The sequence below is a fragment of the Dermacentor silvarum genome, chromosome 7, assembly GCF_013339745.2.
Source record: "Dermacentor silvarum isolate Dsil-2018 chromosome 7, BIME_Dsil_1.4, whole genome shotgun sequence".
NCBI classification, from domain to species: Eukaryota; Metazoa; Arthropoda; class Arachnida; order Ixodida; family Ixodidae; genus Dermacentor; species Dermacentor silvarum.
In genome coordinates, this window is record NC_051160.1 from 134,180,948 (window position 1) to 134,253,036 (window position 72,089).

General features: G+C 48.3%; 1 protein-coding gene across 1 annotated transcript; it reads right to left on the minus strand.

The window, feature by feature from the left end:
- Positions 1-676: 676 nt before the first annotated feature.
- LOC125946569 (uncharacterized) lies at positions 677-16,611 on the minus strand. The gene is made up of 5 exons (XM_049670064.1): positions 16,479-16,611; positions 10,548-10,702; positions 6,522-6,586; positions 1,968-2,051; positions 677-883 (listed from the first exon to the last, which is right to left on the minus strand). Exons 1-5 carry the CDS (start codon positions 16,602-16,604, stop codon positions 744-746), a joined length of 570 nt encoding a protein of 189 aa, XP_049526021.1. The 5' UTR covers positions 16,605-16,611; the 3' UTR covers positions 677-743.
- Positions 16,612-72,089: the final 55,478 nt, after the last annotated feature.

Sequence of the window (72,089 nt, forward strand, 5' to 3'; positions counted from 1 at the left end):
AGCATCGAGGCGATGCTTTTGTTCGGAAGGGGGGATATTGCCACCTGTAGGTAGTGGGTCGAGGGAAAGAGTGGGTCGAGCCCAAGAGAAGAAAGAAGACCGCGTGCCCCCTTCTCTGCTCGAGCCAGCCCCGACGGTCGCGTCTTCCGAGAGCCAGCTGCTCTACTGGTTATTAAACCTTCAAGTCTACTTCTAGAGGCTCGTGACAATATCACTGCCAAAAATTACTTTTACTTCGCGTTTAGTGCTATCCGAGGTTCCGAAATGTCATTCTGCAGCATGTCAGAAATATTTATGAGGAACACACGCGTGAAGAGAAAACTGCCGAATGCAGTGAATGTCTGCTTCGTGAGGAGGACCCAGTTTCCTGGACAGTTGTTGGTCAAGCTCACTTCCGCACGATGTAGATTAACAAATGTGTTCGTTGTCGGCTGGTTGTTCCCGCTAATGATTCGATAACATATTGGAGCATGCTATTCTCGCCCTGCATTGAATAGTGGTAAAGCCGCACAGTTTGTCAAAAAAGTATAAAATTAGCCGCGAAGAAAGGGAAACGGAAATTGTATCTGTAAAAGATAAGGTTTTTCGCTCAGATGCTTCAACATGGGTCAAAGAGTGCTCCGCATGTCGACTAATTTTCTGTACAGCTATGCGGTTTGATTTTATTGTTCGCAATGCAGATATTGCTAAGGCATAAACGCAATAAAAAAGGAAGTAGTCGTATTTTTTTCCGATGCTGCGTATTAAGGCTTTGGAGGAATCTGCTTGCACTTCGAGAGGTCACGCAGGAACACTACGTTGCCGCCTGAGTATTCGACAATCTTGTTGAAGCACTTGTGGTATTCGAAGATGTCGGAGTCAGCGCTGTCGAAAAGGTAATAATCTGAAAAAGAAACAAGATTTCCTGAGTACTCACTTTACCACGCTTGAACATATAGCATTGTCGTTGGATGCCACCCGTACACCTCGTCAGACAACATCGCAACTCAAGACGTTTTCGTTTTATTGCGATTAGCAGCCTACTTCAGCCACTTTGTGTCTACCTATCTAACCTCTCTACGCCGCCCTTCGAATAAAACGTATTTTCAGAATTTCATCGCTATGGGCTGAAACGTAGCCGCGTCACACGCGTTCCTGAGGCGTAGCAGCCTGACGCTTTAGCGCTGCGCCACGAATGCCAAATAGGCAGGGAGGGATTATTTCTCATCGTCACTTGCACCGGCGAGCCGTACATCTCGGAGGACCCGTAAAAAAGGGGGGCTTGACGATGACTTCGCGGGTGCGCCTCTGATGGAGAAACGTGTCCAGATCGAAGTGCGCGAGAGGAACCCGGCTACCCTACGTCGCTCATACGCACCAGAGCACCACCGGTGCAACCTAGGTCGCCATGCAAATTGAGTGAACATCGCATGGACTTGGCGCACGCGTCGCTATAGATGTGGCACCGTGCTAAGAGGAAAACGCGAGACGGAATCCCGGCTCATACATAATGCTTTCGAGTTTTGGCAATATGGTTCGTCGCTACATTGCTTGAATGCCAATCGCATTACCGTTGACAGTCAAAGGGACATGGGTTTTGCCAGAATTTTTGCAAAGGTGGCGCTATATATATACTAAATGGATGTCGACATTGAAAATCGACAGAAAACAGTTTCCAAGCTATAAATAATTTATTTAAAGCTGTTGAGCTCCACAGCGGTCGAGAAGTGGCGCTGCGCTCAACTCGGCCGAAGGTTTTCAACTCTAGGATTGTTTAAGAATACGGGATGAGTTTCGTAGCGATGCGTTAGCCATATCCTATTCTTTTTGTCGTTCCTGTACCTATCTTAACCACTTCGCGTCATGTGGACGTTTTATGTGATAATGGGGACGTAGCGGCATCTGATCCAATGACTAACACCAAACAAAAAATGCATTCACCGTAAAAATCTGCAAACAGCAATACAGAAATTAGGCGGGATACCTACGGGTGTCTGTGCAGTTGCAGTGTCCAACGAAGCACTGGTTTCCGTTCACAAAATCAAGATTGAGTTGGTAGACGGTACCGTCATCTGGAAGAGAAAAATAAATACCCAGTTCAGAATAATTTGCGGTAGCTCGCTTGGCTAGTACGCCCGTTACACAAATTTCAGGGGTAATTTAGCGGTAAATACGACAGAGAAATGCATCCGCATTACAGTGCACCCCTTTGAGGTCCCGGATCGATGATTTAAAGCGGTTTCACCAGATTGTAAATTGTTGTTCATGGGCTTCTAGAGGAGATAGTATCGAACATTCGTGTTGGCCGCACGAGCTAGACATCAAGAACACACCTGGCTACGGGCCCCGAACAACGGTATGCAGCTCTATCGCCCAGCCGCAAAAGTTAATCGCCGCTGCTCACAATAAAAGGTAAACGGCCCGCATAAACCGGCCACCTAAATTGGTGGCCTGTGGACGTGGCTTGCCTTCTTCCTGACGACGTGGCGATGGCAGGCTGGCCGAATCCCCGGTTCAACCTGCCCCTTCCCCTGTTCCAGCCTCAGGATGTCGTCGGCTGGTTCGAGAAGCTGAAGGCTATCATGGCTCGGAACCTCATCACTATACAATCCTTCAAGTATTAGGTTTAGTATATGCTCCTGCTTGACGTAGGTATATATGGATCTGCCCAACCCATCGCGGAGAGCCAAACCTTACGACAAGTCGAAGAGCGATGTCCTGACCTCTTCGGCGTCTTCTGCGCGGTCTTCTTTCACGCGCGAGGCACGGGGGCGAGGCGAGGGGGAGGGAGGGGGCTGCGTACTGCTCTGTGGCTGCTGCTCACAGCGCGGCCGCGCAGGCGCCGTATCTTGAAAGCGATCTGCGATGTGGGCAAAGTGCGCGCCCGCGCGGGGCTCATCTTCAAAGCGATCTGCGATGGGGACAAAGTGCATACGCCGACTGCCGGCAGCTTCGTATGCGCTGGGCTTTCTACGTTTAGTTCTTGAAGAAAGACGATAGACCACGCGAAGGTCAATTTGCCGGCTGCGGCTGGCGTGCTTTCTCACTCCGCCGTTTTCACAGCTAGTTTGTGCGGTCATCGAGCGAGATTTGTTCATGTTTACCTGTGCGCGCGTGACACCGTGCTTGTCTGTTTAGCTAGTAAGCGAATGTTTACAACTTTATAAGGCCCAATAAATTACTCTCCTTGCTTCGTGTTGCTTCTCTACTAATTTGCTATCGCAATCGATGCTTCACCTTTCGAGCGAAACTTCGACTTTTTTTTCCCGAGTACTCTTAACTTCTCTTTCTTATCTTGACTACTGAGAGGTTGATGGTTAGGTCCACTTTAAATCCAAGCACTTTTGGAAGTTGTACGTTACCTACGCGTATCACTGGGTGAATCCCTCCGCATTTCATTAGGATGGAATGCGGGTTTTTGCTCTCCAGATTTTTGCTGCAGCATACACATGCCTCATCTTGTTGCGAGTATTTGCTCCCAGTATTGTCCTTAGACAGCTAGCTCGAGCCTGAAATAGCAAGCCAATGGCGTTTATGTTATCGTATAGATTTATTCTTCTGATTTCTTTCTTCTCAATCTTGTACATATCCATGGTCTTTTTGTTTCCACACTTTGCATCCAATTCCCTGTCTCTGTTTCTCTCACTTTCTTTTGATGACTCATAGTTGTCTTTTTACGCTTTCAATTACGCTGCACTTGGTTGCCAAATTTCTTGGCAACGTCCTCCGTTCTGCGTCCACGCTTGTCAGGTACAGATAATTGCGTGCTTTAGCAGTCCATTTATTTTTATCGATGTTATTGAGTCTTTCCCCAAAACTAATTTTGCTCTGCGGTTCTTTGACTTCAAATGAAGCGCAACCCCTGTCAAACTGCACTGCCTAATTTGTGATTTTACTGTAGGCATTCAAAGCCAACCGGCCCACCGAACTTTGGTTAACTTCCAACCCCGAAAAGATATCCGATTTTCAGCACAGAATCACATTTGCGAACATTAGCGCTGGCACCATTACTCCTTTCCAGATTCCATTATTGTAACCCGAAAGTGCTCTATGTTTTGTGATTGCTGCATTGCGCTTTCCCTTCATTTTCAGATTGTCTTGGTGGGTGCTTGAGTAAGTCTGTCCTTCGTCTATGTATAATCCGAGGTAGTATATATATTGCTTGACAATGGGTATGACTTGCTGTTGCATTGACACTTCGTGATGACTCTTCCCTTCAATAAACAACATAATTCTCGATTTCTCTGTGCTCAACTTAGGGCCTAGATTTGACGCTGCGTTGCCACAAATATTAACAAGGCTCTGAGATTCCATGCATTGTCTGGTAGTGTCACTATGTCGTCCGCATACATCAGTCCGGTGTCTTTCTGTTGCACCATTTGCCCATTACGCATGTAGAGTAAATGAAAGCCAAGTTCAGTGTAGTGATGCAGAACTATCGATAGCACTATCGGTACTACCAATTGCAAAAGAAACTATCGACAGCAATTTCGATAATACTAAAGATTGTACTTTCAATAGTCCTATCGATAGTCTAAGATCAACCGTGCGAACTCATTGCAGCATAAACTTCGTTCCCCGGGTTCCCCGTGTGCGTGGTATACGGTGGTGGTGGTATCTATGACAGCACTCTTCGTTATCGCAGTCTACCCGTCACCCAAGTGATGCAGATGTACCCTGCATACAGTTGGTGGATAAAGTGTTAGTGTTGCAAATGTCCTTGCAGTGCTGGCATCAGCGACCCGAGATGCACCGTTCGGCGCGCCTGCTAGTGAGCGGAATTCTACTGGGAGACATCGGATATCCTTGCTTCAGTCCTTGCTGATTTTCCGCCACTTGACTACATTTTCGGCCTTCCCATACAATTTGAACTCTGTTGTCTCCGTATATCTCCCTCAGCAGCTCCACGAAATCGTCATCTATGCCTTCGTGCTTGAGAATATCCCATAGAAATTCCCTGTCTGCGTTGTTGTAGCTCCATTATTATCTTGAAATGCTGTGCTTAAGGGTATACTCTGAGCTACTGAAATCGCTGTGCACTGAGTTGGTACAAAGATATTATCCGTTAAACGTCTGCCTAGTCTGAACCCATTCTGTAGCTCCTCCAGTGCATCATTTTTCACCACCCACTTCGACTGTTGTAATTTTATGACTTCCATTGTCATTCTGTACATCATCGAAATTACAATAACTCGCCTATCCGAGCTGGTATTATCTTTATCACCTTTACCTTTGCCTTTGCAGTCATACTGCTGAATGACCGTGAAAGTCACAGGTACATTCGAGGGATGGATGAATGTACATTTCGAGCCTGCTTGTCAAAATTAAACTTGTATGTGTAACCTGTATGTGTAACTTGTATGTGTAACCTGTAAACTTGTATAAGAGACAGAAACAAACACGGCCCCTTGCAGGGGCCGCGTGTTTCTGACATGCCGAGTCCAAGTCAAGCGTGGCTTTAATCAAAGAGTGGAATGTAATGCGAAAGAACATACGTACCTGCGCAATTATCAAAATAATAGGGGGGTATCTGGCGAAAAGAAATTTCTAATGCCTGTGTGAGCGTCAATGAGGAATAGGCTGGCGGTTAACGGCGCCACACATTTAAATGTCACCAGAAGGTTAAAGTAGCCAAGTTCAAAAGGTTGTTTAGGTATGAGAGCACTTCTAGATACATTAAAATTGAGTTTAAAGAAACATAGTTCTTTGATTGGAATGCTCGAGTAGGCTCAAGTTTCAACTTCCTGTACCACCGTATACCTTCAAACAATATTTCAGGCCAAAACAGCTATCTTATCACACAACATTTTCTAAAGGTGGCCCGACACTGCTGATATGTTGTGCCCATAAGACAAAATAATAGTTTTTTCCCTAGATGACGAATTTCGATGAGGGTACAGAAAATTCTTCAAATATTTCAGTGTATGTTCGTTGTTTCGGCGTATATAGAGTATCAATCGGTAGGCATTTCGTCGCTCATTGCATTACCTGCGATGTATCTGAGTAATTGCGCTCGAATGATTGTTCTTCCCGAGAACGAGTCATTAGGCCGTGATAAAGCATTTGTTATTTTTCAAGCAAAGGTACGTTTGCACGTTTTGAGGATGAGAGGCCAGTGAGAGTGCCTTTAATTTCGCAATGCAAGACGCCCGCTTAATTCACCGCGTCTACATTTCCTTTCTCTCTGTCAACTTTGCATTCCACTGTTGCACTCCCGCTGCATACGTTAGCCAACCAGGCACTATTTTCTGAACTATCCATGCCTTTTTCATTTCTTTTCCCCCCTCTCTCTCTTTCCACCTCCACCGAAACAAGCTATACCCACTTGGGGTAGTACTGACGCCGACATGCAGGCTTCAGAGTTTTCAGTACTTCAGCAGCATAGACCACAATGAAATGATAGTCCAGATCAGCGAAAACAAAATCAATAGACCATGCTATCTGGGGCTGTCTATTTACCACTATCATTCGATCAGTACCACATCACTGGAGTGAAATTATATAAGGCACAAGAAGATATCAAACCGACAATACGATCTCACCACTGCCGTAGGTGACGTAAAATGCGGTGTTGTTCGCTACCGTGAAGGTGGAGGTGTCGTTGATGCTGAAGTAAAAAGAACAAATACATCGAAGGTTAAACATTATCTAGCATCCTCCTACTGCCCTCTAAGCAATCACACCGCACTTTATATTCAGAGATCATGTATCTTCTCATAAATGCTCTCTTTTCCTGTTTTAGAGAGTCACTGACTGAATGCTGGCGCTACGCCTATACTTTCCCGCCTAAAAGAAGGATGATATATATATTATACACGCGCTTTGCAACACTTCTGACAGATGAAGCCAACAAGAAAAGACACCCAGGAGAACTTAAGAGAAATTACTTGTCCTCATGTACTGGAAAAAAGAAGGCTTCAGGAGGCGCATCGCAAGCTTTCGCTGTGCTGTAAAAGGTCGCTTACTATCGCAAAGTTTTGTGGCTTTAAAACGTGGTTACCTTTTTAATAGCTTGTAGAGACTCTGCTGGCGTTCCCTTCAAAAACAAGAGTGCCAGGCTCTATGGATCTTAAAAATTTCGAATCGGCACGGGTAATCTTGACACAGAGCGCCGATCACAAGGGACGCGTGTGTATTTTTCTGGAAGCGGGAAAATTCTTACTGGCGAGTGTACAGCATCAAAAAATATTTGGTTTTCACGTCATTGTGAGTTGCTTTGAGCTCATGGACGTAGTTGATTTATGATCGCTAGGCTGTAACGAAATATCACTGTTGCGCGGTCACCAATTGTTTATTCATTGTTGAGCTCCCTTCAGGCGCAGTAGCCTGCGCTACTAGCGTCACATGGCAAGTGCAAACGTGCACGCACCTACGAAATGTTGGACACTGAAACGACGGGACTAGACACCTGTACTGTTTACACACAGTGGCGCCGCCAGCGCGTTCGTGCTCGCGGCCGACCACTCTGAGCAACAACGTACAGAAACGGCGTGAAACACGCAGTAAGTGAAGCCGCGGTGACCGCTGTAGACGCGGCGCAGTACACTTCACCCTGGTGTACGGCACTACGACGCCCAATTCTTTCTCAAAAGTCAGAGACGTAAAAATGCAGCTTGAATGCTCGCGACGCCCGCCGGCTATACGTATTTTAAAAGAAAGTTCGGCTGAGCAGTGATATGAGCCCAGACTACCCCTGCTGCCACCTAACGCAAAGCGGCGGCAACTCGAGAGCCGTGGCATCATGCGCGGCGCGTTGGCGGAGCGGTGCCGTTTGGCCACCTCTCCTATTCTACCACCGTGGTTTTGAGACGTCAATGAAAGCCGCGCGTGTGCCTGCCGACCCCGCGCCTCGGCGGTGGAGGGTAGAGGAGAAAGAAAAGGGAGGAGGGGGAATACGGGCGAGGAGAAATAGGTTAGGCCAGCGACGAATTTACCCTTTACTCTTTGCGGAGCTTCATGCCGGATGAAAATTGTATTGTAAGATAAGCACTTGTATTAATGTTTGCGACAAGCAGTGTTGCGGAATGGGCGCCTGTATTGTATTCCAATTCCATTCCGGGGAATTATAACTTGTCGCAATTCCATTCCTTTCAATTCCTCGGAATGAAAAAAAAAACCTAGCCCATTCCCACTCCGGGAATGGCCAGGCAGTTCAATTCCATTCGTGTAATTCCTCAACGTAGGAAAGACATCTTGATAGTTTTATTGAGTTACCGATGAATCGCACCATAAAGCTGATGTCACCAGACGCGTTATGAACTGCAATTTTACGTAAAACAAGTTACCAAGGTCGAGGAAAAGTAGAGGGGTCACATACCTGGTATAGTACAACCACCCTACTAATTCCCATAGGGGCAGTTCTCCCGCTACCTATAGTATTTGTATGGTCAGTACGTTTTAACGGCTTGTGATGTTTTAATGTTGTTTAAGCCTAAATGTGTTAATGCTAAAACGACTCCATAGCGCATTTTATGCTGAGAGAATTAGTGTTCATGTAGAACTTATATTATGGCGTCGTCAAGAGCAGCCTTTCGATAAACAGGCACAGAGTGGCACGAAGCGATGAAGGCCGACGTTATCTTCGGCTGGCTTGCCAGCCCCTTCTCTTGTTGCGTGTACTCACATTCGTGCTTTCTTTTTAGGTGCTGAATCAAATGAGATGAAACTCCGACTATAGCACGTATAGTTTCGGAGCGAAGCTTACGGCGTGACGCTTGTTTGTTTTCTTCACGGGTAATTTCAAAAAGTTGTTTCTAATGAGCTATGCTAGCGGACTAACTGCGGGCGTGAGCTGCTGGGTGCAGGAGCCAGTGTGGCAGTGCGTTATGGAAACGTTTTAGATGCGAAGCATCTAAAACGTTTCCATAACGTTAAATCTGTCCGTCCCTCGTTAAAAACTTTAAACGTTAAACGTTAAATCTCTCCGTCCCTCCCGCGGCGTCCCACACCACCACAGCGCATGCGCGTCCCCTCCCCCTCTCTCTCCTCTCCTACGCTCCCCCCTTTCTCTCCTCTAGGAATCCGGAGCGGCGCGCACGACAGGTGGTGCGACCGCTCCACACTCCGCTGGGGTCACCACGGTAGTTCCGCGGTATGAAAATGACGGAGCGCGCGCGCCTCATTCTCTCTCCTGTGCAGCGCCGCGATGAGCGCTCGGGCCGCTGCCGCGAAACCATCTCCCGCCCTAAGCTAACCATCTGCTCTCTGCTTCGCATCCACACATGGTTCCCTTTATCGGGAGATGGAGTAGTTTTTATTTGCAATAGAAGGGGCGAAAGGAGGGGGGGGGGGTGGTAGCTCAGAAACCAGAGGGGCATGCTTCGAAGCATTGTCTAGCATCAATAGTATGAGTGAACTACCAATGAACCACTGGGCTTCTGTAGCCGCCAACAGGCGCCAGCGCGGCGGCAGTGCCACCCCGCACCTCCCCTCCCTCCTCCCGCTACCATTTCCTCCACCCAAGAACAAAGCGAACGTGGCTTTTGTTGGGCGCGAATCGTCGCGTCGGGGCTCAGGTAGGCGCCGCCATGGCCGCAGTTACGTGGGCTCTCCTGCTTCGGCAAGCTTGCCGAAACAAGGTTGTGAAAACTTTATTCTCTCTCTCTGTATAGAGGGAGAGGACGCACAGTTCATCGTGTGCGACCGTGTGCTGCGCTGACCTGCAGACCTTCGCCGACAGCTTCGGGCAAAGGCGTCCATGTGTCTAGACAGGAGGGACAGTATTGCACAAGGATTTGGGGGGGGGGGGGGGGGACGAGTACAAGGTGAGACGGCGCGCAAGCTGGTATGAGAACGCATGCAGGTGAACACAAGCATCGCGCCAGCGTCAATACGCATTACATCTTAGAGAAGCGTTTTTTTTTTCGAATATGCGTCCGAGTCGCCGACGGCGACAGCACCAATAACACAGAAGTGAAGGGGGAGGGGGCGCGAGAACGTTGGGGGGGGGGGGGGAGACAGCTGGCGGCCGGAGCAAAGGCGCCGCCGAGGTAAACAAAAAATCACAAGGCGTAAGAGGGGGGGGGGGGGGGGGAGTATACCGCCACCGTAGTTACGCCACAGAACACCTATACGGTTCCGCACGACGGATACCAACGGCATAGAGCCGCGGTTGCGCCACGAATCGAGACAAACGTCGGACCAACTCAGTCTATAAGGGCATAATTGTCATAGGTGCGTTGCTTCTAAATGTACCATACTTGTAATCAGCCAAGCCATTTAAAACATACTGCTTTATTGTTAAATTCGAGGCTCTGACTTACTTATATTTGAACGCGGGCTGGTGGGTACTTCGGCATATATTGGAAAAAAAAAGCGTGTAGACGAAAAACTGCTCTATTTTCTGGAACACACGTAATTCCATTCCCATTTCATTCCGGGCAACAGGCGCTTAATCCCATTCCCATTCCATTCCTCCAAGCGTTGTCGCCATTCCATTCCGGTGTCGCGAAAATGTGGAATAATTCCGGAGTCATTCCAATTCCGGAGTGGTAACTCCGCAAGACTGACAAGTTCGTACCATCTAATGTCTTTATACACATCTCTTGCAAACCAGAATGACCACTCACGGTTCGTCGCTTCCAGTGGCATCCCGGTACACTAAATCATACTCCGCTGTGTTGCCGTCGTCCGAAAGTGATGTTTGGTCGTATCTCTCGCAGAACTTGGTGGGATTAGGATCGGATGTGACGTACGTGTTGAACACGGTAAAATCGGACAGCACCTGAAATATGCATGCGCATTGATGCCAACATGACGGCGTTTGGTGTCGCCTTCGCAAGAGCTGATCGAGTAATTTGGACTTCCCATAAAATATTTCAGAAGAATTTTTTAAAAAGGAGCAAACATTGCGCATTTTCTGCAATAATTCTACTTGTAGCAGCAAACAACACTTGTATTTGACTGCCGTTAACCAGGGGTGCTATAACGTAAAGCTATTCCAAACTGTTTTCATTGCAATCTCATGACGTCAAATTTACGTAACCACCGACGCAAACATGGGGCGGCGACCCGTAGCGTTGTCTGAACAACCCAATCAAACACTGTCCACGTTTATAGGAGGCCACCTTTTTTCGTTTTCAAAATGAATAACAGTGCCTGCACTGAGAGGTGTTTGTTATCTAATTGGCTGACAAGAGGCGAGGAGCACGCTATAGTAGAGAGGGTTTCGACGTGGCCGAGCCAGCACAATGAAAACAGATAACCGCATGAAGAGGGTGGTGCCGGCTTCTCCGATTGGGCCGCTTCGCCTTTTTTTAGCTTGCGGTGACTGGTCGAAAATCGCGGCGGCGTGCAACGGAAGGATAAGAATGCCACTAAAACTGATCCTCAGCAAGGAAGAGTTGGCAGACTGATGTTGTATGCATGCCGAAAGGGCTAGATAACGTTTTACTGCCACGCAAAGGGGTTTATCATGCGCAAAAAAAAATGCCTGCTCACACGCAGGTGCGAGTAGCGAGGGCCTCAGCGATCGGCGGGTAGCCATCTCCTATTCCTTCCGGAACGGGCTGTCTCTAGCTATTCAGAAAAATCTTCAGTTTTGTTCGGCATAATAATGCATTTTTTCGTGTACACATCCCTTTGACGCGGTGAGATTTCGCGGTTTTATGAGGTCGCGTGACAGACAGGCGAAGTGGGCGTGCCCCCGAATACATTGGACCAATAGCAGACGGCTAATGGTGAAAAGGCGTCGAATCAGGAATAATGATTTTTCTTTGTGCGGGTTATTCATGCATAGTCAGTGTGTACACGTTATATCAAATGGGGAGCTATTGCCGTTTTCGTGACGCCGCGTGACAGATAGGCGAAGGTGGGAGTGGCCCGAAAATGTTTTGAAAAATCGTGGTGAGCTGATTGCGGAATTGGAATAGAAAAATTAGGAATAGCTTTATGGTATAGCGGCCCAGTCTTTGAAAACAGACTTTTTGTTACGTTTGTGATTTGTAGTGTAACCATACCCATAATTACCACAGCATATTTCCAACATTATAACGATACTGAATCAAACGCTGGCGTTCTCTGTTGGGGAAATCGACAAATGCGTGTATTAGCACATTACTAATAATTAGCGCATCAGCATATTAGCACACTTAGGGCATCCTAATTTCGCTAGGTTCTTTTTGCTGTAGCAATGATTTATTACAAGAAAAAAAATGTGCTCGAGATTGACCTATAGCCACTTTGTAGCTACGGGCTAGGATAGAATGAATATTCAAACATTCTATTTCATACACCTTTCTGCAGTAAACAATCCTTCTGGCAGTTTAAAAATATAATCTCGGCAAATAGGTATTTTATTCCGCAGACCCTATCTTCTGAGTCATTACCTTTTTTACATCGATCATTTTGCCTGTAAATTTTGAGTTGAACTATATAAGCAGCTCTCGTACAAAGAGAGTAAACTGAGAGAAATAGCAATACCTACTGGAGAAGTCAAGTAAAGGCTTTAGTTTTACGTTTTCGCACTCTAGGTGGCATATAAAGATGAGAGGCTTGCTTTTGTGTGTACATATTCGTTCCTCTCTCATCCACTGTATCTTTTGCCTATAGGCGATGAACCATAGAGGCGCAGGCTCGAGTTTTATTATCCCAAAAATATATGTGCACCCAGAGTCATCATTATACCTACATTTTAATCAGGCAATCGCGTAGGCGCATCCACGCTTCAGAGCCCGTCACAGGTGACCATTTTACAACGCATATAAAGCTGTGTGCGTGCTCACAGCGTGCACGCAGCAAGAAGTGCGCAGTGTCATTCCTGTGCCATATATTCAATCAAAATACATTCTTCCCCACATGCAGTGCCACTGGTCTATACTTCAGTGCCTCATTAGCTGTATCCTGTGCGGTAACATCAAGGTTGTGAGCAGCTTGCTAGGAGAGCCAAATAGCTCTTCAAAATCGAATGGTCGCTGACACAGGGCTGTTTATTGCGATGAAGCATAGTAATAGAGCACAGATGCAGCATTGCGTTCTTCTGCAAAGATAATTATTATAATGAGATAACTAATAAAACTCGTACGACAAAACCTTTCTTTTCAGAAGGCCGGTATGGCTGACATCAATAGAAACGATCTGTTTAACGAACAATTTCCTACCACAGGCTGTTCCTTAAGTGGCTACGTAGAAGTGCCGTGTAAAAGTTTCATATTAACTGATTGCTCATCTCGTGCGTTATATTCTCCGTCTGAACTGCATGAGTTTCTTGACCTATTATCCTTGATAAGCTAGGGAAAGGTGCGCCGGCGGAACAGATTGACATTAAACCAAAGCCAGGCTGTCAGTGATTATGTTTTTTTACCTGTAATGCACATTTTAGTTCTAACACTTACATGACATGTTTTTCCTAAAAAAACAATTGGCTAAAGTAACCGCTGTTGGGAAAGGCTGGTGAATTGATGATCTTAACCCGTGCAGGCTAAACTCGGCGTTTGGCTGAACACAGCTGAACGAAACAATCTGGACTTTTGCCAGCAGCATGCTACTTGATGTTATAGCAGGTACCTGTAGCAGAGGGTTTTCTGAAAAGGCCCCATACAGAAATGTTATTCAGTATACAGCAAATGAACAGGTGTCAGTTAAACAAAGGACTCAGCGGTTGTGCCCTACATACATAGAAGGGAACACTGGCTTAAGAAGATTGCCAGTCGGGTAAAATCAAGGGTTGTTTTAGGTGCGGGGCACTTGAGGGGCCCGGGCTGTCGGCGTCTAATCTGTCACGTGTCATGTCGTCACGCTCAGAAAACACAAGCGCCAAACAGGCCTAACGCATGCCAATACCTGCGCAAAACCGGGTAAAAGTAAAGTAACTAGATTCAGAATAATATAAAATACAGGAATACTCATGAATCAATCGATTTGATTAACGGAAATTTGTTAATATCGCTTCTAACACACCCCCGGCGCAGCGCAAGACAGGATAAAACAAGATAAACACAAGGGAAACAGCCGCGCACCACTGCTACGCACTTCACCAGCTTTCAGGTTGAGTGGTACTGCATTACCGCCGAGTTTACCATTGCATTTGAAACGTTGCAAGGCGAGAAGAGGCAGCGACTTGCGACGCTACTCGACGAGTGTCCAGGGGGGGGGGGGGTATTCTGTAAGAGTCCACCTAGTGGACTGCCCATTTCAGCTGTCGCTGATTGGCTGCAGCTGCACGAGTGAGGAGGAGACTGGCTGGGGGCTCCCCCTAACTCGTGCAGCTGCAGCCAATCAGCAGCGGCTCTTGCGGAATACCCTCCCAGTTCTCTGGTCCAAACCTGCCGAGCCACCGCCAGAGGTGTCGGCTGCAGTCACGGACACCGCGTGCGTTCGGAGCGAACGTGGGGAAACGCGGACGGCGTCGGCAGCAGCTCTGCGTGTTGCCTTGTTTGTGCTGCCGATGCGCGTTCGTTTTTTTAAGCACCTGATAAACTGCGAAAAATGTGCCGGTTGACAAACCCTTGCCGCAAGGCAGTTCCTGGTCCTTCGAAAAGGCATCGAAACCGTTTAATTAATTGTGTAGAGGCAGTTCTATATCAACTGTTATCGTCATGTGAAAGAAAATGAACAGGACAAAGGGGACGTTGTCTAAATGACTGCTAAGAGAACACAGTTAAGAAAAGACTGAGTCGGTAGTCTCGTTTGTTGAGTGTCAAGAGTGCGGATGCGCACTTTTGCTTAATGATTGTGCTTTTGTTGCCGGACCCAGAGATATGGACGTGCGTGATACTATAGAAGCCCAAGCTATCAGGCAGAGACCAGTAATAGATCGTGTCCAAACCATGGCTTCGATTATGTGTTTCAGTGTTTGCAATTCCATCCGGCCCATAGAGTCAGCAAAAGTATGGTCTTCAAGATCTGCTGCTGTTACCCACCGAGAGCCGTCAGTGGGGCGTGGACTTAGACAAAACGTATTTCCGCGCAGTGGTATGGACCTTCGCCACCAGATGTAGGCATCACCGTGACAATAGCGCAATTTATTCTCTACTGATTAGGCATGACAAGCTGCTTTGTCGTGAGTCCTAAACATCCAGCCAGTGGCTCTCATGCCTAAATGTGCGCACTGGTAGGCATGCCTTCTGGTGATGTAAAAGCCTATCCTTCATGTAAAACCCTACTTCAAAGACATTTGAGGTATACTAAGAAGAAAAATAAAATTTTGGCGTGCTTCTGACATGATTGTTTAGCAAGTAACGTTTCTGCAGCCTTTCGCAACCCCCGTATTCTTGAAACTGCTTCTTTACAAAGCCTTAGTACGGTCCAATGTAGAATATACCTCGTGTCTCTGGGAAGCCCAAACTAAGTCCCTAATCTACGTCCCTTCAATCGCTTAAAATGGTTCTGCACGCTTCATTATTTCTAATTATTCACGCCAATCCAGCGTTTCGCAAATGAAAAAAAAATTCTATTTTCCTGACCTTTCCACACTACGCCGCCTATCCCGACTGTACGCATTTAACAAAAGTTATGACTTCAATCGAAACTTGGAACAATATCTTTTCTGCGTACCTTGTTAATTATCCTCACGCGTTGACCATCATCTCAAAATTCGCGTGTTGAATGGCTATACTAAACGTTATTTCGAAACCTTTGTTCCAATGTCTAGCGTCAAGTGGAATCACTTGCCTACCTATATAGTATCCCTTGTAGCATGTGCATCCTTCAAGTCTGCAATTAAAGAACTTTTTAATGAAGTGTACTTGCAGTTATGCTTTCCTATTATTGTTCAATCTCCCACCCCTCTCTGCACCACCTCGCGGGCTTGAGACACACCTGAACAAATAAATGGATAAATAAGTGGTCAGATTCCTGGCCAATTAACCATGCTAAATAACGATTGGACCGCTAATGCAAGTGAGTTATTGTGGAAGACAGACGTGCGCCACACTTAGCATTGCTGATGCTACTAATAATTATTTAATGTTATAATTCAGCGTGGATATAAGCACCTTCAAAGCCATCATGAAATCAGGAAATATATTTGTAGACGTAGAATCATAGGAATATTAGTCTTCCTATTTGTTGTGATTCTAATCAATATCAGCATATGTTGTACCTCCAGCAGAGTACAAAAAGGCTTCCCCCAGTGACCTCCAGTTGTGGCTGTCTTCCGTCAGCCGAGGTCCTTTTATTTCCATCATTTTAATAATGGCATCACAACACCGAATAATCTCCAGTCTGTGACTGCGGGCTCATTCACATTGACATATTGTGTTACCAAATATCGACAGCTGGTTGTGTGATTTGCACATGACCTGCCCAGCCGCACTTTTGCTGAAGGGATATTTGTGCGAAAGAATGGGCATTTTAAGCGTTTGTAGTTTTCTTTAGACAGCAACTTTAATTTGCCATTTTGCATGTTTCCACACATGATTTCAAGGCAAGTAACCTTATTTCAGCTAGCTAGCATTGACTTCACTGATCGCTTGCTTTAACCGAATTAATTCTACATCAACTCGCCTTCATATCCCTGCTGGCGCTAATGCTGGGTTATAAAATCCATGAAGGGTTCTTACCTGAGTCGCGCTGCAGTCTTGCGGACTTTTCTGGCAGTCCTGCGCATCAGTAACAATGTCCATTGGCACTGTAACGGTCGCCACGAGGATGCCGACAAAGATGTTGAAAAGCTTGCAAAAAGTCATGTTCAGGGGACTGCATGGAACATAAAAAATAACAGATCAATTAGGAAACAACGAAAGCATACCAGGAGTCAGAGGTGCGAGAGTCACTCAGAAGGTTTAAGTTCATAGTATAGGCATAAGGGCACAATACACTGCACAAATGCACAGACTACCTGAAGACACAGACGTGTAATGAGGACACAAGAAGGAAGAAAATGACACCACAAATACCGACTATCGCCTGTCGGAGTGTGGCGCAGTGATGTTAGGGCAATTTTGTTATTAGTGGCGCTTATGGATGTTTGTTTCGTCTAATATGTGCTTAAAAACAACCTAAATTTTGAAGTAACATTTGGACATACGACACCAGCTATGTAAGCATAACACAATGTTACAAGTGCTGTTGGCTATCTTACATTATCTTAACCGAAGTCTGGTGGTGATAGAAGAAAATTTTGCCAACGGCAAAAGTGCAGCGTCCCTCTGGTTATGCTGTCTAGAAGCAGGAGCCCAAGATGACTGCCGTATTTCAGGTGGAGTCGCTCCCTTTTTTATGGTGGGAATTCGCAGGGTGCGTTTAGTATTGGCTCCGCAAAGAAACACAGCTGGTGACCCTCTTTTTTTCCTCCCGTACATTGGCTGTTGTGTAAAAGTGCCTCATTAGCCGGGCACATCCCTGCAGTCTCTACTATCGCGCAGATGGTTCCATTTCATAGCAATAAAAAATCCCTCGCAGCTCTCTTTATTGAGCGTCAACGAGATACTTTTTTCATATATACTGCAAAAATTGTGTCTTTTCTCTTACACGCCACTCATAACGAATGCCACACTGCTTTGCACTGGTGCATCAATCATACGTGCACTGCTCACAGGCCACTTGCATTAGCATAAAATATTACGGATCATGTAATAAAGATGCATGACAATAGGCATTCTGACTGCTCATGATTTTATCCCGGGCACAAGCCATTCCCGCATAATACGCCTTCTACACGTTCTTTCTCGTTACTGCGACTGCGATGTTTTTTACGACTGCGATCTTTCTTCACAGTATAAATAACTGCGTAGGCACATGTTTAAGATGAAGCATTATCTTAAAAATCAGCTGATATTCCTGATCTAGTGAAATAACATGCGGCGCGCTTAAACATTTCTTTTCTCCTGTCCCATGAATAAGAGTCCATTCATAAATTTCACGTGTCCTTCTGTTTCTGCATTTGGCCACAACTTGGCAATTGTCAAAACTAGCAAACTTAACAATCATTAATACATCGGCTGGACAGGCTGTTCTATAAAAGATCGCCTATGACAGCACGCCAATCTGATGCGCGGGTCTGTGGGCAGGCACCTGGCAACTCAGTGTTATCAACTCACCTGGCAGCCCCTAGCTTCGGACATGGCGTGGTTTATGCGGTGGCATACGTCTACCTATACGTATATTTATGAGTAAAATACGAGCGAGGTGATCTCAGCTTGGCTGTACTTATGTGCCATATACTGCATTTTTCCGCATCACCATTGTGAGAGTCGGCAGCGCAGTTGGCTTATTGGATTCGATACGACTAGCTGTTTCATTGTATTTTTTTCCCTTGATGAGATGCTCAATTTCTGCAAACCTTACGGATGCCAACTGTCCTCCGCATTCCATTGAAGAATTCATTGTTTAGGCCTTCATAATTTATTGTAATCAAATTCTGGAATATGTGCAGAAGCAGTGTATCTTCTAGAAGTATATATAAAGAGGGTTTCATTTTAGCTGCACCAAATTTTTCACAATTTGTCTGTGGCAGATAGCACAATTATAATTCATGATCTAAACTACTCGATGAGGCGGCCACTACTCCCATGAGAAATCAAAATGCGTAATTGAATAATTCCCGTAGTTAAGTTAATTCGCTTTATGATTATTTATTTTAGGGTACATCTTTCAATATACTGAATTATCGCCGCGGAGTTCGCAATGCGTATCCACTTGGAATGAATTCTGAGGACTCAACCACTTTCGAGATACTAATTTTCAATGTGTCCGACGAATTGCATGAGCGTTCCAGTTAACTTTTAACACGAAAGTGTTTTATGCCGGGGTCCACCAAGACTTCACTGACGTATTTCCGTCACGGAAATACGTCATAGAACATAATACAAAGAAAGAAACCAGAAGAAAAAGTTCCACAAACATTCAAAATTTGGAAATCGAACCCACGACCTCTCGGTCCGCGACGATAGATCGCCGAGCGTTTAACCCATTGCGCCACAAACGCATTTGCAGAGAGCTACACAGACGCGCCTTATATATCTAACACTCCTCCGTGTACCCGCGCTCTTGCTCGGGGCGGTGCCGCCGCCTACGAGCAGAAAAGAGAAGTACTGCATTATGACACTAACGCGCACCGACAGTGAACGCTTCGGTGGTCTCAGCACTACGACGCCTCGATGCCAGCATTCGAAGGGACGCTGGCATCAAGAAGCACTACCAACGCCACCTAGATGGCGTTCACCGTACTCAGCACAGCGGAGCGTAGCCTCCGCAATTAGCTCTGAAAATGTTTCTGAAGTTGATCGCGGAGGCTGCAATTACGACGCGCTGTACGCGCTGATTTGACTCGGTGACGATTCAGTTACGTGCTTTGTCTTGCGCGTTGTATTAGTGTGTCAGTTACGTGCTTCGTCTTTCGCGTTGTGCTAGCGTGTGCAGCGTAGTGCAGCTTCCATATGCACGACGGTTGCTCATGGTCATCGACGTTAGGTAGTCGTGATGGAGGAGACGTGCCACCAGGCGTCAGCGTGGGTGCATCAACGCCTAAGGGCGCTTTAGCCACAAAACACCAATAGACATTATATATCAATGTGCAATAAACATTACACTACTTCTGTGAAGACACGTTTCACTTTCGTGTTCTATACCGATTCCCATATAAGAGGGATCAACCACATTTTTTTTGAAGAAAACGCTGTTTTATGCATTGAAGCACAACGTTAACTGGAACGCCCTTGCATTTCTTCTTCTTCTTCTTTCTGGGGTTTTACGTGCCAAAACGAGTTCTGATTATGAGGCACGCAGTAGTGGAGGACTCGGGATTAATTTTGACCACCTGGGGTTCTTTAACGTGCACTACAACGCAAGCAGACGGGCGTTTTTGCATTTAGCCTCCATCGAAATGCGGCCGCCGCGGCCGGGGTTCGATGCCGCGATATCGTGCTCAACAGCGCAACGCCTCAGATGACTGAGCCACCCCGGCGGGTGCCCATGCATTTCGTCGGACACTATGAAAATTAATATCTTGAAACTGGTTCAGTTCTGAGAATTCGTTCCAAGTGGATCTGTCTTGCTAAGTCAGCGGCTATAATTCGTAGATTAAAAGATGTGATGTAAAATAAAATTTCAAATTTAAGTAGCGTACTTATAGTAATTATTCAATTAGGCGTTTTGATTTTTCGCGGAAGTAATGGCCACCTCACCGAGTAGTTTAGATGAAGGATTATATTTGTGCTATCTCCCACAGACAATTTTGAAAAATTTGGTGCAGCCTAAATGAACCACCCCGTATATATTAATATCATGCATGAGTAAAGGTCAAACCAGTGCGAACACTAAAAATCATCTTCTTTCAGATCTAAGATATAAAATATATAAGATATAAAATAAGGGCAATACTGGCGCATTGTAGTGCGGATTCAACGATTCAACGTTAACCGCTTCGCACCGGTGCTCCGTGGAGGGTCCTCGACTAAGCAAAGTCGAGGCGACGGGCCTTACTTCACTCACGCAGCCGTTGCGTTTCATGAACAATGCGTCACGTTTCCCCCCGCCAAGGAACGCTTTGAAATTGTGGCCACGGCTCGAGTGTAGTGCACCGACTGAGAAACGTGTCTGTGTCATGAGTGAGTGGACAGCGTCAAAGCACTGCGTAGGAGCGTCTGCTCCAAACACCACCGAGTCGCCGACAAAGAAGACGATGTTGGCGGGCGGTGGCACGAGCGACCGGACGAGGGAGAAAGAGAATCGACCAATGAGTGGTGGACACGAAACCACAGGCTGTGGCACGACGAACGAGGAGAGGGAAGAGACTGGGACGCTCGAAGTGGGATCGCTCGGGACAGGGGGCAAAGATCGCTGGTATCGAGGTCGGTGTCGTCGGGGTCCAGACCCGAACCCGAGAGCCTCAACAGAACCAGCTCGACCCCGGCTCTCCCTGGAGAGAGCCGCCGAGCGTAAGGCTCGGTTATTCCTGCGGCAGCTGCTGCTGCCGGCGTTCGTGTTCCTGCTGGCGTTCCTGTTCCTGTTGCTGTTCCTGTTGGCGATCCGGTTCATGTTGGCGTTCCTGTTCCTACTGGCGTGCCTGTTCCTGTTGACATTCCTGTTGCTGTTCGTGAGCCGCCGTGCGGAGAGCAGAGGTCACCTGGGGGTGACCACAGGCCTGGAACGACGCTGGCGAGAGGCGCCAGGGCGAAGCCGCGAGCCAGGGAACCAGTACGGGCGCCGCTCAGCTACAGCGGTCGGACTTGGTCGGTCTTCGACTCCGACAACCTTGGACTCGGACGTCCGGGTTGGCTCTACCGTGCGTTCGCGTACGCGTCCCTCGTATGCCACTGCCCACCACGTCACTACTGCCGTCAACGCAAGTGCCCGAGTAGATAAGATTTTTGTTTCTTGGTTTTAGATTGAGAGTCTTCTCGCGTGGACTAACGGGGTTCATTGTACTTTTGGTTTTTAGGTACTTTCTGTGTGCTGTTTAGTGTTTGTTTTTTTTCTCCTTTTTCTTGCATTGGATATTAAGTTTGTTTAAAAAAAATTACTTCGTCTTTCCTGAACTAAGGCTTTGCCTCAGTTTAAACAATTCACTCCCGAGGAACCTGACATCACAAAATTGGCGTCCGCTAGGACAGGACAAGACAAAGCCATTTGTTCCAGTTATCATTACCGTGTAGTCATCGCGATGAGTTTGTGAGAGCTTACGGCGTTGGGCGAGCGTATGGGTCTGCAGGGCGCGGAATTGAGAAAGTGGGTAGATGAGAAAGCCGACAGGGCGCAGGAGGGGGCTGCCAAAGCCCGTGAGGAGCGGCTCGCGGAGCGCGAGGCAACCAAGAAGCGTTTAGAGCTTGAATAGAGGGCACTGGAGCTACGCCTTAAGTTATCCGAGGCAGGAGGTGGCACAGAATTGGCAACACCTAGCCGCGAATCGGAAAGAAGTCGTTCATATTTTGTGAACCCTTACAACTTAATTCCAGTGTTTAATGAGAATCGAGATGACTTACACGCTTATCTAAAGAGATTTGAGCGTGTCGCCAATGGGCAGGAATGGCCTAAAGAGAAATGGGCCAAGGCACTGAGTTTGTGTCTGGATGGGGAAGCGTCGAAAGTGTTTGGCCGCTTGTCGCCTGAGGAGTCGATGGACTATGACACGGTCAAAATGGCATTGCTCCAGCGCTTTCATTGTACTGCCGAAGGCTATCGAGAAAAATTTCGTCGCAGTAAGCCCTACGATAATGAGACTGCTAAGCAGTACGCTACTAGGCTTTTCAGTTTTTTTCGACAGATGGGTAGAGATGAGTGTCCAGGGGAAATCTTTTGACGCGGTTCGGGACTTAATAGTCGCTGAACAGCTTTTGAATAACTGCCATAGTCGTCTTTCACTGTTTCTTCGCGAGCGGAACTGCCAGATGGTTGAGAAAATCGCAGAAGCGGCTGACCACTTCATGGAAGCCCAGCGACAAAACAACTTGCTTGTTTTCCGGGAGAAACAAGATGAAAGCAAGGAAAAAGACTGTGGTCAAACGGTGAGGTTGAACATCAAATGCTTTGTTTGTGGCAAATCAGGACACAAAGCATCAGATTGCCGCGTAAGGGTCAACCAGCCCTATTGCGGGTACTGCCGAAAAACGGGACATGACGCCCAGTCCTGCAAACGGAAAGGTGACAATGCCAAAGAAGCATCGGCTTGTCTTTCTTCACCTGTCGAAGTTCAATACAAGAAAGAAGAATCAAAGTTTCACAAGGATGACGCAACAGAAGTGTCACCAAATCAACCGACGGTAGTCTGCAACTTACCTGTTTTGCCAGGAGGAAAAAATGCATGTAAAAATGCATGGAAAAACGGTATCGGTACTACGCGACACAGGCAGCAACAGCCTCGTCGTACGTCGGTCTCTTGTCCCGGATGACGCGATGATCGGCACCAAGGCAACGCTGCTTCTCGCTGATGGAAGTACCATTGAAGTGCCGGAAGCGAAGGTTCACATCTCTTCGCCATATTTTTCAGGTCTTGCCATTGTGAAATGTTTGAGAACCCCACTATACGATGTAATAGTCGGGAATGTTACAGGATGACGGGACCCGACAGATCCCGACCCAGCCTGGAAGCCTCCTAGCAATGCCAGCAACCTCCCTGGAAGTAGAAGGAGGGACTGTGGAGAAAAGCACAACCCAGTTATGGTGGGAGCGATAGTCGCGACTGAGCAGCGCACGACCTTCTTGGACTTGCTTCAAGTATCCAGGCAGGTGTTCTAAAAGGAATAAGAACAAGATGCGAGTTTAGACGTCTGCAGGAAGAAGATCGGCAAAACGTTTCCTGGCGCGGGATCAACGGCACAGTCGTTTTACATGGATAAAGGGATCTTGTTTCGCGGTTACCAGTTTTGGCCCGGGAAGACGGTACAACAAGCGGTGGTCCCAAAGAAACTTTGTAGGCAAGTTTTGGTACTCGCGCATGAAAATGCATTGTCCGGACATGGAGGAATTAAGAAGACCACGGAGAAAGTACTTGGTGCATTCTTCTGGCCCGGCGTTCAAGCAGATATCAAAAGATATGTTCGATCTTGCGACTCCTGCTAAAGGACGTTTCCCAAAGGGAAACTCGGCAAAGCTCCACTCGGTCGCTTGACGCTCATCGATACACCATTCGAGCGAGTGGCAGTGGACATCATAGGTCCTTTGTCACCAACTTCTAGTAAAGGCAATCGTTATTTATTAACGTTGGTAGACTTTGCCACGAGGTACCCTGACGCTGTACCGCTAGCAACTATTGATTCAGCTACAGTAGCGGAAGGTCTGTTAGAAATGTTGTCTAGGATCGGGTTTCCACGAGAAATCCTGTGCGATAAGGCTTCTTGTTTTACGTCGTCTTTAATGAAAGGAGTGAATGAACTGCTTGCGATCAAACACCTCAGCTCTACTCCCTACCATCCAATGTGCAACGGTTTGGTTGAACGGTTTAACGGCACTCTAAAGAGAATGCTGCGCAAGCTATGTCAAGAGCAACCAAAGATGTGGGACCGATACCTTGCGCCTCTTCTCTTCGCTTACAGAGAAGTGCCGCAGACATGTCTCGGGTTCTCACCCTTCGAACTGACATATGGTCATCAGGCAAGAGGGCAATTGAACGTCCTGAAGGAGCTGTGGACTAAAGATGAACTCGATGAGGAAGCGAAGACCACTTACGGATATGTACTGGACCTAAGGCAACGATTCGAAAAAACGCTAAAACTAGCGCATGAAAACCTTGCCAAGGCACAAGCATCACAAAAGAAATATTATGACAGAAAGAGTTGTCACAGACAGCTGAAGGTTGGGGAGCGAGCATTGCTACTGCTCCCAACAAAACATAATAAGTTATTGATGCACTGGAAGGTACCCTTCGTCAACACGGGAAAGAAGAATGATTTTGACTATTGGTGGGACCTTGGCAACAGCAGGAAGTTGTTTCACATCAATATGTTGAAACGCTACAAAGAACGCAAACCATTAAACACAGTCCAAGCGTCGACATTCATTGTGGTTAAAGAAGAAAAAACGGATAACCCAATTCCAAGCTTTAAGACTAGAGAAGGACCCCGGAACGATCGAGAAGCAGTGGTTGAAGCTATTAAGAGCGCGCTGGCTTCGAAACCTATCTTTAAGGCGCCGGACCTCAATAAGGAATTCCTAGTCCGCTCCGACGCGCACGACAAATGGATAGGAGGCGTTGGCATGCAAGAGTACTCTTTCAAGGTAGAGCACATAAAAGGTGCTGAGAATGTATGGAATGGAAAAAAATGTGGTTGATCCCTCTTATATAGGAATCGGTATAGAACACGAAAGTGAAACGTGTCTTCACAGAAGTAGTGTAATGTTTATTGCACATTGATATATAATGTCTATTGGTGTTTTGTGGCTAAAGCGCCCTTAGGCGTTGATGCACCCACGCTGACGCCTGGTGGCACGTCTCCTCCATCACGACTACCAACGTCGATGACCATGAGCAACCGTCGTGCATATGGAAGCTGCACTACGCTGCACACGCTAGCACAACGCGAAAGACGAAGCACGTAACTGACACACTAATACAACGCGCAAGACAAAGCACGTAACTGAATCGTCACCGAGTCAAATCAGCGCGTACAGCGCGTCGTAATTGCAGCCTCAGCGATCAACTTCAGAAACATTTTCAGAGCTAATTGCGGAGGCCACGCTCCGCTGTGCTGAGTACGGTGAACGCCACCTAGGTGGCGTTGGTAGTGCTTCTTGATGCCAGCGTCCCTTCGAATGCTGGCATCGAGGCGTCGTAGTGCTGAGACCACCGAAGCGTTCACTGTCGGTGCGCGTTAGTGTCATAATGCAGTACTTCTCTTTTCTGCTCGTAGGCGGCGGCACCGCCCCGAGCAAGAGCGCGGGTACACGGAGGAGTGTTAGATATATAAGGCGCGTCTGTGTAGCGGCGATCTATCGTCGCGGACCGAGAGGTCGTGGGTTCGATTTCCAAATTTTGCATGTTTGTGGAACTTTTTCTTCTGGTTTCTTTCTTTGTATTATGTTCTATGACGTATTTCCGTGACGGAAATACGTCAGTGAAGTCTTGGTGGACCCCGGCATAAAACACTTTCGTGTTAAAACTTTATTGAGGTTCTGAGAATGTAGGCGCAGATTTTTTTAGTAGACTACAAGCGTAACTGGTCTACCCTTTTTACTGTGTGTGTTTATTGTGCATGCGTCGCTTTGCCACTTTATTGTACATGTGTCGCTATACCCCTCACTCTGTACGGCGTTTTTTTATGAAAAAAAAACTTATCGCGGGGGGGACTCTTTGTCATGAGTGAGTGGACAGCGTCAAAGCACTGCGTAGGAGCGTCTGCTCCAACACCACCGAGTCGCCGACAAAGACGACGATGTTGGCGGGCGGTGGCACGAGCGACGGGACGAGGGAGAAAGAGAATCGACCAATGAGTGGTGGACACGAAACCACAGGCTGTGGTACGAGGAACGAGGAGAGGGAAGAGACTGGGACGCTCGAAGTGGGATCGCTCGGGACAGGGGGCAAAGATCGCTGGTGTCGAGGTCGGTGTCGTCGGGGTCCAGACCCGAACCCGAGAGCCTCAACAGAACCAGCACGACCCCGACTGTCCCTGGAGAGAGCTGCCGAGCGTAAGGCTCGGTTATTCCTGCGGCAGCTGCTGCTGCCGGCGTTCGTGTTCCTGCTGGCGTTCCTGTTCCTGTTGCTGTTCCTGTTGGCGTTCCGGTTCATGTTGGCGTTCCTGTTCCTGCTGGCGTGCCTGTTCCTGTTGACATTCCTGTTGCTGTTCGTGAGCCGCCGTGCGGAGAGCAGAGGTCACCTGGGGGGACCAGAGGCCTGAAACGACGCTGGCGAGAGGCGCCAGGGCGAAGCCGCGAGCCAGGGAACCAGTACGGGCGCCGCTCAGCTACAGCGGTCGGACTTGGTCGGTCTTCGACTCCGACAACCTCGGACTCGGACGTCCGGGTTGGCTCTACCGTGCGTTCGCGTACGCGTCCCTCGTATGCAACTGCCCACCACGTCACTACTGCCGTCAACGCAAGTGCCCGAGTAGATAAGACTCGATGATTTTTGTTTCTTGGTTTTAGATTGAGAGTCTTCTCGCGTGGACTAACGGGGTTATTGTACTTTTGGTTTTTAGTTACTTTCTGTGTCCTGTTTAGTGTTTTCTTTTTCTCCTTTTTCTTGCATTGAATGTTGGGTTGTTTTGAAAAAGTATGGCTTCGTCTTTCCTGAACTGAGGCTTTGCCTCAGTTCAAACAATTCACTCCCGATGAACCTGACATCACAGTCTGATATTGAGAATATTCTTAAACGTGCTCACCAAAAGGTAAATTCGATGATACAGATATGTCTTTTCGTTAACTTGTCTTCCTTACCAAATGACAGCACGGTGAATATTCACAGTTTTAGTTCTGAAACGCAGCCGCTGTGAGCTTTTGGCAGATAGAACACATGGCAGCCGTGCTTGAGGTCTGGCAACAGTCACACCTCAACACGTGAGAATATGGCGCTTGGCTGAGAAAAAGTTGTGGCCACTTTGTCTGCTGCTGTTTGCGTCCATGTGCCTAATCTGTGATACACGTGGCGGTTGTTGATCGGGGTTTGTATCGGGGATAGTGTACGGGTGTTTACTGCAACCGAGCTTTTACCTTGATGAGTAATGAACCGCAGCGTACGGGTGTGTACTGCAACCGAGCTTTTGCCTTGATGAGTAATGAACTGCAGCATTGATTTCAAAGGACACAACCAATTTGGCGGCTCATGTGCCGTTTTATTAACCTTGAAGACGGAACGCTGCTGACAGCTTTCTGATCATTGATGCAGCAACAGGAGAGATATTATTGACAAGTGAGCCATTTTTTCCTTGGATGACATTTAGCTGATGCGTTCTTTTTTCGTGTGATGTTGCCACAGCGCTGTCGACCAAACGTTTCCGGTACGTGCAACCATGACGGGCTGCAGTTAAATGACATATTGTGCGTGCAGTAGGACAGCAGGCATATTATTCTAGGTTAGATATGTCTGCGCGAAACGTTTTGCGAGTTGCACCTGGTGGGAGATTCAGCGTGAGAATCTGCCATTGCTTCCGCTCTGTTTAATAATTAATGCCGAAGCCAGTGCTTGCGGATGCTTACAATTGTCATTCCAGTATCGCGTAGGTAATATTTTATTAGAGGAAAAACAGCTATACTATATATAGCACACATGTGGCAGAATGCCCATATGGTTGAGCTCTTACCATCAGCTTCAGGACAGCTGATGGTAAGAGACGACATCGACATCTGCGGAACTAGCTGCTCTTCGTGCGGCACTTTGTTTCGTCAATCGGGAACCACCTCAACAATGGTCAATCTTCAGTGACTCGAAGGCAGCCCTACGATCTGTGCTATCAGCTCTGCGTCGCGGGCCATACGAACAGCTCGCATTCGATATTATACTCCATACATCAAATGAGAAAGGACACCACGTGACATTTCAGTGGCTTCCAAGTCACTGCGGCGTCAAGGAACGAAGACGCCGATAATGCCGCTCGGGCAGCTCTTGACGACACACAGGAAGAGGCCATACCACTCTCACGGTCCAACGCAGCCAGCAGACTTGGAATGCTTGCACAGGAGATCACGCTCTCTCTATGGTGCACACCAAGCGGCCAGACCAACCGGAGCAATCGTCTCTGCCACCTGCCCTCTTTGATGCATCTCTGTATGCCAACTGGACTCCGCCGAAGAGAGGCCACTATGCTTTATCGCTTATGGCTAGGGGTGGCATTCACTAAATATTATTCATTTCTGATTGGAATGGCCGACAACGCTCTTTCCAATTCCTGTCTTTGCGAGGAAACGCTGGAACACATTCTATGCGACGGTCCTGAATATACTGTTCAGAGACAGCCCCTGGCATCCGTTCTAGCGCACCTTGTGTCAGTTGAAGTGATTCTCACATGTTGTCGACAGAAGACATCGCAGCTGAAGGCGACGAAGGAGTTACTTAGGTTTTTAAAAGAAACAGGCTTGGTCAAGCGGCTGTGACAGTGATGTCACGTACCACGCCAGAGTGACGGATTGTGACTGACGATGTGTGTGGTGTGCTGTGTACTCTCTCTCTCCCTCTCTCTCCTCCCCATTTTTCATTCCCCCACAACCCGCTCCCATATGTAGGGTAGCAAACCCTATGTGCTGAACTGGTTAACCTCCCTGCCTTTCCTTCTCCACTGTTTCCTTCCTTCCTTCCCTCATGGTTGAACGCTTAACTCATTCAGTCGTCGCGTTAAGGGAAACAAGCGGTTTTGTTTCTTGAGTTTCGTTTTAGAAGTCGTGGTTGTTAGTCTGTTGGACTTGCAGCACATTCTATCATCCCGAAATTTATCACCCCGTTGTTGAACTGATAGAGCGTTGTGTCGGTTTTACGTTCCGCAGCGAGAAACACGTGAAAGCACAAGAGCCGATAGTAGTGTTGGAGCACTCGCACGAAGAATACCTGAATGCAGGTCATCAACTGGCTCATCCACAGAATAAGACAGCATAAGACAATAAGACAGATAGGTGAGATTCTTCACAGACCGGCCTATCTGGCTCGGCACCGCAGTAGAAACTTGCCATTGTCGAAGCGCTCCAGATTATCTCACCGGTCCGTAAAACGACGCCCTTGCAAATGCGCAGCGCAGTTGTAAATAAAATAAGTCATAAAGGTACGGAGACTACTGCCGTTCATCCAGAGAAGCCGTCGAGGCTAACGATAAATTGCGTGACATGCATGTTTACCCTCTGAGGAATGATCCATGGTTGATGTGGCGCTACATTGAAATTCTCGATTAAAATGCTCAAGAGCCCTACTCTAAGTGTGCTTCAAGTTGAGGGCGATTCGCGAAATCAAAAAACCACCGTCAGGGGGCATTTCGAGTGGAAGGCGGAGTCGAAGAGCTTTGCCTAAGTGCGGGAGTTTCAAACGTTTTCCTCTCTTCTAACGGTGGTATATTTGTTGGCCTTGAAATATCTGAAAGAAAGTGTCAGTGGCGATACTTAGTAAATACAAACGTGGCCGTTGGGGTCTGGCCTCGGAGTCTTTCTAGATTTTTTGCGGTTTTTGAGTGTGTACAAAGTCGAGGTTATTTGGCAAACTCTATAATAGGCCTTATGGGTGTCTGTAAGCCAAGCATTTGATTAAGGGTTTCGTGGTGCTGAATTTGTGTCTAGGGCTCCATAGGGCTCTGTTTGCATCATTAAATATTCAACAACGTGTGTATTCCACCTAAGATCTGAAGTAAAAACAAGAACTATATATTTATGTTTGCTTACCCATTGGAACTGTATAATCAACACTGCTTTGCTTGTAACATCGGGTCATCTTTTTCATTGGAATAAACTTCAAGAAAACTGCTTTTCCTGGACCACGCACAATTTGCATTCATTACATAATTCAAAAATGCTCTGAAAATCAGCTTGTTTTCCAGTGGTTCCTCGAAAGTGTCTACGTTATTATCAATATTGAAGATGAAGTTATCCTTACCAATAATTGAATGAGTCTGTAATGTCGTCCACCAAATTATTCATAAATATTAGAAAAGGAGGAACCAATACACTTCCCTGAAGCACGCCAGACTTGACAGGAAGAGAGGAGGACTTAGACAACTTATGTCATGCTTGACTTAACGCGCAAACAACGAGTTCACAAGAAGGAAAACAAGACAGGATGAGCTTTTCTTTCTTGTGTCATCGTTTTGGCGCTTTATATCAAGTATGGTTTCTAACAAACTCGCCATAATTTCAGTTCATGCATACTTTGCACATTGCTGTCGACATTGCAACCACGAGGTGTACCATTATGTTATTTTGGCATTATTAAAGTCTGCTTCCATTTTCAGCAAGTGTTTCGGGTGCGAAACATAGAAAAATCGACATAAAAAAATTAAAGTTTTTCAGTTTTACATGCCAAAAAGTACGACCTGATTGGGACGCAGGCTGTAGTGGGGGATTCTAAATTTTTTTCGACCACCTGGGATTCTTTAACGTGCGCCTAATGGGAGTAATTGAATTGCGCCCCCATAGAGATGCGACCACCCCGACATAAGCGATATCTCTGTGCTCGCACTCTCCTGGTCATTTATGCGGTCGCCACAAGCGGAGGAGCCTGTCACCGGGGTTAGACAATCCTTTGCGAAAGGTTCGTAAAAAATAAAGTAAAAATGAAATGCGGAGTGCACGGCGTGGGTTTCAGGTTTGGTGGCATACGTTAACAGTTGGACTCTAAGCCTCCCCGCCGATGCTACCTACACCAGAGAAGTATTAATACTGCGCCATTGGAGCACGGACGCGCCTCTAGGGGCTTTTACAGGCGGACGCTTTGCTCAGCAAGTCAAGTGCAAGCAGCATCACAAGAGCAACAACAAAAAAATCTTACATTTCACTTCTTAAACGACAATATGATTACCTATAGTGATGGCCTACGGATTAATTTTGATTACCTGAGGTTCTTTAGCATGCAACCAATGCACACAACACGAGCGTTTTCGCATTACGCCCATATCGAGATTCGGCCGCCGCGGTCGGGATTTGATCCCGTGCTCGGGGATTCGCAGCGCAACCACGGAGCCATGACACCACGACGGTGGTAAGGCAAACGAAGCCAGATATAAACGCTTTAAAAGCACTATAGGAATGAAGAGGAATAAATAGCCGTGTAACGCAAATGTTTGATCGGGTATAGCACCACTTCCCCAACGAATGATGTCTCTTTTTTTATTGGTGGGAGATATCTCCGCACGCACCTGGGAACTTTCAGTAAGCGTTACTGCACGAAACAGTGTAGGACTCACTGCACACAATATTGCGATGCTGCCGATACTACATCACAAAAAACACGCACCTGGAATGAGGTGATTGGCTGATGATTGGCAGCAGTCCTATCAACCAGTAGCAAGCTGAAAACGTTTAAACGAAGCCGGTAATAAAAAGCGACAAGGGAAATACTAAATAAACGGAAGAAAACGTAACAGAAATTCTCAGAATTATCTGCTAATGTGTAAGCATTCTTTGGCTTGGCTGTTACTTCTATTTTGCTTACTTGCTTTCCCCAGCTTATTCATGTCTACCCATCGCTTTTCCGGCGGCAAACAATGCTTACGCATTAGTAGACAATTCTCAGTATGTGTTTAGGATTTTTCTTGTTTATAATGTCTATCCTGCTTAGGCCACATCATAAGGTTCGAAACGTAATTACATTCCATAAAATCACGGGATTACAATCTTCTTTTCTTGCTGCGTTCTGTACAATTTTATTTTTTGGAATCGGACGACCGGCATTTCTTCTGTGGAAGCTGGGAACATGTTGCTCCTTCACTTTGAATGTATCGCTCTTCCTGTGTAGCGTAGCGGCTTGCTCTTGAGCTCCATTATCTTTTTTCTATCTCTTATGTGCTGGCTAAGGAACTCAATTTTTCCTGTTTATTTATTTCTTTTTATTACCTTTTTACGTTACAATGTGAGCGCGGTGACGTCCCCAATTTTTCGTAACGTTACCAATCATATGCTGTTACACTATTATCACATCTACCAATACTACTTTTATACTCCGCAATCCCAAAGCAAGCGTCCTTGCACCCACAGCAGTAATGCGGGAAGTAACCTTTCGAAGAGGCATGACGAGAACGGTCGTCTCTTTTCTCCTGGAAATTGTTTTCTCTTTCCATTCCTTATTTATTTATTGCAAAGCTACCAGTCATCTACGTTTACACTATTATAACGATTAAATGCATCGCTAATAATGCATTTATTAGGTAAAGAGTTTGACACTTTTCACGTTACGGACATATTTTGCTGGTATACTCTCCAAAATTGATTACGCATTAAAAAGGCTGTGTCTCTCCGCTTCACCACCGTGGACGCCAGTAATATCGACCAGAGCTGTTATTAGGGCTATTGCGACTACATGGCGTGCTCATACAGTGACTTTGCACAGACTGCTCGAAAAGATGCTCGCGCGGCTTTTTAGTTGTTAGTTGTAAGTGCAGCCATTCTCAAACATTGCAAGGAAACTACGTCCGCAGTAAGGATGTTTTGATAAAGCGCCAAACCACAAGGGCGCAGTTTTTTTATTCTATATTGTAGTCATTTTTTTAGCAGGGAAATAAGAGTAAATGAGCGGCGCTCATGTTTATCTCAGTGCAATTAGTCCTTTAGTGTGCGAAGTACCCTTGGATTGCTTTGCGGATAAAAATACATGGCCTCCTGCTGTGTTCATTGCTTTGTTTTTATGGTGGAAGGTTAAGTACAGTGCGCACCAGGTGGGATAAAGCGTGGAAAGAAAAACATGTAGACCACACCTGCTGTTTCCATTTGCTCCATTTTCCCTCAATGTGATATACACTCTTAACTTTTTTTTAATAATATGGCATCGCGCGTCAGCACATTGACGCTATACACTGCTATATACTTGCTAAACTGTCAGCAGCAATCACCTTGTGCGCACGAGCCACCCGTTCTGACCTGTATCCCATGCCGGGGTTTGTTGCTAAGGAAAAAAACCTTTTGGCAGCTGGTTTCCCTTTCACGGTCGTCAATACCATAGCCGAGTCTCTATTGCAAACTCGCCTCCTCCCGCGCCAACGGCAGCGACGCGCGACGCGCCCGCAGCGAACGCCAAGAGCTCGTCCCGAGAAACGCGCCAGCCGCGTCGCCGACTGCCGCCGGTACAAAATTATTCTGCGTCCCGAATCAAATGCAGTTCCAATCCAGCTGAAATCCTACCCAAATCCTGCGCTTAATGTAGCTCGAATTCTGCTCAAATCCTGCACTTGCGTGGTTCAAATCCAGCGCTAATGCAGCTCCATTAACGTGAAACCTGGGGAAGTGCGACGCAGTAATGCGCCGGTGTAGTTTGGTGGCACCCTCTCTTGCACAGCGCTTATACCAGTCGGACGTTTCGAAACCGATTTTAACGAGTGTCGGCGAATTAAGGCGCTTATTCCTTGATTACTCCTGTCTTTTAAAGTAATGTGAATAATGTTATATACTTTATTTTGAACTAGTTTGGGTCAATTATATACTTGTTCTGACCCTGTTTTGAGCACTTGTTTGTGAGTGTGATCACAACAGATCAGATGCTAAGGACGCCACCGACAGACCGGGCCCCTAAAGTGCTTCGCACTTAAATGAACGTTCCCTGCTGTGACGAGAAAATGAGCCGAGCAACGGGAGCCATGCCGCTTTTCATCCAATCTGCCCGAGGCTACGGACAGTCTTTATTGGGACGACTCGCATCTGAGAATGCATAGGTCGTGTCACGTGCTGTGCTTATGTAGCGCCACACCCGCATTAGCAAATGCTGACATAGGCAGACGCGACCTGCTCCTCGCATAGTCTGCTATAGTTACTAATATGGTTTGTTTAAGGGAACACTAAAGGGGAACATTATTTCTTTTGTACCAGTAGATTACCCTTCCACGATACCGAAAATGCCACTCTTACCGCGAGAAGACGCTTGGTAAGCGAGAAAGAAACAAAAAAAAAGGCGAAAGCTAGCTCTAGGGCGCGCAACGCCCAAGACACAGCGAAGCTGGCCTAAATGCCGACACCACGTTCCACCGCGTTGCAATGCCGACAACGCGTTCAAGCAAACCCGCTCCGTGAATGCGTTCCTCTCGCTCTCTTTTTCTTTATCTCTCTCCCTAGCATAGCGCGCAAAACCTCTTCTTCACCTAGCAGAATTGGCACGAGTGCGTGCGAACGCGCCAGTTGTGGACGAAAACGACCACGCTCGAGCGCAATCAATCGGTTCGCATAAATGCATGTGCTGCAACCATAAGGCATTAGCGGAACCCCCCGAGTGGCTATCAAGAGTAGAGCCGCTTGTGGATCTGCGCGAATTCTAATTAGACGTAGCCAGCACGATGTTGGTTGAATACGCCTTCCCTTACTGTATATTGTAATTGTATATTGTATTGTTCCTTTTGTGAAATGTCGTGTGTCAAAGCCAGGCAATAAAGGGAAAAAAATGTGGTTGATCCCTCTTATATAGGAATCGGTATAGAACACGAAAGTGAAACGTGTCTTCACAGAAGTAGTGTAATGTTTATTGCACATTGATATATAATGTCTATTGGTGTTTTGTGGCTAAAGCGCCCTTAGGCGTTGATGCACCCACGCTGACGCCTGGTGGCACGTCTCCTCCATCACGACTACCAACGTCGATGACCATGAGCAACCGTCGTGCATATGGAAGCTGCACTACGCTGCACACGCTAGCACAACGCGAAAGACGAAGCACGTAACTGACACACTAATACAACGCGCAAGACAAAGCACGTAACTGAATCGTCACCGAGTCAAATCAGCGCGTACAGCGCGTCGTAATTGCAGCCTCCGCGATCAACTTCAGAAACATTTTCAGAGCTAATTGCGGAGGCCACGCTCCGCTGTGCTGAGTACGGTGAACGCCACCTAGGTGGCGTTGGTAGTGCTTCTTGATGCCAGCGTCCCTTCGAATGCTGGCATCGAGGCGTCGTAGTACTGAGACCACCGAAGCGTTCACTGTCGGTGCGCGTTAAGGCCGGAATACATGGAGCGAATAACCGGCGTCCGAGCGAAGAACTTCGTCGGGCGGCGAACGTCCGACGGCCGGCGTCAAGAAATTTGCCGTCCGCAGCCGATCTGCCTGTCCAAACATTTTCGTCGGGCGAACGCCGCCGCCGGAAGCGTCTAGCGCGCAGCGGTGGACGACAGCCAATCAGGAGGCACTAGTTCTGGTCGCAATGCATGCTGGTGTTTCGCGCGCGCGCGCCTTTTCGCGTCGTCTGCAATCGCGTTGGTGTTGCCGTGTCTGCATGTCTCTGCACCGATTGAGTAGTTCCTAGTATGATCTCTCAGGAATCGCGTTGTATTTGTACGTCCCATATCCGCTGATCTGCGAGGAAACAGACAAGCAGTGCAAGCTCTCTACAACAACCTTCAACAGAAATCTTCTGATCTCAGAGGCCACATGCTGTCGTCATGCCTATCTCCCGACTTCCCCGATAGATGGCGTTGGCATCGGATATTTCTTTCGCTAGGCTTAGACGCGTTCGAAACGAGAAGCGATCTCGAAAACTACTCAAGGTTATCCATAATACTCTGTCGTCGAAGCGGCCTGAGACTAAGCGAAAGCCGTTTACGCAGTCATTTGCTTCCAACTAAGTGAATTCTACAAGGACAACGCCAAATTCAGTTCGAAGCGGGCGGCCGGGACCGCCGCCAACACGGCGGCCAACGCGCGGCGGCGTTCGCCGCATGTATTGCAACACAGCAAACATCCTGCGTCGTGTCGCCGCGTCGTTACTTGACGCGTGAAGTTCGTCGAGAAAGTTCGCTTCATGTATCCCGGGCTTTAGTGTCATAATGCAGTACTTCTCTTTTCTGCTCATAGGCGGCGGCACCGCCCCGAGCAAGAGCGCGGGTACACGGAGGAGTGTTAGATATATAAGGCGCGTCTGTGTAGCTCTCTGCGAATGCGTTTGTGGCGCAATGGGTTAAACGCTCGGCGATCTATCGTCGCGGACCGAGAGGTCGTGGGTTCGATTCCCAAATTTTGCATGTTTGTGGAACTTTTTCTTCTGGTTTCTTTCTTTGTATTATGTTCTATGACGTATTTCCGTGACGGAAATACGTCAGTGAAGTCTTGGTGGACCCCGGAATAAAACACTTTCGTGTTAAAAAAGTGGCTGTATAACCCAGTGATTACGACGCTCGCCTTCGGACCATGGGTACGCGATTTCAAATCCCGCTCCGTCAAGGAAAGCTTTCTTTTATTTCTTTCTTCATTACTCATGATGACAGTTCCTTGATAAGAACGACAAATTACGGCTGGCTTAAACAGCTTTCCTGTTAAAACACGGAAAGCGAGTGGCGACACCACCTTGAAGTTCCCGCACCAGCTGACCTTGACGTCATGAATTTTTACACCGTCTTTTAGGTCCCATATAATTCTTTAGCGGTAAAGATTGATTACAAGGAAGGAAGGAAAGAGTGGAGAAGGAACAGCAGGGAGGTTAACCAGTTCAGCACAACCGGTTTGCTACCCTACACATGGGAGCGGGATGAGGGGGAATGAAAGATCGGGAGGAGAGAGAGAGCACACAGCACAGCACACGCATCGTCAGTCACAGTCCGTCACTCTTGCGTGGTACCTGACATCACTGTCACAGCCGCTTGTCCAAGCCCGTTGCTTTTAAAAACAGAAGTAGTCCCATCGTCGCCTTCAGCTGCGATGTCTTCTGTCGACGACATGTGAAAATCACTGCAGCTGACATTTGTCTGTTGTCAAGGTGCGCTAGAACGGACGCCAGGGACTGTCTCTGAACATTATATTCAGGACAGTCGCATAGAATGTGTTCCAGTGTCCCCTCGCAAAGACAGGCATCGCAAAGAGCATTGTCGGCCATTCCAAACAGAAATGAATAAGATTTAGTGAATGCCACCCCTAGCCATAAGCGATAAAGCATAGTGGCCTCTCTTCGGCGGAGTCCAGATGGCATACAGAGATGCATCAAAGAGGGCAGGTGGTAGTGACGATTGCTCCGGTTGGTATGGCCGCTGGGTGTGCACCATAGAGAGAGCGTGATCTCCTGGGCAAGCACTCGAAGCCTGCTGGCAGCGTCGAACCGTGAGAGTGGTATGGCCTCTTCCTGTGTGTCTTCAAGAGCTGCCCGAGCGGCATTATCGGTGTCTTCGTTCCCTATGACACCGCAGTGACTTGGAAGCCACTAAAATGCCACGTGGTGTCCTTTCTCATGTGATGTATGGAGTAGGTGCCTAATATCGAATACGAGCTGTTCGTATGGCCCGCGACGCAGAGCTGATAGCACAGATTGTAGGGCTGCCTTAGAGTCACTGAATATTGACCATTGTCGAGGTGGTTCCCGATTGACGAAACAAAGTGCAGCGCGAAGAGCAGCTAGTTCCGCAGATGTCAATGTCGTTGGGTGGTCAGTCCTGAAGCTGATGGTAGTAGCTCTTGCTGGGACAACCACAGCACCGGACGAATATTGGAGGTTTGTGGAACCATCAGTATAAATATGTACACTGTCCGCATGCCTGTCGTGTAGAAGAAGCAGAGACAGTTGTTTCAGCACAGGTGACGATAGCTCAGATTTTTTCTTGATTCCTGGTACACTGAGATGTACTGTGGGGCTAATAAGACACCAAGGGGGCATCGATGGTTTAGATGCAGCGGTGAAGCCCGAGGGACGTTTGTGGTTGTACTTGATGATAGTTTTAGAGAACGATGCTTGGCGCCTGTCTGAAGGTAGTGTTGCAAGGTGGTGATAGGGGGTACGTGCAAAATGTCTGATGTGCGTTCTCAGGGCTTCCACCGTAATGTGAGATTGCATCGGATGGTCCCCAGCAATCGCAGTAGTTGCCTCTGTTGACGTGCATCTGGGCAAACCAAGGCAAGGTCTGAGTGCTTGAGCTTGTTCTGGCTGCAGAACACGAATATTTGTCTTGCAAGTGTTGTTCAGTACAGGTAGACTATATCTTAAAAAACCGAGAAAGGGAGCTCTGTAGAGTTTCATCATTGCGTCTACTGACATCCCCCACGTCTTTCCTGTCAAGTATTTAAACAACTGGGAAGTTGCTGCCAGGCGCCGTTTCATGTAGGCCACGTGCGGGTTCCAACAGAGGTCTCGGTCAATGATTACGCCAAGAAACCTGTGGGTTCTGACATAGGAAATGGTCCGCCTATTGATTGGGATGACATAAGGCATCATTGGTTTACGAGTAAATGCCACTGGTGCGCATTTTTCTGGTGATATGCTCAGACCTTGTTTACACAAGTAGCTCGCTGTCAAAGTTGCTGCTCTTTGAAGCCGCGCACGTATCTGTGGACGTGTGACTGCCGAAGCCCAGACACAAATGTCGTCTGCGTATATTGAAATCTTGATGGTAGTTGGTAAGTATTTAGCAAGTCCAAGAATAGCGAGGTTGAATAGCGTCGGGCTGAGAGCACCGCCTTGAGGAACGCCTCTGTTGGTATAGCGTCGCGTAGTCGGGCCATCGTCAGTTAACACAAAGAATGATGTTGCAGATAGGTAACTTGCAATCCACAAAAAGACTCAACCACCTAGGCCAACCGTTGCAAGAGCATCGAGAATGGCCTCATGTAGTACGTTATCGTATGCGCCTTTTACATCTAAGAATAAAGCTGCAGATAAACGCTTACAGGACCTTTGTGCTGAACATATGAAACGAGATCAACTAAATTGTCGATGGAAGAGCGGTCACGTCGGAAACCAGCCATGGAATTCGAATAAATCTGGTAGTGCTCAAGGTACCAATCCAGGCGGCCAAGGATCATCCGCTCCATTATCTTTCCTACACAGCTGGCCAGCGCTATTGGGCGGTAAGAGGTGAGCTCGAGTTGGGATTTGCCCCGCTTCAAGAGTGGCACCAGGCGGCTTACTTTCCATTCGTCAGGAACGTTTCCCTCCTGCCATGAGGAATTGTAAAGACTCAACAATTCTTTCCGTGCGGATTCTCCAAGGTAGCACAAGGCTCGGTATGATATACCATCTGGACCCGGAGATGAAGAGTGTCTGCAGAGAGCTAGTGCCGCCTCGAGCTCCTCCATTGTAAAAGGAAGGTCCATGCGGCAATCACGAGAATGGCGGACGTCACCTTGGGCTGGAGGATCTGGACGAGTCGCTTGGTCAGCGATCCTCGCACAAAAGTCTTCTGCGACATCGATGTCTTGCCGCCCTTGGAAGAGCGCGAGCGCCTTGAATGGAAAACGCTGCTCCGGAAGGCAACGCAGACCTTGCACCGTTTTCCAAATGTGAGACAGTGGCTTCCGGGGGTCCTGTTTCTGGCAAAACATTGCCCAACGTTCCGATGCTAATCTATCCATTCGACGGTGAATCTTCTTTTGCATCCTCCTGGCCGCCCTAAGGTCATGGATTGATTTTGTACGCCGATATCGATGTTCCGCCCGACGACGAAGTGCTCGTAGTCGCTCTAATTCTATGTCGAAGTCGTTTCGCGTGGAAGAGATCGTCATCATGCGAGTGGCGTTTTGCATCGTACATTTAATTGTTTGCTATAACCCAGATGGTAGGCCCTCGCGGCAAGCATCTTCCATATCAGATTTGAAGGTGGCCCATTGAATCGTCCGAATGGTCTTCCGTGGACCAGTTCTAGACGACAAGCCTTTGATGTTAAGATAAGTGGGAATGTGATCACTCGCCTGCGTCTCAATATCCGGAAACCACTTCACACATCTGGCTAGAGAGTTGGAGACGAAAGCAAGATCGAGACAGCTGCTGTATGTCACGCCTCGAAGAAAGGTGGGGCTACCATCGTTCAGGAGAGTAAGGTCATAGTTGTAGGCGATGCTTGCTAATCTTCGTCCGTTTGCATTTGTTCTTGTACTTCCCCATGGCGGATGGTGTGCATTGAAATCTCCTATGATAACCCATGGGGCCGGACACACACTCAAGATATCCGCTAATCTTTTCGTATCAAAATTGCTTGAAGGCGATATATACACGCCTATGAGAGTAAACAAGAGTTTGTTCTTTTTAACCGTGATGCATATATACTGATTGTCGTCGTGGGGTGCAATTGGTTGCAAAACATAGGTAAGTTCACGACGAACAAAAACCATGATTTTGCTGCATGCACCATTTGTTCAAGACATGATAACTTCGTACCCTGACAGTCTGATTGGTTTCGACAAGTTGGGCTCACAAATGACGATGAGTGGAAACACATTGGCGTACACAAACTGACGAAAATCTGAAAGGCGTGATTTTAGCCCTTTGGCGTTCCACTGGATGACGGACGCTGCCTTGACTTCTTTTCGGAAGGATGGGGTATGGGTAGCCATCTTTCTAGTTGAGGGATTCAAGCACTGGGCTTAAGGCGTCCAGCACTTTAAGTGCGCTTCGAGCAGATGTTGTCCCCATGTCCACCAAAAGTGCTCGGATGGCTTCCATGAGGGAACGCAGAACCGAAATGACCTGACGATCTGTTTTAGGTGCATCATCCACGGCTGGAGAAGGCTCCGGTGGGACGACGACCTTCTGAGGTTCCTTGGCAATGGAGCGGCTCGGTAGCGTAGGCCATTCCTCTAAACAAAGAGTCTTATCCGCTTCCTTCGTGGAAGTGGTGGGCCCCTTCGCGGCGCTACTAAGTGGTGCCGCAGTGGAATGGGCACTATCACTTCGAGCATGCGCCTTCTTTGAAGACGTACGATGGTGCCGACGTCGACGCCGACGCCGGACTACTTCGGCTGCCTCCCTGTGGGTCGAATTGTCTCTGGACATTTGCTTGAGAACTGCATGCTCCTTCTTGATGCGGGGACAGTCTTTCGACGAGGCAGCGTGAGGGCCATTACAGTTGGCGCACTTCAGAACCGTGGCACCGCAGGTCTCTTCTGCATGAGGTTCAGCGCAACGGGGACACAGTAGCGAGTTGGGACACACGCCCTTGACGTGTCCTAGCCTGAGACACTGATGGCATTGAAGCGGCTTCTGGATGAATGGTCGAACCGGATGACGGAAATGTCCAACTTTAACGTGGGATGGTGTACAATCCCCCTTGAAAATTACTTTTACGCAACGCGTGTTCCCATGGCGGCGCACTTGCGTAATTATAGTTCCCTCGTTTGCCGGCTTGATGAGGCTAGGTAAGTCATCATTGGGAATGGCAATGTCGATGTCATAAATTACACCTGCTATGGATGTATCGTCAATCGGGATAAAGGGGCGCATTTTGATGCCGCCTAGCTCCGTGATTGCTTGAAGTTTTCCAAGCGCACTCACGTTGTACACGTCTATGGCGAGTATATTCTTCCGCGGGTTTATTCTGATGTCCTTAATTTGATCTCGCACCGCACATTCCAGAAAAATGGATAGGGCTTGCCTGTTCAGCAGCCGTAGGTTGGTTGAGGGTTCTTCCGGCAAAAAAATGATGATGTCCGGCCAGCGCGCAGGCCTTGACTTCACAGTCGTCGTACTCGCAGGAGTTGACGGCGATGTGTTGACGGTCTTTCTCTTCGCCCTCTTGCTCCGGACGGGTATGAATCTGTCGTCGGATGAGTCGTCTTCCGACATAGAGTACAGCTCGGTGTCTTCGGTGTCGCTGGGGGAGCCCACTCGCTTCCTTGCGGTTGACGGCCGGGATGACTGCTGGCCAGGCGGGCCTCTGGAATGCTCCGCGTCCATAGCCGCAAGACGGGGAGGCGAGGCACCTCGAAAGGCGAAGATTTCACCAAAAATTCAGAGAGCACAGAGACAAGTGTCCTATCAAGAAGACACTTCGTCGTCGTCTCCCTCATTGATTACAAGGTGTTCTAAAGGAGCCCAAGACTGAATATGGCAAGTTTCGCTACCATTTACTGAGCCAACGTGGCCCAAATACACCAGTACTCTCATTTTCTGACACCAATTTTCGCAAGGATTGACACTTTTCGATGCTCTTATTTCCCCACAACCAGTAGCTGACTGGAATATACTAACTGAAGCATTTCCCCAGCCCCCATGACCTGCACACCATTTTGTAAATAATGCTGTTATTTCGTCTATTATTGAGAGTTGTATTACAACCAAGCTGTTCAAACTTTCTTCATCGTCTACCTTATGACCAAAGAAATTGTGTGAAAAGATTGTTACAAACTTATTTTGTCCGGTTCGTTTGCCTAAATCTTGTTTATTCTGCTCACCCTGCTTGGACTTCTCCGCAGTATTTTATAAATAGATAACAAATAAGTAAATGCTTTTTTAAACCGTGCAATACCAAGAATCTGAAGCATTGGCTCAAAACACTAAGGAGGGGGCCTGTGAGATGCCACCATGTCAATTCAGCAAAGGCGACGGACGCTGCTGAGCGCGCGCACTGCACTTCGTGTCCGCGCCCTGAACAACAACCACAATTTTAGCATCCTATTGAATTGAATGGAATTCTGAGGTATATGTGCCAAAACTACGCGTTGATTATGAGGAACGCCGCATATGGGGGAGTCCGGATTAATTTTGACCACTGTAAGCCTGCTGCTAGAAGCGCTAGTTAGTTCTTTAATTGCCGCTCGGAGGGCTTCAGATCAGCGTTTTGTTCAACCTGGTCTCGCTAAATGAAACGGCTAGAGGTGGTTTTCCGATTGTCCTTGCTTGACACGCAGAACATCAATTGGATAATTGATGATCAGCGACGGATGCCTGTCACGGTAGGCAGAGGCGCAGCTCATGACATGCCAATTATACCTGACACGTGGTGAGGCGAGTAGAGCCGGCTGGCACTGAGCAAACGTAGAGGGTGCGTGACGAAGCCATTAGCACCCAAGAGTACACAAAGCCGACCTCAAGAAGAGGGAATATCGGTGCTTCGTCACGTACATCGCGTGCAGTCGCCCTGACAGTAAAAGCTTAGATGTCCGTGACTGTCGCTGGCTCCTGATATGCGCGTGACGGGCGTGTAATGGGCACGGAAAGCGTGAACGCAGTACTCAGGCACCTTGCCCATTGTAACCGTTCTTGCATTTCGTTTCGGATACCGTTGCCAATTGACCATCGTGAAAAGCTTCTCCGAGCAAGCATTTACTGAACAGGGCCTAAGGTGTCGTTTGACAGCTTTCATTAACGTATGACCCGCAGCTACTAGGCTATCGGTTTTACCAATGAGTGCGAGCGGGGAAGGGGTCACACCAAAGGTCAATCACTGTGCCTTGCAGGTGCTGCCTGCTTACTAGGATTTTATTGAACCCATTGTGCTGGGCACTGTGGCTTTGCGCGGGAGCAGGTATGCTATGCATCTGTCACTCCCCCCCCCCCCTTTTTTTTCTTGGAAAGTTCTTTTATTTGTATGTTGTTTTGAGGGAGAGGGAGAAAGACACCGTAAAGGGTGCTGGAGAAAAGGGCGCTTGGAAGAAGCGCAAGACTGGAAGCGCCGGCGAACAAGACGATCCTAGCACAGGATTCGTCATTGGTGCGCCGGCGGACGACTCATAGCCACTCGGTAGCGATTGGGTAGTAAATGCTTGGGGCGGGGCACCGAAGGGTTGAAAACGTGGCCCCGTTGCTCCGGCCAAGTGTTCTGGACAAACAACGGTGCTATGCACCATCGACTATGTCGATATATGGTCGCCCTATGTGTACCAGTTCCGCCTTGTATGTGTACTTGCATTTGTAAATTCTTGTAAATAGTTGTAAATAGAAAGTGTGTTTTTTTTCTTGTCATCTCTGTGTCTACTTTAACCCAGCGAACCCGTCGCCGCTATCGTTAGCGGCAGTACATCCTCTACTTGCGTAGACCGGCTCTGGCGGTGCGTCTCGGACGCCCAAGTAGGGGAGTGGTACAAGAAGAACCTGGAACTTTACTACCACCATGGGATCATTCATTAACGCGTGCCGCCAATGCAGGGTAGACCGGCGCTCTTACATTTCAGCCACATCATAATGCGACCGCCGCGGCCAGAATTTGATCCGGCTACCTAGTGCATAGCAGCTCAACACCGATAGCCGCTAAGCCACCGCGACGCATGCATCATATCGCTCATCATCAATCAAACATATCTCTAAATCAAAACGTGTTATGTACAGCTTAAATTGTGCTCTGAATTTAACATTCTGGATAGCGCAAAAATTCTAGAACCTTAAAAGCCTTGAATTTTTAAGACATCCCTGTGCATGTAACATCAAACGGCGGGGCGAAACGCTGCGGAAGAGGGTTCCATACGCTTCCACTACTCTTCCTCTTTCTGCCGCACTTTGTTTTCTCAGCAGCTCGCGCAAAAGAACGAAAGAGAACTGGAGGAAGGCCTGGTAACACCTTGACCGCTATTTAATACCAATGTCTTTCATTCGATTTTGTGCCACTCTTATGATCCACCGTCCACTGCCGGCTGATACCACTGATGACTCCGGTGGCGCTTTATTCAGACCACAGGTGAAACAAGAAAAGCGCGAAAATAAATTGCATCGGAAAAGTTCACTGGAGGCGAGCGAGCGTCACGTGATGTCAAAATGGAGGGAACATAAGGATAAGGTATCGCGCCACGCGGCTATCTGCAATACTGCGCAGTTATTTTGTTTTGCGTTTTGCGGATTAAAGTTCATTTCAACGCCCTTGACCTCAGTTTTTCTGCTTTGAAAACAGTTACCGTGTGTTGAGCTGGCACCGAGAAAAGGGGCAATAAATACTGTGTGCAGCACAGAACAGAAGCGATCGATGGTTCTGGCTGCTTGACTCTCGGCGTGTTGAAATTTATCGTAAAGCGGCTTTCAGCAGGATGGCCATTTGCCGCTCGCTGAGCCACGCGGCGGTGAAGCTATGGGAAATGCGGTGTCGTGCAGCGGCTTGTCCTGGAAGCCGGGCAGATGCTGCACTGTGCATGCAGTAACATAACATTGCTGCCGGAAAGGTTTTGGTTCGTGGTTTCCTGAATTTTAGGAGGTCTTGTCTCTACATGTCTCGTAATGATGTTTACGATAATCTGCACAAGTATGCGATAGGTCTTTCTTACAATAAGAGGTTTCTCATTACCAGTGTTTGCAGCGCGCAACTAATTTTAGCGACGCTATCGCTGCTGCGATCGAACATTCTGGACGTCATCCAAAAATACTTCTCCGCCCTGCTTCGTCAGCTTATGGCACAAGAGGCAGGTAATTTAGGTGAGGAAATGCTGCACTACCAAGCGAAGTGCCGCTGCAAAGTTGTGAAGCGCTAACTTCCGGGACAAGGTGAACTTTAGTCAACAGCGCATGCGCGATCCAGCCCCTATAGCAAAGAACAGTGTTCTGGGGCGTTATAAGGTAAAGCTATTCCAAACATTTCAATTCAAATTCTGCAATCCGCTCACAACGATTGGCAAAACGTTTTCGGGCCACTCCCAACTTCGCCTGTCTGTCACGCGACGTCACGAAAACCGCGATAGCTCCCCATCTGATATAACATGTGCGCACTGTTTATGCATGATTATACCGCACAAAGAGTAATCATTATTCCTGATTCGACGCATTTTCACCATTAGCCATCTGCTATTGGTCCAATGTATTCGGGGCACGCCCGCTTCGCCTGTCTGTCACGCGACCTGACAAAACCGCGAAATCTCACCGCGTCAAAGGGATGTGTAGGCGAAAAAATGCATTATTATGCCGAACAAAACTGAAAAATTTTCTGAATAGCTAGAGACAGCCCGTTCCGAAAGGAATAATAGATGGCTGCCCGCCGATCGCTCAGGCCCTCGCTACTCGCAGCTGCCGGTGAGCAGGCATTTTTTTGCGCGTGATAAACCTCTTTGCGTGGCAGTAAAACGGTATCTAGCCCTTTCGGCATGCACACGACATCACTCTGCCAACTCTTCCTTGCTGAGGATCCGTTTTAGTGGCAGTCTTATCCTTCCGTTGCACGCCGCCGCGATTTTCGACCAGCCACCGCAAGCTAAGTAAAGCGAAGCGGACCAATCGGAGAAGCCGGTACCGCCCTCTTCATACGGTTATCTATTTTCACTTCATACGGTTATCTATCGAAACCCTTTCCACTAGAGCGTGCTTCTCGCTTCTTGTCAGCCAATTAGATAACAAACACCTCTCAGTGCAGGCAATCTTAATCGTTTTCAAAGCGAACGAAGGTGACCTCCTATAAACGAGGACAGTGTTTTGATCGGGTTGTTCAGACAACACTGCGGGTCACCGCCAGATGCTTGCATCCGTGGTTAAGTAAATCTGACGTCAGGAGATTGGAATAAAAATAGTTTAGAATAGCTTCACGTTATAGCGCCCCTGCACGCTTTTATACCTTTTCTTTCTAGTCGAACCACTGCCAACAGCTCCCACCTTGCTTTTCTCAACCTGTGAGATGCGCACAGAAAGTCACATCACCGTGTGTTGTTTCTACGGCTTTACTTTTCGAAGCGAAATGCCTACACATTTTAGCCAATTCTTAGAAAATATAGTTGGCACATTTTTACTACACTTACTGACAGGCTAGTGGCCTGCTGGAAATGTGAAACATGTTACCAGCCTTCTGACACGATGCAAGAATAGAATCTTGCACTGGAAAGCTGGACTACACATGAAACTTACTTGGCCCAGGGCGCCACAGGCAAGTGCTGTTACCGTATGCTCTAGCTTTGTGCTAAGTAAAGGTTAAAAGTGGTCATGGTGAATCTACAATACTTATTCTGAGCCTTCAAAGAGCACAATCGATGTGCCTAGTTTACAGGTTATTCGCTTTTGATTTCCCGTGTGGTTTGTTTCCTACGTACACATACGCTAAACCAGCTGTAATAAGCAAAATGAGTTAGAAAAGGAAATACCGTGATAATCTTCCACTATTGCCGAAGACCGGTGCAATGGCCGACAGCACATACTTGAAGCTACATAAATACTTAGCTTTCTCGCAGCTTAAGTGTTCAGCAAGTAATAAGGAGGTATGCTGTGCGCCTCTGCCTGACCAATGCAATCGAATCACTTGACAGTGTGCACTGAAGCTGGTTGGAAGTGTTCGGCTGTTCGATTTTGGTTGTCTGATATACTGAATTTTTTTAGGTACTTGTAGCTTTCATTGGGATAAAATTGAGCTTGGAGCACTTGTCATATATCATCATCATCATCATCATCATCATCATCATCATCATCATCATCATCATCATCATCAGCCTATATTTGTGTCCACTGCAGGACGAAGGCCTCTCCATGCGATCTCCAATTACGCCTTTCTTGCGCTAGCGTATTCCAACTTGCGCCTGCGAATTTCCTAACTTCATCAACCCACCTGACTTTCTGCCGTCCTCGACTGCGCTTCCCTTCTCTTGGTATCCATTCTGTAACCCTAATGGTCCACCAGTTATCCATCCTACGCATTACATGGCCTGCCAAGCTACATTTCTTCCGCCTAATGTCAACTAGAATGTCGTCTGTCCCCGTTTTTTCTCTGATCCACACCGCTCTCTACCTGTCTCTTAAAGTTCCTCCTAAGATTTTTCGTTCCTTCGCTCTTTGTGCGGTCCTTAACTTGTTCTCGAGCTTCTTTGTTGACCTCCAAGTTTCTGCCCGATATGTTGGCACGGGTAGAATGCAATGATTGTACACTTTTCTTTTCAACGACAGTGGTAAGCTCCCACTCTGGATTTGGCAATGCCTGCCGTATGCACTCCAACCCAATTTTATTCTTCTGCAGATTTCTTTCTCATGATCAGGGTCCCCTGTGAGTAATTGACCTAGATAAACATACTCCTTTTCAGACTCTAGAGGCTGACTGGCGACCCTGAATTCTTGTTCCCTTGCCAGGCTATTATATCTATACCATATTTTTGCACGCAAATACCATATACCATATATATACAATATTTGCACGCAGATAATGAAACCACAATTATAAAACGATGGGTAGGTAGGTAGTATGGGTGGATAGCTCAGGGAAGGACCATATATATATATATATATATATATATATAATGTCACATGATGCCTCAACAAAACAAAAAACAACGCATATATGTGGACCGCACTTCCACGCCACCAAATTTATTGAACAGGAACACTTCAAAAGTGCCTGCGCCAGAATCAACAAGGCAAGCGGGCCTTGCTCGTGTGTGTTTGAGCACTGCTCCCCACTCGGTTGTGACCACAGTATTGTTGCCCATTGGTTTAGCACACTGCAATTTTGAAGTGCCCGATATTATAACGATAAAAAATCTGTTATATTCTTGTCGCCAGCAAGAATATTGCTTGAAGTGCATTCCGAGGCACATGCAAGCCTTTCGAAAAGAAAAATCTTGCATTATACTGGGACAAATCGGTAAGCTGCGTAGTATGTTTCACATAAAATAAACTTTCGAGACACCGCAGTGTGCAGGGCTTTATAGTACTAAGTGTAATACATTCGGCACAAATATCATCACAGTATGACGGCGTGTAATAATTGTAATATCTCATAATATAAAAGGTGTAGCCTCAATTTTACATCACATGTTGACAATCTTCAATCTGAGCCCTGTAAACTTAAGCACGCAGGGGTACCACTGCAAGCATTACGCTTGCATTTCTGCCACATTGCCCAATTTATCAATCCAAGTCTACCTAATACAAGATTGGAACTGAAGTGTAAGTTTATACAGACAATCTAACAGGAACACATCATCTTTAAATTTCAACTTGACAAATAGATCTCTGTTCATGCCAGGCTCTTACAACTGCGAACCTTGCTGCATGCTTTATCGAGAAATTATAGCTGTAGCGCTTAACTCAAAGACTCAAAAGCTAGACAGGTCTGCGGTGTCGCAGAACGCTCCTAAATATGCCCCGTTTCTTGTGTAACCACTTATGTATAACGATTTATACCAAGAGCAAACTAGATGGATTTCTCCCTGTATCATTTTCTGTTGCTAGACCACAATCGAATGACTTCAATATATAAACTCGGACACCCTAAATGATCATATATTGACACTTTCGTATACTGCCATAGCTTCACTCTGTCAGACGTGTTCTAATATTGAAGGGGTACTTGTCCACCTGCACTCCAATGTTACTAACAGTGATCACCTGCACAGCTAATGGATGGCCATAATGCAGGTAGTAAAAAGCTGAAAGAAAATTATCCACTTATTTTGAGAGCAACAGTGAGTGAGTGAGTGAGTACGAACTTTATTGAAGTCCTGGCTAGAAAGAATTTAAGCGGGGCCAATCAATTCGGTGGCTCCACCCAGGTCGGGGCCGGTGGACAGAGTCCTTCGGCGACGGCCCGGGCCCTCTGGGCAGCCTTGAGCTGAGCGATGAGCTCTGTTCTTCTGAGCGCTGAGCCCCAGGAGGACTGGTCAGGAGAGTCCGTACTCGTGTTTGCAAGGCACAACCAGAGCATGTGTTTGAAGTTGTATTCGTGGCCGCAGTGTGGGCATTCAGTAGGAAGGTCAGGATTGATCCTGCTTAGTGTTTTTGGTGTGATATATGTCCTAATCTGCAACTGTCTGTAAGTGACGGGCTGTGCTTTTTTCAGGTTTTGGTGAGGAGGAAGAAAAATTCTTCGGGCTAACCTATGATTTAATGTGATTTCGTGGTTGATACGAGCGGGTCTTTGTTGTCTAGATCCCTCCTGGGGTTGAAGCGAGGGGGCGAACCGCAGACGCGTAATGTGAGTTCTCGCGCCAGTTAGTGTGCCCGCTCGTTCGGATTACAGTAAGGAGGTCCGGAAATGTTGCTCATGTGGGCCGGGAACCATGTGATGTGTGGGGACGTTTGGTTGTCTCCTCCCGTTTTTTGAAAGATTTTGTTGACAACCGTAGCTGCTTTCCTAGAGACGAGGGCCGCCGAAAAGGTTCTAATGGCTGTTCTTGAGTCCGAGTAAATGACGGAGGCTCCTTTGCAGCTTCGAAGGGCCACCGCGATGGCCATTTCTTCTGCTTCGTGAGTGAAGTTGGTAACCACCGTGGCTGTGTTGACGAGTGAGCCATGGGCATCCACCACAGAGACCGCGTAGGCGCCTCGATTCCAATATATGGCCGCGTCAACGAAGAGGACTTGCGTTTCGTTACGTTTGATGTTGTCAAGTATTGCCTTCGCTCTCGCTTTTCTCCGCCCTTCGTTGTGGGTCGGGTGTATGTTTCTTGGGATCGGATCAACGGCTATTAACCTCTTCGCATTTGTGCATAGTTGCGAGTTCTATGGTGGCATTAAGAGGGGCTGTATGCCTGCTTCTAGTAATATCTCGCTGCCCGCCCTTGTGAGTGAGAGCCGACTACTTTGGGCGTTTCGCTGTGCTTCAAAGAGTTCTGTTGCCGTGTTGTGTAGCCACAATTGGAGGAGTCGTTCCGGGCTAGTGTTTCTATGGAGGCCTAGGACCTTTTTCAATCCTGTTCTGATTAGTGTGTCGATGTTGTTCAGCTCCGTCTTCTTCCAGTTGAGGAAGGGAGCAACAATATTGCGACAACTTGAGAGACATGGGTACATGGCACGCAGCAGCCACTTCGCAGCTCCAGCAGGACAGCCGCAACTAGTCACCGCCTCAGAATAAAAATGAATTAGTATTGTTACCTCGTTCCTGCTAAGTATCAAAACAGTCATTTGATTTTAATGCATATTCATTCACCACTTTAGCAATACAACTGAAGTATTCATAACATATGGTCTATGATGACTGCATTCGATTCATTGATATGTCAATGTTTTTTTTTGATACTGATAAAACAATTATCGCTAGCTTATTGACACGAATGCCTCGAATGCTCAGACATAATTCGAAGGACAAAAATATTGCCTCACCCCAAGTAGTTGAACCAAGGAAAGACACAGCTAACATTTTTTGAATGCCGTAGCATTTATATGCTTACCCAACGAGGAAACCTGCGCCTCTGTCACGTAAGACGAATGCAATGGCTCATAGCACCGCAATCAATTGCTCAACCCCCTGTAACGCTGAGGCTACAAGCGCTCAGCAAACTGAACGAACAGTCCATAAATTCATCGAAATGGCCCAAACAGCACACATCATTGCATACGTTTCAATGAAGAACAAGCTCAAAACAAGCATTCCAACCATCAGTAAAGCATTGCATACCCCTCTCAGCAGTTGTACTGGCGGTTTTGAATCTGATTCGCAAGACATCCGCTTTCGCAGGTTGATAACGACCGATAAGCGTTGATAAACGTCGGATCAATAATTATAAGGGTCACAACACTTATAAGGATTCATAAGGGTAAGGTATAGTCCGACAAGGTTGATAACGACCGATAAAGCTTGATAAGTGATTATGGTGGTATGATCAAGTTTGATAACATTGATAATGACAGTGCGTTGTACACAGTGCTTTCGCATACTTAAACTACTAGAGTGCAGCTTCTGCGTGAATTTTATTTACAATACAATGAGAAAGTACATGCAAGCAAGAAACTATCACGCGTAGTGAATCACTGCCATTAGCTCGAACCTTTTGATGGTCACATACAGTACGCTCTCAAGCCAGTACAAGCGTCAACACAAGTTACGTGCGCAACTGAATACACTTTTATTCAACGTTTTTTACGAAAGTGAGCGAGATTGTACAAGCGTCACAAGCAAAATTTCGATCGCGATTTAGCCGATCGCGCTACCATGGAAGCCAATCTGAAACGACCAGTTTACAGACTTTGAAACGACCAGTTTACAGAGGGCAGTTTACAGACTTTGTTCTTTTCGTTCCTTTCTTTTCTGCTTCTTTTCTAAGGCTGAACAATTCTCACTGTGCCAGTTGTGTAGAAAAAAGGCCAACACACGAAGTATTTTATTTCCGCGTTTCGTCCTTTTGTGTGCAAGGCGACGTTCGGCCTGCTTTGAGGATGTCGTTAGACGCCTTTCTGCTATATATCTTTCATTTTTTTATTTCACTCTGGAATAACAAGTGGCGCGGGGTGCACCCGGCAAAAAAATTCAAACATGACCACAGCTTCGTCTCCCACGTGTCCACAACCGCCCCCCTCCTCCACCCACCATGCGGTATGCTCTAAAATGTTTCTCTCAGAATGTACTCGAGCATGTTTACTGTACAATGCTATTGAGGGACTAGAATGTTTGCCGCTATAAGCTTGAGCGCACGCGCAATGAGATTTCTCGTGTGCTAGGTATACCTGTGCACCTTGCACCACAACAATGGGTGTTCCTCGTTGTGATGTGACAATGCAACAAACGGCAAAAAAGTGCCTTTTTATTCATGGTGTTACATGGTTGCAGATCTTATGGAGTAGAAACAACTAATATGAGAGTGTGGGTAACAAGATCCTATACAAAGTAAAATAGTAGATCCATTGTCAGACATCCTCCCGTACGTTTTAGGTTATACATATCGCCGCAAGAATATAGGGGCCAAGACAACGTATGTTCACGATGTTGTTGGTGCATCAGACAAGCACACGGAGACATACGTAAATCTTTAATGTCTATATTTTTCAAGTTACTTTATTATTTTTGTCTGGAATGCTTTGGTCTTTTCCAACTCTCGCAAATTCCCACTTGCTAACATCATCAGCGATGATGATGCCTGCTGCATTGAAGAGGACAAAAATGGTATACCTCACAGGAAAACCAACAGAACATGAATAAAAAAATATTAGCCTGGCATTGTTGCACTGTGGTTTTGTGCAAGGCATGCACAAGTGAGAGAGAAAGAGAACGGTTGCCTTTATTGGGAGGAAAAGAGGTTGTCCTGAGCCAGTGTACTCTAACATCCTAATATACACAGAGGTAAGAGGAGCAGGGAAGAGAAAACAGGAAGAATGATGATGACGACAGATTAAGGGATGCTGGATCCACAATCAGAATGACCTCGAGCATGTTTACTGTACAATGCTATTGAGGGACTAGAATGTTTGCAGCTATAAGCTTGAGCGCACGCGCAATGAGATTTCTCGTGTGCTAGGTATACCTGTGCACCTTGCACCACACCAACGGGTGTTCCCCATTGGTGCTGCTAAATGTTCCTTAATGCCAAGCATACATACGAAAGATCAAGTCGCCGGAACCTGTAAAGAAAAAGTGGTTTGTTGTAATTCAGTGTAAAAAAGAATTTCCCAGTATAAATACCAGTCACGAAGTAACCATGGGAATCATTATCTTAGAATACGATTGACTGGCTGCTTGCAATGGCCTTCGCCTTTTCCTGAAAAAGGATGAAACAAGAGTCGGTTAGCAATCCGCAGTCATTACCAACGTCAGGACGAGGTGATGGTGAGCGTGACGGCCGCTGCGACGTGCTCGGCCTACGCAGCTGTTCGAGGAATTCTGCGATGTCGGGAGGCCTCTAGCCGAGCCCTGGGTCGGGGCGAATCAGTATAAAAACCCAGCCGTCCCAGTCATCGGTAGGGACATTACCGATACATATGACCAGCTTCGCTGCAGTGGTAGCGCACTGATAGCACTCGATGGGGTTCTCGCCAAACCTCTGATTTTCTCGCGGGTGTTCGGCGGTCGTCGAAGTACGGTAGCGGAGTTGCGGAGCGGCTTGCGCCGATTGCAACGCTGACTGGCGACGCAACATAAGTAGGTGCAAAAGCTTTGGCAGGACGCCGCAATGTTTCTGGGTAAGTCTTGCGCCGGGACTCGCTTTGCAGAGGCAGAGGTTCACTGCTGGAAATAGAGTCAGCGCTTGCTGAACTTCGTTGCGTACGCCGCTGGCGAGGGAAGTTACTGGTGATGGTGGCGTACCGTGGTGCTTCTGCAGCTCATCGTGAACCACTGAATGAATCAGCTCGCAAAGCAAGGCGACGTCACACCCGAAGCCTACCCGCGTATCCGGAGTGGAGGCAGCGTTTCACTTGTCGGTAGTACATGTTGGACCGTTCCTGAAGCATCTTCTCCATAGCGGTGGCTTCGGTGATGAACTCCGCAACAGTCTTGGACGGATTCCGATCAAGACCACCAAAGAGCTGTTTCTTTACGCCTCTCACCAGATGACGCACTTTCTTCTCTTCCGACACGCTCGGATCGACACACTGAAAGAGACGCATCATGTCCTTCACGTACATCGTGACGTTCTCGTTGGGCTTGTGAACGCGTGACTGAAGGGCTCCCTCAGCTTTTTCCCGGTGATCGGGGCTCCAGTAGCTTGCGCTATAATTCAGGCCATTATGACAGGGCACTTTCGCGGTTCTCAAACAAAGTGCGAGCACCATCCTCGAGGCTCAGTTACACGTTCCTGAGTTTGGCGTTGTTGTCCCACTCGTTAAACGCAGCTGCACGCTCGAACTCCGCCAGCCAATCTTCCACGACTTCAAATATGTCGCCATGAATAGCTCTCGGCACTCGGGGGTTCAGCAGCGTCACCTAAGTTGGCGTCACCCTTTCATCACTTGTTCCTGGAGGTTTCCAAGTTCAGGGACGAGGCCTCGTATTCGCCGCATTGTGCGGTGAACTAGAGTCAGCTCCAATTGTGGAGCGGTGTTCTTGCTGCCCACCGGGATCTCCTGTGTAAGTTGAGTTTACCCAGCAAGCTCTACGAAAATTGTCCTGTAACCCTGTTATACAAGCCGAGTGAGTCTCCAAGCATTACACTTTACGAAGCGTAAGCGTTGACGCGCGATGGTATGGTATGGTATGCCTTATCTGATAGTGCCCACCCACTGCGGGGGATTGGCCAAGATTTGGATAGAATTAGGCAACCTTTCTTAATACTAAAATTGGTAAAGTGAACTGGAGGAAATGAACAAAAGTAAAATTTGAAGAATTCAAGAAAATCTCTTTGAATCAACTATAAATCTCTCCACGGCTGAGCAAATATCCCTGATGCCAAGACGAACGTCATTCTCCTGTTGTTCCGTCCCTTGCTCTGCCACACCATGTGGCAACATATATATATATATATATATATATATATATATTGTAATGAAGAACGCCTCGACTTAGGCCGCAGGATTGCCAACAGCATCGCGTGCCGCAGAAGCTCGAGCTTAGAGATTGTGCTCGGTGGAACGCTCGACCCATCATCGGCCTTTCGTCCAATAAGCCTCCTTTATAATTGGTGGAGGTGCTGGGTACCCCTCAACTCTACCATCCTGGAACTCCGAACTCGGACGCCAACTTCCACCATGCCAGACGCCGAACCACAGACGCTCCCGTCACCGCCCGTTCTCTGCGCTGGGGCTGTCCGTCAGCAGGATCCTACCATCTTCAGCGGGACCGACGACAACGACGTTGAAGATTGGCTTGCGTCCTACGAGCGGGTAAGCGCTCATAACAAATGGGACGACTCGACCAAGCTAATGAGCGTCGCTTTCTATCTCGCGGGCGTGGCCCATCTATGGTTCAGGAACCATGAGGCGGATTTCCGAACGTGGTCTGCGTTCAAAACAGCCTTTACAGAAGTATTTGACCGTCCCGCGTCCGCAAACTTCGAGCTGAGCAGCGCTTGCGCAGACGCGCGCAGGAAACTGGTGAAACATTCACCAGTTACATCGAAGACGTTGTCGATTTGTGCAAACGCGTCAATGCCACCATGTCGGAAGCGGACCGAATTAAGCACATCATGAAAGGCGTTGATGATGATGCTTTCCAAATGCTCCTGGCCAAGAGCCCGAACAGTGTTGCCGACGTTATTACTCTCTGTCAGAGCTACGACGAGCTACGCAAGCAGCGAGCTTTGACGAGGCCTTCTCCTGCAACCGATGCGTCTATCTCCAGTCTGGCCATTGGGTCCGACCAGGCGTCGCTGCTCACGCAGATCAAAGCCTTTGTCAACGAAGAAGTCGCACGACAGTTGTCCCTGGTACCCTTCACCCAGGTGCCTGCCAGCGCATTGCCTTCCACTCTGCTCAAAGTTATTCAAGGGGAAGTCGCTGAAGCACTGCCGGTTGCGCCCCAGCAGCCGCTTGTGGCCGCTCCGCTCACATATTCTGCAGTAGCCGCCAGGCCACGCCACGAGCCGGTACCACCTTTTCAGCAGCCGATCCGCCATCCTCCTCCTCCCGTCTCTTGGGTCGGCGCTCCTGTTGCCAACCCGTGGCGCACGCACGGCAATCGGCCTATATGCTTCGCATGTAGATATCCCGGACACGTCGCAAGGTTCTGCCGCCGTGTGCAAACGATCGGCAATGATCTACAGGCGCCTCGTTACCCGGTCGAGTCCAATGGTGACTACACTCTATCCGACCCACCGCCAACTCGTACTCCTATTGATCGTCCTCGTTTCGACCATCGCCGCTCGCCATCCCCGCGTCGCCGGCCGCTTTCACCGATGCGTCGGCGGCCCGTATCTAGCGACGAGGGAAACTAGAAGACGCAGTTCCCGAGGCAAAAAAAAGTTGTCGCAGTTTCACCTGAAAGGCGAAGCATCAATTGCGATAGCAAATTTGTAGAGAGCTATACGGAGTAATGATAGTAGCTTTATCAGCTGTATAAACTTGGACATGCAGCAGCACCGGCAACACGCAGAACTGTTGTCGACGCCGTCGGCGTTTTGCCCGCGTTCGCTCAAAATGCGTGCGGCGTTGGTGACTGTTGCCGGAGCCTCTGATATAAATAGGCACTTGGTACCGCAGCTAAACGTCGCCTCCCTTCTCTCCCCCTGCCCCCCCCCCCCCCTCAAGGCTTTTCGCGCGTCGGAAGAAGGCGCGTTTGCTCTACATATATGGTGATTGTAAAGGAAGAAAGAGACGCTTACTGCTGCAGCCCTTAAGGGAGCACGGCGCAGAACGCGTGTTTGTTCTCCGCCGTGCGTTCACGCCCCGTAAAAGCGTGCGTCCCTCTTGCCCTTTCACTCGCACATACAGCGTTCATCGTGCGGCGACGTTTTCATCTCCATTGACGTCATACGGAACCTCACGGCGACGGCGACGCCGACGGCAGAAATCTGCTTTGGAGTGTCCATATAATTGCTATCGCAATAAAACTGCGCCAGCATCGAAATGCCCAAGTCCTCGTTACTTGCCAGCCAATGTTATTGACGTGTTTGTCGAAGGTGTCGCTACAGTCGCTCTACTCGATAACGGCGCAGCTGTTTCTGTTATGGATGCTAAATTTTGCCGATCACTTCGTAAGGTGACGACGCCTCTTTCTGGATTGTCACTTCGGACTGCAAGTGCTCAACCCATCGAACCAACCGCAGCGTGTACGGCACGCGTGAAGATTCAAGACGTTATGTACACCGTAGAGTTTGTAGTACTATCATCGTGCTCCCACGCAATAATTATAGGATGGGATTTTCTGCCTCGCCACAACGCTGTCATCGATTGCGCTCGCGCTGAAGTTGAATTCCTCCAACTCAGTGACCTCGCCTTCATAGATCCTCATTCTCCCGCTAAACTTGTAGTCAAGGAAGACACCAGCATACCGCCAGGCTCATCAGCACTCGTACCGCTCTCATGTGGTGCTATCTGCTCCGGAACGGTCTTCTTCACGCCGTCCGATCTCTTCGTTGCCAGAAAAGCCCTTCCTCTGCCTTTTGCTACTCTTGACCTCGCCGCCGTTTTCAGCACAATGCCCGTTTATAACCCACTTTCATCCCCACTCACATTGCTTCGTCACGAATGCCTTGGCCACGTCGAGACCGTCGATTCTATGCAGATTGTGTCCGTTCCCGACGAGGCGTCCTCTACGACTGTTCTTGACCTGAGCGCCCTTTCTGCTACTGACACAACATCTACGGATGTCTTCACCCCATTCATCGATGAGGCTCTCACACCTTCGCAGCGATCTCAGCTTCTTGCCCTTCTGCAGCATTTCCGAAGTTCTTTCGACTTTGCCCAAGAATTATTAGGCCGCAAATCAACAGTCGAGCACCACATCGACACCGGCTCCCACTCACCGCTGCGCCAACGTCCGTATCGTGTATCCGCTACGGAACGCCGCGTCATTGCAGACCAGGTCGACGAAATGCTCCGTCGAGGTGTGATTCAGCTTTCACAGAGCCCGTGGGCTTCTCCCGTGGTACTTGTCTCAAAGAAAGACGGTTCCATACGCTTCTGTGTAGATTTTCGGCGCTTAAACAAGATCACGCTGAGAGATGTTTACCCACTGCCACGCATTGATGATACTCTGGACTGCTTACAAGGCGCCGAGTTCTTCTCCTCCTTGGACTTGCGGTCAGGCTACCGGCAGGTCCCGATGGCGGAGGCCGATCGCCCAAAAAACTGCCTTCGTTACGCCAGAAGGCCTATATGAGTTCACCGTCATGCCTTTCGGACTTTGCAACGCTCCTGCTACATTCGAAAGGATGATGGATAATGTATTGCGCGGCCTTAAATGGAAGATCTGCCTATGTTACCTTGACGACATCGTAGTGTTCGCCCCTGATTTCGCAACACACATGCGCCGCCTTCAGCACGTGCTCAGTTCCTTGACCAACGCCGGTCTGCAGCTTAATCTGAAGAAATGTCGCTTTGCCGCACGCAAGTTGACGATCCTCGGCCACGTTGTGTCTAAGGATGGCATTCTTCCAGATCCCGAGAAATTACGGGCCGTCTCTGCGTTTCCTCAGCCCGCTACAATGAAAGAACTTCGCAGTTTCATCGGCTTATACTCTTATTTCCGGCGCTTCGTTCAAAACTTCGCATCTATCCTATAGCCCCTCACGCAACTGCTTCGTGGTGCCAAAGACCTCTCATCGTGGTCCCCTGCCTGCGACCATGCGTTCTCCACCTTGCGCCGTCTTCTCACGACGCCACCTATTCTTCGCCATTTTGACCCTCAAGCCCACACTGAAGTTCATACCGACGCAAGTGGTGTAGGCCTTGGTGCTGTGCTTGCACAGCGTCTTCCTGGCCACGCAGAATACGTCGTGGCATATGCGAGCCGCACGCTCACGAAGGCGGAGGGCAATTACAGCGTCAGGGAAAAGCTTGGCCATCGTCTGGGCACTTGGCAAGTTTCGCCCTTATTTATATGGCCGCTCGTTTGACGTAGTGACCGACCACTATGCGCTGTGTTGGCTTTCGAATTTAAAAGACCCATCTGGCCGCCTCGCTCGCTGGGCACTGCGAATCCAGGAGTATGACATACGTGTAGTGTATCGTTCCGGGCGGAAGCATTCCGACGCTGACGCTCTTTCCCGCTCACCGGTTTCGCCAGAGGTCGCTCGTGAGTCCCTCTGTGAACGCACGTTGTCATCTCTTGACTTCGACACTATTGCTGCCGAACAACACAATGACCCCTGGACTGCATCACTTTTAGACCTTCTTTCTGATACGTCAAGAGCTCCGGCTTCTAGAGCACTTCGGCGGCAGGTTCCGCATTTTGCGATCCGTGATCAGCTCTTGTACCGGTGCAACTATGCCCCTGAGGGACGTACAGTCAACCACAAAAGTTTGCGGACCACGCGAGCGCGTGCCAGACTGCCTATCCGCGCCACCTAGCGGTACGCCACCTAGCGGCGACAGGGGCGCTCTCCCGGATATGAGCCCTCTTGGTACTCGCCTGCCTGTTAATGTTTTATTCCCGTGCATGACATTGTTAGTTCGTTGTGTTGACGCAGAGCGCTGTCTGCGATAAGACCGCCACATATCTGGCTTGATAGCAGTATCGGAGCAATCACTGCAACCTTTGTCGACTGGTGTGCCAGTGGGTAGATAAGTTTCACGAAGCGCTGCGACGATTTTTTTACGCGACGTTTACTGGCGCACTTTGGTTGGCAGCATCTTGGTCCAATGAGTGTTGCTGCTTCTGCGTCTTGAGAGAAAGGGTAGGGAGGTGTTTCACTGTCATAAAAAATACAGAAAAAGCGGATGCATAGAAAATTGTCTTTCACACATAGGCGCATCTTCGCATCAGTCGCTGAAAAACGTTCGGGCCACGTGGTGATTGCCTATTTGGAAAGATGCCGCTGCGTGTTCCACTTGACGAAAGAAGGCACATTGTGCGTTTATTTATAGAGGGAATACCTCAGCGCGAAATCTGCCGCCGAACCAACAGGAGCCGGACTGCCGTGAATAGGATTATTCAAGCTTTCCGCGACGATGACATATTCACAGATATGGAGCGCAGTGGGCGTCCAAGGGCCACGACTGAGGAAGAGGACCGCCTGATTACGGCCGCCATCGTGGCTGATCCTTTTCAAAGTGCAGAGGATATCCGAGAAGCGCTCTCGCTAACGGTATCGTCTGAGACTGTAAGAAGAAGGCTGAGTGAGCTTGGCCTGCAGTCTTTCGTAGCAGCACAGAAGCCCTGCCTCTCAGACAGCCAGCTACAAGAACGACTCATGTTCGCTACAGCAATGAAAGATTGGACAACAGAGAAATGGGGCGATGTCATCTTTAGCGACGAGTCAACTTTTTCCACGCGCTGGGACCAACGGAAGCGGGTTTGGCGTCCACTAAACTGCAGGTCTGTTTACAGTGTATTGGCAGTTAATTCACGAAGCTAATTCTGCATCACAACATGTTTCACGTAAATGAGCTTTTGGACATTACGAGATTTTTCTGTAGTGGTATTATGTTGAAAACATTAACGATTGTTTCATAGTACTACTTACTCTGAAGCTAATTAAAAGCTGCCAGTGGGTCTTTCAGTACTATCTAATGATGTTTGCACGTTTTCTATTGCAACTCTATAACAACATTATAAAGTTCATACGCAAGAGGAATCACAACATTTTTAGACGCGCCGCTGGAACCCAATTGTATGCTATTTCTTGCAGATATCTGCCTAATTACACACAGAGTGTTCTATCCAGTGGACGGTGTTCCGTGAGCGTGTGGGGAGCAATCAGCAAAGATGGCCTTGGTCCCCTTGTGCGTCTGGAAGGGCCCTTCACTGCGTCACGGTACTGCGACGTCATCACTAGACACCTCGTTCCGTATGCGCTGGACGGTCCCTTCAGCGACGGCTGCTATTTTTTTCAACACGACCGCAGCCCGATCCATAAAGCACGTATCGTCCAGTCATTGCTAGAAGAACATGCTGTTTGCCAGCTTGAGTGGCCTCCATGTGGCGCCGACTTGAATCCCATAGAAAATGTCTGGGGCATGTTGAAGAAACGGCTGTCCACACGAGCCAACCGCGGCCGCACGGCCGATACGCTGTGGCAAGCGATCGCACAAGAATGGGAAAGCCTGCGCGGTCGACCGGAGATTACTGAATCTTTGTACGAGTCGATGCCCACACGCATCAATAAGGTGCTAGAAAACGGCAGACATTTCACTTCCTACTAGATCATTGAGAGACCTATGTTTCATGACACTTCTGTAAATGTCTTGTGAATAAATTCATCCCCTTCAGACACGAATTATGATGCACTGTCTGCAAATGCGTCAAATGAGCATGGCATCATTTCAAGACGCTCACTACGCTCGTCCTCTTCAAGAAAGAAGACGAAGCAATGTGCTGTTTTGTGCGAGTTTCAGTAAAAAAATTAATTAGCGTATAACTCATTATCTAATTATTCTGAAATCCGTCAGCTTCAATGCTTGCATAAAAAGAATCAACTATTAGGCCCGAAACGCATGCACACTTGCTTTTTCGGTTGTATTCGTGTCGACCGGAGAAAAAAAAATACTCTTGACGTTGGTCTTGGAACGCGGCACGTCGAACGATTGTCTAACATGGTAGTGTCTCCAGCAAAGTGATCATCTGCAGCAATACGCAGGACAATGAAGTTAACTGACCGCTAGTTGTCCCATCAGGAAGCGGACACGAATGTGCACACTGAGTTTTAGGTCATTTGAAGAAACACGTGGCGTGGGACGCGCCTCCGAAGTTCGAGTCCCCAAACGAGGACGCCGTGTCGCAAAGGGTTATAAAAAGAGTCATCGCACCCGATTATTTCTTATTTTTCTAAATGTAACCACTATAGCAGCGCGGTGGTTCGGGCTTTGCGCAGCAAAACCTGGGCGCAGGCGATCAAATCCCGGCCGCTACTGTCACTTAGCGATGGGGGAGGAACGGAAAAATTCTGCCTACTGACTAAGCATCTGTGTCCCATGGCTGCCTCACCGCTCACTCACGCACTCACGAAAAAAAAAACAGCGTGGCTGCGCGAAAATAGAACTGATAACAGCCGAAGAATACGCTGTCTGATTACTTGTACTGATATTCTGCTCTCAAAATATAAGCAAGTAGCCCTGGCTAACAAAGAGCGCGTCACGTTGAAAGAGATAGGTAGAAAATATTTGCGCACAGTGCGAAAATAGACAGGCCATAGATTTAAGGAGGGATGCGTCTTCAACGTAGCGCTGCTGTCGATCGCTGGTGACGTAGCGGAAGTGTCGCGAAGAGGCTCTTGGCCACGCGCTCGCGTGGTCCGCAAACTTTTGTGGTTGACTGTACGTGGCTGCTAGTCATCCCGAGAGCCTTGAGATCAGAGATCTGTTCCTCTTTCCACTCGGACCCCCAGTGTGGCCACGCCGGCGTTTTCAAGACGTACGAACGACTTCGGCACCGCTACTACTGGCGGGGCATGTACACTTTCGTTCGAAACTTCGTCCGTTCTTGCCGTGAATGTCAGCAACGCAAATCTCCGCTGCACCTCTCAGCCGGTGAACTCCAACCCCTGCCATCTCCTTCTCAACCTTTTGATCGCGTTGGTGTCGATCTATATGGGCCTCTTCCCGTGACTACGTCCGGCAACCGGTGGATTATAGTTGCCGTTGACCACTTGACACGCTATGCAGAAACTGCTGCCCTCCCAGCAGCTACTGCGCAGGAAATCGCCGCTTTTATACTGCGCCGTTTCGTGCTTCGTCATGGAGGCCCTCGTGAACTCCTAAGCGATCGAGGCCGCGCCTTCCTGCCTGAAGTTGTCGAGAAATTTCTTGCTGAATGCGCTAATGTTCATCGCACATGCAGCGCCTATCATCCCCAAACCAATGGTACCACGGAAAGCTTTAATCGCACCCTTGGTGACATGCTCGCTATGTACATCGCATCCGACCACGCCAATTGGGACCTAGTTCTTCCATTCGTCACCTACGACTACAACACTGCTACGCAAGCCGCTACCGGTTTCTCCCCCTTCTATCTTCTTTATGGCCGTCATCCTTCCCATACAATTGATACCATTCTGCCCTACCACCCAGCCGCATCAGAATACTGGCCAATCTTGGATGCCACAAGACAAGCTGAAGAATGTCGTCAGTTGGCGATATATATAGGCTCAACACGCCTGAAGTAGGCAAATTATGTGAATCGCAAGCATATTCACAGAATACAAACAGGGAGCATGCACATATAAGAAGGTTCATCGACAACAACCTTGAAAGCCTTTCCGACCGTGGTCTTCGTCGCCTCGCGGAGTGCCTTCCCAACATACAAGGTTGGCTGATTTACTTTGACATATAATTCTACACTTTTTATTGCTAATTCCATAGATATTCGGCAATTTATCCTCCATAATATTTTGCAATAATCCACCCCTTTCTTCGCCAATCCCCCACCGTGGGTAAGAGCCACATGCGTGATAGGCAACACAACAACAACTACAAGGATGGCGTGTAACAACATGGCTGCCCAAATAATGAAAGCGCTGCGCAAATTCGGCAGTAATAAAATTGATGCAGTGACGTCATCTAGTTTGGTAGGGTAGTAGATTCATTTGGAAAGAAAAAGAAACGACGCCGAACAAAAAGTTGTCGCAGTTTCACCTGAAAGGCGAAGCATCAATTGCGATAGCAAACTTGTAGAGAGCTATACGAAGTAATGATATCAGCTTTATCATCTGTATAAACTTGGACATGCAGCAGCATCGGCAACACGCACAACTGTTGTCGACGCCATCGGCGTTTTGCCCGCGTTCGCTCAAAATGCGTGCGGCGTTGGCGGAGCCTCTGATATAAATAGGCGATATATAAGTGGTTCTTGAGGGAAAGGGAAAGGTTGACGCTATCTTCTGCAGCCCTTGAGGGAGCACGGCTCAGCGCCAACGGGGAGGGGTAAGTGGGAGCGAAAGAAGGGATAGAGTGGAGTCGCCATGGCTGGGCGAAGCAAAACCGGCAGGCATAGGCGGCACGTATCAGGCCGATATGGAAGGCCTTGGTGTGCTGCAGAGTCTGCAGGGGTGTTGTGCCAGGCCGGTCAGGCCCGGGGTGGGGTGGGAGGCCGTGAGGCCTTCCCGCTTGTAGAAATGTCCTTAGAGGCGTGCGGAGAGCCCTGACGAGTCAAGGAACTCCACGACGCCTCGAAGTGCAGAAAGGTGGTGTCGGTCGGGGAAGAGGAGATCTTCCTCCTTGCCAGAGGGGAGGCCCAGGCGGCGGAACTCCTGCAGGAGTGGGCCCCGCTGCTGGAGGTACACCGGGCAGGCCAGCAGGAGATGTTCGATCGTCTCCGGCTCCCCGCAGGAGCTGCAGGCCGGGGACGTCGCTCGTCCCAGTCGGTAGCTGCGTGCTGCCGTCCAGCTGCAGCCGATGCGGAGCCGGAGAAGGAGCGAGGTCTCCCTGCGAGCCAGGCCTCGCTGGGGGAGTGGTCGTGGGGGGCATCCCAGTGCCACCCGTTTGTCTGGGTGGTGGGTCGCCAGGTGTCGCCGCAGCCTCAGTCCTGTGAAATCGCCCTCCGTCACGGCCCGACTGAGGGGCACAGTGGTGTGGTGGGCGTCCTTCGCCAGGGTGTCGGCTGCCTCGTTGCCCGGGATCCCTACGTGGGCGGGGATCCAGTGCAGGGACACCGGGTGGCCTGCGTCCTGCAGCGCTGTCAGCCGGGTAGACAGCAGTGCGACTCCAAGGCTGGCGCTTTCTGGCCTCTGCAGGCCGAGGAGGGCTGCCTTGGAGTCGCAGAGGATGGCCGCTGGTACCCCAGGAAGCTCCTCGGAGAGTAGGTCGACGGCCAGGTGGAGGCCTGCCACCTCCGCTGCAGTCGAGCTGGCGTGTCTGGGCAGTCGACACTGCCTGCTCTTCTGCAGGGCTGGTGCCGTCGCCGCGCGCCGAACGCTGTATCAATAGGCACTGCGTGCCGCAGCTAAATGTCGTCTCCCTTCCCTCCCCCTCCCCCACGGCCTCTCGCTCGTCGGAAGAAGGCGCGTTTGCTCTACATACATGGTGATTGTGAAGGAGAACAGAGACGCCTACTTCTGCAGCCCTTAAGCGAGCACAGCGCAGAACGCGCGTTTGTTCTCCGCCGTGCGTTCACTCCCCGTGAAAGACGCGCCCCTCGCGCCCTTTCACTCGCACATACAGCGTTCGGCGCTGAGCCGTGCTCCCTCAAGGGCTGCAGAAGATAGCGCCAACCTTTCCCTTTCCCTCAAGAACCACTTACCACCACCGCTGAGCCGTGCTCCCTCAAGGGCTGCAGAAGATAGCGCCAACATTTCCCTTTCCCTCAAGAACCACTTATCATCATCATCGGCGACGATTTCTTCTCCAAATGACGTCATACGAGACCTCACGGCGACGGCGACGGCGACGGCGACGCCGACGGCAGAAATCTGCTTTTGAGTGTCCATATAATTGCTATCGCAATAAAAAGCGTTGTTAATAAGTATTACATGTTTCGCTTAGCCTGTGAGCCTTGTTCTCATGTTCACCCGTCCGGCGTTCGACGAGTAATTAATTACTCAAGGTTTGAGAACACATAAAAAGCTAGCGTGTTGCCGCCTTCACAAAAATAACGGTAGCAATTGTGATCTTGATGAAAAAAAATTGAACTGATAACAACAATATGGCAGCTCTACCAACATATATATACGTAAGGACTCCAATAAAGTGGTTGTCATCTCGCATTCCACAGAGAAGTCTCAGGTTAGAAGTATATTCCAGAACGCACCTTTACTTTCTCCGACATCCTTTTGCTTATGTCATACCGTTAGTGCTACTAAATGGCTGGTTTTAGCGTCAACGGGGGCGTATTTATTTTTCTTGCGTTGACACGGTTTTTAAAACACTCATGAAAAGTTGCGCAAATGGACTTCTTGGGTTACAGCATTCTTGGGGGTCTGTGTAATTGGCTCAATTATTCATAATAAATATTTATAAGTAACTAAGTGTGGCTAATTACCTTTTATTGCTTTGCGGTACATATTTCAATCTGAAATTTGTGGCCGGTGACCTTGAAACTAATGTCAACTGGGAATAAGTCATGAAAATGACGCCAGTATCGCGATGTGCATTTCCAAAGTAATTTAGTTAAAAAAGTAAGCGGAAGAAAAGCGCAACTTTGCACCAAGTTTGGGCAGCGCTTATCCCAAGCTGGTGGTAGTGTAAAAATTCGTTGTGCTTGTGAGACCACTGGCTTCAATTTGTATATTGCAAAACACGTGTAGTAAAGAAATTAGTTAGAAATTTCAATAATGAAATTTTGTTATTTAGCGAATTATTCATTCGGATTTCAAATGTATTATGGCCAGATTTTCGAGTTCATCCCAAACAAGCACAGCAAAAATCCACACAATAAGCAGGTAGTGACGTTTTTTCAGTCTACTATGGGCTCGCTGAACTGGCGGCGCTATCTACAAGTAGTATGCCGAGCTCGAGCCCTTGCACTTTATTTCGCTGGCTGTCCTAGCGTCACAAAAAAGGAAAAACCACATACTTGAGGGACATGCGGGGATTACAAGAAAAATTGCCGTGTAAATATTTTATTTTCCATTTGTATAAGTCACTTTTATTATTGCCCTAAGCGGAGTGCAACAAACGGGGAGTTTTTCTAGAACAGTACAACAAAAAGGATTGGAGGGCGACTTGCTGGGTTATTCCTACGTAACACGTGGCGGTTCTTCTCAACTTCAATCTTTCTCGTCCCTCTATCAAAGTGCACAGTGATACGAATTGCACGTGAAGGTTATTGAGTGAAGAAAGCGCCAGGGACGTAATTGTGTCTTGTGCGGCCCGGTAATATCGGTCGCTCCCCGCGTTGGTCGTACTTTCGCAGAGTGGCTGAAATACTTAGCTTAAACAAGAACCTTTGTAATAAACACTAGGTTTACGCTAACAAAACAGCCATTTTATTGCGATAGCCATTATATGGACACTCCAGGCGGATTTCTGCCGTCGGCGTCGTCGTCGCCGTGAGCTTCCGTATGAAGTCCAACGGCGATGAAATTGTCGCGACGCGCCGTATGCTGTATGTGCGCGAGGGACGCGCGCTTTCACGGGGAGAGCAAACGCGACTTCTTCCGTTGCGCGAAATGCTGTGGGCGGACGGGTGGGATGGAGGGGAGGCGACGTTTAGCTGCGGCACCAAATGCGTACTTATATAAGAATGTTGCGAGGCGAGAAGCTGGTAAAGACTTCTGATGCTGCTCGACGAGTGTCCCGTTCTGATCTCACCGAAAACCTTCGAGCCGGCCCAAGAGGCACCGGCAACATTCACCAACACCGCGCGCGCTCGGTGCGAATGCGGGCAAAACACCGACGTCGTCGACAACAGTTCTGCGCGTTATTGGTGCTGCTGCATGTCTAAGTTTATGCAGCTGATAAAACTACTTTCCTTACTCCGTATAGCTCTCTAGTAATTTGCTATCGCAATTGATGCTTCGCCTTTCCGGGTAAAAACTTCGCCTTTCGGGTACCCGGTCGTCTCAAGTCATCATCATCATCTTCAGCTATATTAATATCCACTGTATGACGAAGGCTTCTCCCTGTTATCTCCAATTACCCCTGTCATGCGCTTGGTGATTGCTACTTGCCCTTGTGTTGTCTCAGGTATTTAATTGTAATCGTTCCAGACACTTCGGTAACTGAACTTGTAAATGAACTTATGCTCTGATATCATATCTATAATTAAACTCCTGAATGTTGTACTACACATTCTTTTTTCAATTTGCTCCAATTTATTTTGAATTTGGTTCCCGTTTGTCTCAACTATTTATGTTAATTATTCCAGACACTTCAGTAACAAAACTTATAACTAAACTTATGCCGCCATATCATATCTATAAATGAAACCCACAAATTTTTGAATTACTTCTCAGCTAAATAATTCCAATTATTCCATACAGTTAAGTATCTCAATTTGTAACTACCCTTTCTATAATATCAATAATATCTATAATAAGATATTATCTATAACAAAACCCGTGAATTTTGTACTGTACACCTTTTTTTCTATTTTTTCAGGGAGTAATGCTTAATTAATTCTAATTATTCCAAACACATATATTATGGGAATGTCGAGGCATAACAAACAATAATGGGGATGTAGCCTCTCGCGATTGCCGCCGTGTGGGCTGGGAGACTGCGTTGCTCAGCTCTGCCCATGACGATCAACTTAGGGCTGTCCAGCGGGCCGAGGAAGCCGCCAGGACTCAAGAACTCCTGGCAGTCACCTAGAAAATAAATAGCACAGTTTGTACTGTGCTATTTATTTTCTTTTTTTCTGGCTTATTTTGAATTTCGTCCCCTGTCGTCTGAGCTAATTAATTGTAATTATTCTCGACACTTCAGTAACTCAACTTGCAACTAACCATATGCTCTGATATCATATCTATAACGATACCCACGAATTTGGCACTGTACTAATTTTTTTACTATTTTTTCTGATTTATCTTGAATTTCGTCCCCGGTAATCAGTGATTTAATAATAAAGCTAATTGTTCCAGACAATGCAGTATCTTAACTTGAAACTAAACTTAGGCTTTGATAGCATATCTATAATGAAACCCATAAATTTTTTACTGTACTATTTTTTTTTCTTTTTTGCGAATTTAGTCCCCGGTCGTCTCAGGAGGGGAACCGGAAGTGCTGCGCGAGAAACAAGAGTGTCACTCGATGCTCGTGCCACCAGAAAAGAGAATCAGAACGCTCACGTCCGCGCATGCGCGGCTGCACGGTAATCAGGACATAAACCCTTCTTGGGGCGGATAGAATGGGTTCGAATTGCGCTCGCACGTATGCGCATGCTGCGTCTGAAACCATGATGTTTTCAAGGCGTCCGTTTACTTGCCAGTACGACCAGTACTCAGTACCATGCAGTCAGGAACTCCGCTTAATTAAATGCTACGTATTATTTGCGTGCGCCCGCGCTTGTGTGTGTGTGTGCGTGTGCGTCCGCGTACGTCCGCGTGTGTGCATAAATAATGAATACATAAATTTCTTTTATTAAATACAACACCGCCGTACTAATAATATCGCGACACCGCGGGGGCACGACACCGCTCGGCACACCATGCTGATCCACGTATCGTTCCAGGTGCTGCTATGCTGGTTCTTGTCTTCCCGTGCACATTACCGGACCGGTTACGATTGCCGACGCCATCTACTGTCAACGAAACTGAACCCGTCGCCACCAACCAGCCCTTCTTCGGCACCTTTTCCTCTGGAAATCCGGTTCCAGCGCGCACGGAAGTGCCCGTCTGGCAGCACTACCGCTCGCCTACGTCACTTGTCACAGGACCGCACCAAGCACTACTTAACAGGGAATGGGATGGCGCCTGCGTAGGGCACGACACCACTCGGCACACCATGCTGATCCACGTATCGTTCCAGGTGCTGCTATGCTGGCCCCTTGTCTTCCCGTGCACATTACCGGACCGGTTAGGATTGCCGACGCCATCTACTGTCAACGAAGCTGAACCCGTCGCCACCAACCAGCCCTTCTTCGGCACCTTTTCCTCTGGAAATCCGGTTCCAGCGCGCACGGAAGTGCCCGTCTGGCAGCACTACCGCTCGCCTACGTCACTTGTCACAGGACCGCACCAAGCACTACTTAACACGGAATGGGATGGCGCCTGCGTAGGGCACGACACCACTCGGCACACCATGCTGATCCACGTATCGTTCCAGGTGCTGCTATGCTGGCCCCTTGTCTTCCCGTGCACATTACCGGACCGGTTAGGATTGCCGACGCCATCTACTGTCAACGAAAGCTGAACCCGTCGCCACCAACCAGCCCTTCTTCGGCACCTTTTCCTCTGGAAATCCGGTTCCAGCGCGCACGGAAGTGCCCGTCTGGCAAGCACTACCGCTCGCCTACGTCACTTGTCACAGGACCGCACCAAGCACTACTTAACAGGGAATGGGATGGCGCCTGCGTAGGGCACGACACCACTCGGCACACCATGCTGATCCACGTATCGTTCCAGGTGCTGCTATGCTGGCCCCTTGTCTTCCCGTGCACATTACCGGACCGGTTAGGATTGCCGACGCCATCTACTGTCAACGAAACTGAACCCGTCGCCACCAACCAGCCCTTCTTCGGCACCTTTTTCTCTGGAAATCCGGTTCCAGCGCGCACGGAAGTGCCCGTCTGGCAGCACTACCGCTCGCCTACGTCACTTGTCACAGGACCGCACCAAGCACTACTTAACAGGGAATGGGATGGCGCCTGCGTAGGGCACGACACCACTCGGCACACCATGCTGATCCACGTATCGTTCCAGGTGCTGCTATGCTGGCCCCTTGTCTTCCCGTGCACATTACCGGACCGGTTAGGATTGCCGACGCCATCTACTATCAACGAAACTGAACCCGTCGCCACCAAGCAGCCCTTCTTCGCCACCTTTTTCTCTGGAAATCCGGTTCCAGCGCGCACGGAAGTGCCCGTCTGGCAACACTACCGCTCGCTTACGTCACTTGTCACAGGACCGCACCAAGCACTACTTAACAGGGAATGGGATGGCGCCTGCGTGGGGCACGACACCGCTCGGCACACCATGCTGATCCACGTATCGTTCCAGGTGCTGCTATGCTGGCGCCTTGTCTTCCCGTGCACATTACCGGACCGGTTACGATTGCCGACGCCATTTACTGTCAACGAAACTGAACCCGTCGCCACCAACCAGCCCTTCTTCGCCACCTTTTCCTCTGGAAATCCGGTTCCAGCGCGCACGGAAGTGCCCGTCTGGCAGCACTACCGCTCGCCTACGTCACTTGTCACAGGACCGCACCAAGCACTACTTAACAGGGAATGGGATGGCGCCTGCGTGGGGCACGACACCGCTCGGCACACCATGCTGATCCACGTATCGTTCCAGGTGCTGCTATGCTGGCCCCTTGTCTTCCCGTGCACATTACCGGACCGGTTAGGATTGCCGACGCCATCTAATGTCAACGAAACTGAACCCGTCGCCACCAAGCAGCCCTTCTTCGCCACCTTTTTCTCTGGAAATCCGGTTCCAGCGCGCACGGAAGTGCCCGTCTGGCAACACTACCGCTCGCTTACGTCACTTGTCACAGGACCGCACCAAGCACTACTTAACAGGGAATGGGATGGCGCCTGCGTGGGGCATGACACCGCTCGGCACACCATGCTGATCCACGTATCGTTCCAGGTGCTGCTATGCTGGCCCCTTGTCTTCCCGTGCACATTACCGGACCGGTTACGATTGCCGACGCCATCTACTGTCAACGAAACTGAACCCGTCGCCACCAACCAGCCCTTCTTCGCCACCTTTTCCTCTGGAAATCCGGTTCCAGCGCGCACGGAAGTGCTCGTCTGGCAGCACTACCGCTCGCCTACGTCACTTGTCACAGGACCGCACCAAGCACTACTTAAAGGGAATGGGATGGCGCCTGCGTGGGGCACGACACCGCTCGGCACACCATGCTGATCCACGTATCGTTCCAGGTTTGTTACCTCGGCAACTGAAAGGATTTTCGTAGTAGTGACCGCTTTCTCATTGCGGTGTCTTGCCCCATTCACGTAAATTGGCGCGTTGTGATTTGTTTATGTAGTGACATGATTGCTTTTGAACTGCTTTCAGAGCTTATGCTGTTATTGTCAGGTGACGTCTAGTTGAATCCAGGCCCACCTGTGGCTACCGACTTTGTCCCTCTGTTAGAAGCAATTCGAGCAGAAATCGTAGAAATACGAGCATTTCAAGCAAACCAAGACAAGATATTATCATCACTTCAATCACGCGTAACACGGCTGGAATGCACCAGACAAACACCAGGCAATGATTCTTCAAATTCTCAAGCAACTCAGATCCGCAACGATATTGCAGTCCTAAGAACTGCAAGCATAGATACTAGTAATAGGATGCGACAAAATAACCTACTATTCTTAGGATTAGATGACTGTGCCAGTGAGTCATGGAAGGAGTCCGAAAATAAAATACTGGCATTGTGTGGAGATAATCTAAGCATTAAATTAGAACCCAACTCCATTGAGCGAGCGCACCGAATCGGTAAATTTTGTGAATCAAAGAAGCGGCCTATCATTGTGAAATTCACCCATATTTAGACTAAAGACAACATTCTGTCTCATGGACGAAAATTAAAAGATACCAGCTACGCCATCAGAGAAGACTTTGAGGCTACCACGCGTGCGTCTAGATCTAAACTATTACAGTTCGCCCGAACTCAGAAATGTGCATTCAAACTCAGTTTCGATAAACTTCATATCGGTAATAAGTGTTTTTTCGATGATATCACGTCTTCTAAAGTTGAGGAATGCACACCACCATCGCGGCATACGTACGCGCGAACCAAAAATTCTGTAAGTACACCCAAGGTCCCGAC

What these genes read in the sequence shown, in the direction of transcription:
- LOC125946569 (XM_049670064.1), bottom strand. Translation starts at nt 16,604, where the DNA reads ATGACTTTTTGCAAGCTTTTCAACATCTTTGTCGGCATCCTCGTGGCG. An exon ending in AAGACTGCAGCGCGACTCAG is followed by an intron (nt 10,703 to 16,478) that starts GTAAGAACCCTT and finishes TGCATATTTCAG; the next exon opens with GTGCTGTCCGATTTTACCGT. An exon ending in GCCACTGGAAGCGACGAACC is followed by an intron (nt 6,587 to 10,547) that starts GTGAGTGGTCAT and finishes TTTTTACTTCAG; the next exon opens with CATCAACGACACCTCCACCT.